Source organism: Oryx dammah, unplaced genomic scaffold (assembly GCF_014754425.2).
Source record: "Oryx dammah isolate SB20612 unplaced genomic scaffold, SCBI_Odam_1.1 HiC_scaffold_11, whole genome shotgun sequence".
NCBI lineage: Eukaryota > Metazoa > Chordata > Mammalia > Artiodactyla > Bovidae > Oryx > Oryx dammah.
The window spans coordinates 39,774,919-39,845,031 of record NW_024070195.1 but is presented as its reverse complement, the minus strand read 5'-3'; the positions used below and the strand labels follow the sequence as shown (position 1 = coordinate 39,845,031).

The window sequence follows — 70,113 nt, the reverse complement described above, 5'->3', positions numbered from 1 at the left end:
GGGTACCCATGTTCACTCTGAGTGCTCTTGGGACACCAAGGAACAGCAGCACCTGGCCAGGGCATTGCCTGGACCCCTCATTCTCTATTCTGGCAGAACATTAGAATCACTGAAGTGAAGTCACTCAGTCGTGTCAGATTCATTGCGACCCCATCGGCTGTAGCCTACCGGGCTATTACTTGGATGGAGAATCACTGAAGGAGTTTTGTTTGTTTGTTTGTTTGTTTTTAAAAAAGCTCAGCTCTCAGCCCAGACAGTTGCCTAAGAATTTCTGGGGATAGAGTCTGGAAATTTAAATGTTTTAGAGAAGCTCTGCAGACAATCATAATATTTTTTTTTTTTTTTTAAGTAAGGCACCACATAAAGGTGCTTTTTCCTTGGACCAAAGGAAGAATCACATGTAGCCTCCAGCTTACATTCTCTTTCCTCCCCAGGTTGTAGTTCCTGTTCCTTCCTCAAAGAGAGGGACAGGGCAGTAAGGGAGGTGTGGCTTGCTCACCCCACCTCTGCTCACAGGCTTTCTGTAGTTGTGACGAGCAGGGGCTACTCTCTAGTTACAGGCCATGGGCTTCTTGTTGCGATAGCTTCTCTTTTTTTGCAGAGCATATGAAATTAAAAGATGCTTGGTCCTTGGAAGACAAGCTATGACCAACCTAGACAGCATATTAAAAAGCAGAGACTTTACTTTGTCAACAAAGGTCCATCTAGTCAAAGCTATGGCTTTTCCACTAGTCATGCATGGATGTAAGAGTTGGACCATAAAAAAAGCTAAGCGCTGAAGAATTGATGCTTTTGAACTATGGTGTTGGAGAAGACTCTTGAGAGTCCCTTTGACTGCAAGGAGGCCAAACCAGTCAATCCTAAAGGAAATCAGTCCTGAATATTCATTGGAAGAACTGATGCTGAAGCTCTAATACTTTTGTTAGGACTGACTGAAATCGCCAACCCTGATCAGGCCCTTTAGTAACCATTCACATGAGTTGTTTTATAATAGGAGATCCTGGTAAGGAATAAGGAACTAATAAGCCACCACCAACCAGAAGAGTTCGGGAAAGTTTGAAAGGAGACACCGCGTGTCCGTCCACTTCCCAGAATCCCTCTCGCTAGCATCCATCTTGGCTGAACGATGCATGCACCACCAGGAAAGACTCTGAATTAGAATGATTGGCCAAAGACTAATCCCATCATCATAAAACCCGAGACTGCGAGCCACATGGCAGAGCGGTTCTCCTGGTTTCCCTTACCCTACTGCTCTCCACCTGGTGCCCTTTCCCAATAAAATCTCTTGCTTTGTCAGCACATGTATCTCCTCGGACAATTCATTTCCAAGTGTTAGACAAGAGCCCAGTTTCAGGCCCTGGAAGGGGTCCCCCTTCCTGCGACACTTTGGCCACCTGATGTGAAGAACTGACTCATTAGAAAAGACCCTGATGCTGGGAAAGATTGGAGGCAGGAGGAGAAGGGGACAACAGAGGATGAGGTGGTTGGGTGGCATCACCGATTTGATGAACATGCGTTTGAGCAAGCTCCAGGAGTTGGTAATGGACAGGGAAGCCTGACATGCTGCAGTCCGTGGGGTCACAGAGTTGACCACGACTGACTGAACAGGCTCTAGGGTGCTTGGGCTCAGTAGTCGTGGCACAGAATGCCGGCTCAGTAATTGTGGCACATGGGCTTAGTCGCTCCACAACATGTGGGATCTTCTTGGACCAGGACTCAAGCCTGTGTCCCCTGTATTGGTAGATGGATTCTTAACCACTGGATCACCAGGGAAATCCCAGAGCTGGCATTCTAATGCGGGAGGCAATAAACATCTTTAGAAAATCAATATAGCGGAAAGCAATAAGGGAGACAAATAAAGCAAGGGAGGGGGACTGGGAACACCTTGTGGTATTGCACTTTGTGGAGTATGTGGGAATGAGGAAAGGCCTTGGTGAGAAGGTAACACATAAGCAAATATGTAAAGGAGGTGAGAGGGTGAGCCAGACAGGTATATGGCAAAAGAAAGTTCTAGATAGGAAGAATGACACAGGCATAGGCCCTGGGGGTGGAAGGTAGTCTGGAAAGTTGGAGGGAAAGAGATCAGATGCCTAAAGCAGAGGGAGAGGAGGGAGAACAGTGGGAAGGAGGTCAGGGAGTTGAGCCTTGTAGGCTATTGGCTGTGGGCTTGGCTATGACACCCCAGGTGGTGCAGTGGTAAAAAATTTGCCTGTCAATGCAGGAGACTTAAGATCCCTGGGTCAAGAAGATCCCCTGGAGAAGGAAAAGGCAACCCACTCCAGTATTTTTGCCTGGAGAATCCCAGGGACAGAGGAGCCTGGTGAGCTACAGTCCATGGGGTAGCAGAGCTGGGCATGACTGAGCCTAGCACAGGAGCAGCAGAGACATACACTGGATATATCCCTAATGTAGACCAGACAAAGGTGGCCCTTGAAAAGAGTGGGGAAACTGAGGTTAGAGTCATGGACATTCGGCCGGCTTTCTTTCCAATTTGCCCTATAGCAATCAGAAGGGTCAGCTGGGACAATATAAGGGGCTGGGACTGTGGTGGTGGCTTGCTGAGCCCTGAGATGGGTGGAAAACTGCAGGGTGGGTGTATATGTAACCCTGAAGGGCGAGGCCTGACAGAGGAGGCTGGACAGGTAAAGGAGGAAAGAGGACCCTCTACTCTCCCACAAGCACTTCTACGCACTCCGAGCACCCTGCTTCCTATTCAGGAAAGACTAGTGGAGGGCCTACTCTGTGGTGGGAACTGCGCTACCTTCTGGGGACACAGAGACACAGAAGCCAAGATCCTGTCCCCCGGGTCCTATAAGGACTAAAGCCTCTGGCGAGATTTAACACCGTCATTTGTGGGACTTCGCTGGTGGTCCAGAGGTTAAGAATCTGCATGTCGGTGCAGGGGATACGGGTGTGATTCCTGGTCCAGGAAGATCCCACGTGCTGCAGAGTCACTAAGCCTACGTGTCACAACTACTGAGTCTGCACTCTAGAGCCCCACGCTCTGCAACGAGAGAAGCCATTGCAATGAGAAGCCCGCCCTTCACAGCTAGAGAGTAGCCCCTTCTCACCGCAACTAGAGAAAGCCCGAATGCAGCAGCAAACACCAGCACAGCCAAAAAGATTTTTTTATAAGCATCATTTGTTGCATTTCCTTGCATTCCTAACACGGTGCCTATGTGTTAAAAGAAAAGAAGGAAGAGAGAATCCTGGTGGGAAGAAAGAAGAAATCACACAACTCTTTGATGGAAGGAGTGAATTTTAGTGGTTATGTAACTCTCCCAGAATTACAGCTCTCCCAGAAAGAGGAAAAACAGGAGCTTTGTCATGGAGAAGATGCACTGATGGTATATCTCAGATGGAGAATCACTGCTTCTTGGATGGAGGCTGGCGTGGGGTTGTTGCAGGGAGGAAGCCAATTCTGACTCCATGTTGGAAACTGTTTCTTTGACTTGCTTTTCATCGCTTTTATTGCTATAATCACACTCCGTGGCTTGCCTGGAGGACCCTGCCCCTCTGCTTGACTATAAACTAAAGTGTCTTCGTTCAGCTCTTAGAGAGATGGTTTGTCCCTGCCCACCTGTGAATAGAAGAGATTGGCACATCCCTTCCAAAGGCTGGCCATTCCCTTAGAGATGTTTTGCAAGTCTGAAGACCCTTTCACTTTACTTCCCCACTGCCTTTTGACTTTCGTTCCTCATTGCTTCTTTCTCTCTGATCTATGAAAGAATCTGGCATCCAGACCCCAATAAGATGGTTATTTTAAGGCACTAGCTTGCTATCTTTTCAGAGCCTGCCAGCTCCCTGTTTAAAGTCTCTTCCTTGCCTCAACACCTGTCTCAGATTCATTGGCCTATTGTGCAGCCAGCAGAGCGAGCTTGGACTTGGTAAACAGGAGGAGACAGACAGAGTAGTTCAGGCTGGGAAGTGATCACGGGAGAAAGGTCATCGGGACAGGCAGGGCAGCTGGCTGCTTGGAAACAATCTGTCCTTTCTCCACTTGGAAACCTCCAAGCTGCTCATGTTTCTCCATGCCGCTGCTGCTGAGGGCCCTTCGGGCCTCAAGAAAGGCCCATAGCTGTTTGGAGATAAAAGAGAGCCTGATCTGGGGTGTGAGGCCCCACCTGCCGGCCGTGTGCTCGCCCTCCGGGCGCCTGGGAAGGCGCCGCCTGGCACCGTTCCGGGGCTCAGGCCTTGCGTTGCTGGCTCCCATCTGGCGCCTCTCTGCCCAGACCCCTGCCTTGGCTCTGAGGGTGAGGGGTGGGGGGGCTGTCCTCCCCAAGAAACATGATCTCTCCCTCTGCTCCTGGCCGGCCCCCCTCTCCCGGGGGCTGGGGGCGTAGCTCAGCCTCCTGCTTGTTCCCTGTTAGGCCGGCCCCCACCCCGCTGCTGTTTCACGCAAGGCTCTCTGTCATCGTTCCCAGAACGCCACCCTGGCCCCCCCCTCCACCCCCAGGCCAGCCTCTGGTGACCTTGAGGCCTTCTGGAATAAAGAAGGGGCGGGGCCCGGGCCTTGCACAAGCCTGGCCCAGTCCCCGGGAACTGCCGGCTTTGAAACTAGATCGTTCGCACGCCAAAGAAGAGCTGTTTACGGTCCCCACTGACACCTCCGGGCCACCCGCGTCAGGGCTGACACGCCTGCTGACTTGCCTTTCAGGTCCCCGCGCCCTCAGAGGGAGTCTCCCCCTGCGGAGGGCGGGTGGTTTGCCGCCGTGGGTCCCTCCAGGCGCCAGTCGGCTCTGGGAATAATCACATCGCGCCGACTAAGTTAGGAGCACCGGGAGCAGAAAGGGGCCGGGGCGCACAGGAGGGGAGACGTGGGGAGCGTCCTGGGGCAGAGAAGGGCAGAAGCAGGGCTGCCTGAGCCTGACACTCACGCTCACGGGCCGCTGGCGGCACCAAGCCCTCCCAGGAGACCGGAAGACCAATACTGGAGGGACAGGATGGGAAATCCTGGCCGTTTGTAGGAGGGAACTGGAGAAACTGATCTGCGAGGGAGGCGAGCTTTCTTCATTCCTCCTCCTCCAGAGCCAGGGGCTGGCGGGGAAGGCCCACCCCTCCACTGGCACCGGCGGTTGGCCTCTGCCCATCACGTGACTACCCAGACAGCCCACCCCCTCACCCCCGTCTGGGCCCGGTCGGGGGCTAGAAGACTGCAGGGGGGAAGGGGAGGCTGTGAGGGGAGGAGGGGCAAGGGCAGGAGCAGATTTCAGCCAGCTGCCTGAATCTCCTGGAGCCACGTCACCCCCACTCCCAGGTCTGACAGTCACAGGCGACTAAGCTCTTGGCAGGTGCTGTGCTTGACTGAGGCTGCAGGCCAGGTTGGGCGGCAGGGGGGTCCCAGGGATCACGCCAGCCTGTCCCATCCCTTGCTTGGCTCACTGAGGATAAATGCTTCTCCGAAGAGTCCTCACTAGCCCCTGAAAAACCCCGTCACAAACCCCTGGAGATCTCATGGGTATTTCTCTTGCTCTCTCTCTCACACACACACACACACACCATCCAGGTCCCAAATGTTGACATTTCCTCCCTAGCAGCCCCCAAGTGCCCTCTGATGCCCCAGGACTGCCCACGAGGAGCCCTCTGGGTGCCCCCGACCTGCACACAAAGCTGCCTCTGCATCCCAGGGCAGAGCTTTCTTGCCAGAAAGCCAGTTTGCCTGTCATGTGACTGCTCAGCCTTGCAGTTCCTGCTTGGGCACCCCTCCCTCCCTCTTTTCTGCTGTGTGGGCTACAGGGAACTAAGTTCTTCCATCTTTCTTACGGCTTGAAAGCAGAACTAAGAAAAGAAAAAAACCATGAGGCTTATCCATGCCAAGGAGCCCCAAAAGCCCTGAAATGGATGCCCCTGTACTCAGAGGGAGATGTGTTCATGACCATTGGATCAGAGTGTCCTGTGTATAAATAAAATTCTGTGTCCACTTCCCTTTAGCACCTTAGCTCAGCAAACAAAGCCTGCCAGGGCCAAGCTCCCATGGACCCCCCCTCCCCAGGTCCTGCCATTCCCCAGGCCCTAGACACCGCACTGTGCGGGACTCCCTGCTCTTTTTCCTGGTCTTGCCCTGGTCTCTCAAGCCCACATCTCTTCTGCTTTTAATGCCTTTCCCCACCTTGTCCACCTGGGGAGTATACTCATCTTTCAGGCTGCCTCTGCTGAAAGACTTCCTTGATGGCGCCCTCTGTGCTCTGCAGACTTCAGTGCCCCTTCTCTAAATGTTTGCAGCTCCCTGTTCAAAGCATTTCCCACACTGTATTTCAGTAGTTAACAGGCCCAGCTTCCTCATCAAGCTATGAGTTAAGGGGCAGTTTAATCGATAACCTCTGCCTCAGGGTTGACAGTGTTTAATCCATAACCTCTACCTTGAGGCTGACACTCATAGCCTCTACCGTAGTAAATGCTCAAGACATACTTGCCAACTGAATGCATGGATTTAATGAATGGGGCAGAAGAGATCAAAGTGAACAGAGAGGAGCACCAGGTCTCTGAGGAGGGAAGGGAATTCCATCAGTGGATATTAAGGAAGACTTCCTGGAGGAAGCAAACAAGTTATTTACTGGGTGGAGACATTCCAGGCTGAAGGAACAGATTAATCAAGAGTAGGGGAGTGAGGAAGCCATAGAAGAGGTCTTCTGTCAGGAATAATATTCACTGAGTGCCTCCTCTGTACCAGGCCTTCCTCTTAAACCCTTACACCTGGTATTATCTTATTTAATAGTCACGAACAACCACAGGAGATTGGTACTATAAATATCGCCATTTCACAGATAAGGAAAGTGAAGTTTAACTACTGGCCCAAGGTGTTGAGGTTAGATTTGATGAGAGAAGCAGATCAGCCAGAAGTGATCAACAGAATATGGAATTTGACTTTATACAAGGGGCCAGGTACTTAAATCACTGATGCTGGGACTTTCCTGGTGGTCCAGTGGTTAAGACTCTGTGTTCCCAATAAAGGTTGCTCTGGTTTGATCCCTAGTCAGGGAACTAGATCCCACATGCCACAGCTAAGACCCGGCTCAGCCAAATAAATAATAAAAAAAAAAAATTGATGCCTCTGAGTCTAAAATCCTCATGACAAGCAGTGGGGAAGGGAAGATGGATGTGAAGTTTGGGGGAACAAGAAGGAAGAACCAGTGAGAAAGGGCTGGGACTCTAGAAGATGAACAGGCAGCCACACCAAGACAGCAACTTCAGGGACACAGGTGACCTACAGGAGAAGTTGGCATCCTTTGTCCTGGAGCTAAAGACACACCCGGCCCAGGACTAGACAAACTGAACGAGGTTCATAGAGAAGCCCCAGATCTCTATCAACACGCATGAGCTGCTGGAGTGCTGGAGCCCTGCACGGACCACAGGAGTGAGCAAGGTTCTTGTGTCCCGTCCTGCCTCCATGGTCAGCTTACAGGGAAGGCAATCCTGGGACCATGGTTCAGCTTAGCTCAGCTGGCACAGCCCAGAGCTACCAGGTCAGGGTCCCGACCCAGACCTCATGTGTATAAGGAAGAAATGACTGGGAAGTCGATCAGAGCCAAGCCAGGAGGGTCTTGGCAGCACGCCGAAGAGTTTGGGATTTCTTCCGTGTGATCACTGTGCTGGTTTTCGAGATTGTGTGTCGAATTGGAAGCGAAGGTGGGATGAGCCCTTAGTGATGTCCTGAAGGTGTTGGGCATACTCGGGCTGGGGTGGGAGGCAAGATGAGATGCCCGTGGATCCCTGGGATAGATTCTAAATTGGGTGGTAGAGGCTGCGTGTAAATGAGGGGGCCAGAAGCTGAGCCTCGGGTGGTGCCTGCGGGCGAGAAGCAAGTCAGGCAGAAAGGCTGACAGAATGGTACGGGCCGAGGTCAGGGAGGTGGGAGGACCAGGGAAGCAGGGCCCTGGAAAGTCTGGGGGAGGCAGGGGCGTGCGGGCGTCTCGGATGCTCCTTCTTGGGCAGCTCGGATGGTGCCTGGGCCCTGTTTGGAGCTGGGCCAATTTAGTGTGGCCTCCTGCTGGTGCCCTGGCCCACTCTGTGCCCCCTCCCCCCGCCCCGGTGTGAAGGGCAGGTTCAGATGTTCAGCCCCCGCTCTGGAACCCCAAGGCTCTGGCAGCTGAAGGGTGAGATAAGCCTCTAGGCTCACAGTGTGACATTTGTCCTTCCTGCATGCCTCCTGAGGCCCCACTGCGTGCAGGACACTGGGCTTTGCTGGGGACAGGGCCCTGCCTGTCGGGAGCCTGGAAACAGTCTGGTGGGAGGCAGAGGAGGACACTGGGCCCTGCTGTGGAGGGGAGAGGAACACCAAGGAGGGAGGCCTCCCCAGACGTGGGAGGAATCCAGAAAGAAGTGGTATTTACATATGTTTCCCATCAAGCCCCTAGATCTAACCACGGGGACAGGAGATTCAGGGGCCAGCTCTGCAGTCAGCAGACCGTGGGAGCTGTAGGCTCAGCGACCCAGCCCAATGGTGTGGGAAAACAGAAAGAACGAGGTGAACCTATGCATGAAAAGAGAGTTGATAGACACAACAGCCCATTGTAACATGTGGACCTTATTAGGATCCTGATTTTTTTTTCAAATGATGATCAGTTAGTCTGCTCAGGCTACCATAACAAAATACCACAGACTGAGAAGCTTAAAAACAACAGAATGTATTTCTCACAGTTCTGGAGGCTTGAAGTCCCAGATCAAGGTCTGGCAGTGCTCTGTTTCTCGTGAGGATGGTTTTCCTAGCTTGAAGACGACCACTTAGTCTCAGGTGGCCTTCCCGCGGAGTGTGCAGGGGTGTGTGTGGGAGGGGGGCAGTGGGGTGGGGAGAGAGAGGGCTCCTCCCCTTCTTGAAAGGCCACCAGTCCCATCAGATTCCAGCCTTACTCTTACTACCTCCTTTAAAGTTGCGTGTGTGCTAAATCACTTCAGTCACGTCTGACTCTGCGACCCTATGGACTGTAGCCTGCCAGGCTCCTCTGTCCTTGGGATTCTCCAGGCAAGAATACTGAAGTGGGTTGCCATGCCCTCCTCTAGGGGATCTTCCCAACCCAGGGATCAAACCTGAGACTCCTGTGTCTCTTGCACTGGCAGGCATATTCTTTACTCCTGAGCCACTGGGAAAGCCCTGTTTAACCTTAATTACCTGGTGAAGGCCCTATTTCCAATTTCAGCCACCCAGGAAGTTAGGGCTTCAATATGTGAATTTAGGGGGGGACACAAGTCAGTTCACAGCAGGTGACATTTGTGAGCCATTGGCACTTTGCTGACGAGGCATTTGATTATATTGAGGAATTACTGCAAACTGTCTCCTGGGATGGGCTTCCCGGGTGGCACTAGCGGTAGAGAACTCACCTGCCAATACAGAATGCATGAGAGCCCCGGGTTCAATCCCTGGGTCGGGAAGATCCCCTGGAGGAGGGCATGGCAACCCACTCCAGTATTCCGGCCCGGAGAATCCCATGGACAGAGGAGCCTGGGAGGCTAGAGTCCTTGTGTCACAAAGACTCAGACATGATGGAAGCAACTTAGCACGCACATATCTCTTGGGATATGATAATGGTATTAGTGTTTCCTATATATACATATGCATGAAGTGAAGTGAAGTCGCTCAGTCATGTCCGACTCCTTGTGACCCCGTGGACCGTAGCCCGCCAGGCTCCTCCATCCATGGGATTCTCCAGGCAAGAACACTAGAGTGGGTTACCATTTCCCTCTCCAGGGATACGTGTGCATAACATGCATAAAATATATGTAAGTGCGTGTGCATGTATAGTGTAATATTCCCCATGTATATATTGTGTGTAAGTATATATATTTCCTTACTTTTTATCATAGAAGCACACCGAAATATTTGTGGGTGAAATCACCTGATTGACTTCAGCCTGGTCTGGGAAGAGGCAGGGTGAATGTGGCTGTAGAAGGAACAAGGCTGACCATGAGTTGATGGTTGCTGGGTCCGAGTTATGAGTTCATTGTGGGGGAGTGTGTTATATTATTCTGTCTCCTTTTGCATATGTTCCAAATTCTCCATAACAGAAAGTGAGGAGAGTTAGTGAGGTTTAGACATGAGGGGCGGAGAAAGCAATGGCACCCCACTCCAGTACTCTCGCCTGGAAAATCCCATGGACGGAGGAGCCTGGTAGGCTGCAGTCCATGGGGTCTCGAAGAGTCGGACACGACTGAGCGACTTCCCTTTCACTTTTCACTTTCATGCATTGGAGAAGGAAATGGCAACCCACTCCAGTGTTCTTGCCTGGAGAATCCCAGGGACGGCGGAGCCTGGTGGGCTGCCGTCTATGCGGTCGCACAGAGTCGGACGCGACTGAAGCGACAGCAGCAGCAGCAGACATGAGGGGAGAAGGCATCAGCTGGAAGAAATTGCTCAGGCGAAACTGAGGGAGGGAAGCTCTTGGGCGTGGGAGGCCCCAGCGTTTCACAGGCGCTGGAGCGTGAAACTGCCAGGCGCTTTGGGTACCAGAATGACTGAGGCTCAGCCCCTACCCTCCAGGACTAAGACCAGTCTCAGTGGAGGGCCCTTGCTCAGGGCAAGTGAGACCAGAACCCAGTGGGAGAGCCCTGAAGGGCCTGTGAGACTTGAATAAGGGGAAGAGAAGCAGAGATCATTGTTCTGGAAGGGCTGGGAGACCAAGTCGTAAAGGAGGGAGGCAGAGACAACCCAGTGGGCTGGGAGCAGGGAAGCTCGAGGATGGAGCAGCAGAAACTGGTCATCCAGGCTTCCAACCAAATCTGCTGGAATTGTAGGATGCTGATTGCTCTGCTTTAGAAATCTGACTTCTTTTTTTGTGTTTCTTACTGGGTGACTTTGGGCAAGTTACCTAACCTCTCTGATCCTCAGTTTTTTCTTCTGTAAAATGGAGGTCAAATAGGGCCCACCTCATAAGATTGTTGTGGTGTTAAATGAGAAAATACTTGTACAGCACTAAGAAAGAGTGTGTGTTCATTATTATTAACATCAGAGTTTTGGGGAGGAAGTTGCCTTCCCCTGGGGCATGAAGGTGGAGACAGCAGTTATTAAAATGAGAGAAGCCCAGGGAGGGAGGAGGCAGGAACAGCACATTACTTCTCTCTGCCAGCCCCTAATAGGCTTGTGATTTATTTTTAATTAAAGAAGCTGTTTTCTTACAACAGTGAACAGGGTCAGACGCAGAGAAGTTGTGGAGAAAGGACCAAATAAAATCCCCCAGGAACCTTGTAAGAGAGAAAGTGTGGTTGGCCAGAGTGGTGAGCGTCTCAGGCCTAGAGCCCAGTTCTGGAAGCCACCTCTAGCCCCTCACTCCCCCCTTGGAGTGGCTTCTGGGACCAGGGGTCTACAGTAGTCAAAGGTCAGTGCCCATGGTGGGAGGGATGGGGCCCAAGCAGGCTCCTCCCCTGCGGGAGCTCTGGCCTTTCCCCTTCAGGGCTGTGGCTCTGGGACCACTTCCTCTTTCTTCTCTCTGAAGCAGGGAGCAGGTCTGCTAAGCCCTTGGGAGAGACGGGACTCCAAGGATGCCGGAGCCCACCTGTGACCCCAGGTGGCGGTGACTGAGTGTGCTGGCTGGAGACCCCCCGCCCTGCTTCAAGGGAGCTGAGGGCTGCCCTGGAAGCCTGCAGGATGGAGGGGGCGAGTGAGGAAACTCTGGCATCTGTATCCAGTCTGGTGACTGTGTTTGAGAATAGCAGGTATGGGGTAGTAGAGATGGGGAGGGTCATCAGGGCTGTCTGGCGTCTCCCTCGAGCTCCGCTGCCTGCCCTTGGGCCCTTGGGCAGCCCAGGCCCTCCCAGTCTCCTGGCTGAAAAGCAGGCCTAAGGCCACCTTGAACCCTGACAGTGAGCAGTGTCCTTGTCCTGGACCCCACCTCCTGTCCGGACAGTGCCCACATCCTTCGATCACAGGATCCTCAGGGCCTGTAATAGTGTTTGGGGCACCAGGTCTGGGCAGGGAACAGAGTGTGTGTGTCAGTGTGCTGGGGAGAGTCCAGATGTGTGTAATTAGGTGTGTGAGTGTGGGTGGACCAGATGCCCTGATCGGGCAGCAAAACTCCACCTACTATCCCTCCAGCAGAAATACTTATAGCTAATACTTATTAAGAGCTTACTCCCTGTGAGGAGGATAACCATACAATTTATCATTCAAACCAGGACACAACTGAAACTGAAAGAGGATGCCCTTAGATCTCTTTGGTAGGAGGGAGGGCACCATAGGAGAGGTTGAGACCATCTCAGGCAAAGCAGACTGTGTGGTCAGCCTAACTATGGGGCAGTGTTCTGAGTGTGTTTGCTACTTATTTCATTTAATCATCTATCAGCCTATTGGGGGTAGGTTCTATCTCTGTTCCTATATTATAGGTGAGAAAGGGGAGGCACAGAGAGGTTGCGGGGGGCAGTTTAAGTGTTTTAAGTTCATGGGCAAGGAGCAAAGCAGGGGCTTCCTTCTGAAAGGAACAGGCTGGAGGTCATTGCATGTGTCTGTGTGTGACATTAATCCACTCTCCAGGCATTTCTTATGCCTGGGATTGTGTTAGAGGTTGTGACTGTTGTAGGTAGGGTTTTCTGGAAATAGACTCTGGATAGAGATTTGCTTCAGGAGGTTTACTGGGGAGGGTTTGGGGTTGACGGGAGGCAGCACTGGGCACAGGGAAAAACTGAACTGCCGTGCATTGGCCAGATGACGTAGCCTGTTCCAGAGAGTTCTGGAGCTGGAGGCCCCTCTGGCTGTTCCAGTCAAAGGGCTAGATCTTTGTACCCGCACATGAACTAGTGATTGGATGTGGACTTGACCTTAGATGAGGCCACTCTCTTGCAGAGAGGGCAGTTCCCAGGGAGGGACCCAATCAGTAGCCTCTCGGCCCCCATGCCCCCAGCAGCTAGGGGAAGAGTGCCTCCGTCCCGAGGGCTGTGGGTGGCACAGCACTGCATCGCATGGGACCTGTACCAGACGCAGGAGCCTAAAGGAAGATCCCCGCCCAGAAGACTTCTGTCTTTGGTGCTAAGCTCATGGAACGACCATGATGCCAGGTCACGACCAACAGATATCCTGAGAGGGGCCTAGACACACTGCTGAGGGCACTCAGAGCAGACAAAGCTTCCTGTGTGGGCTTCCTGGTGGAGGCAGCATCATGCGGACCTAGAAGGGCCATTTAGCTTCCTCAGCAGGTGCCCTGGCCCCGCCTCCCCCAGAGGCCTCGGCCGGCATGTTCTGTTCAGCACCAAGGACAGCTCTGGGTGCCACCTTCCAGGACCACCATCCCCTGGGGTGTGCAGAGATAGCACCAACCCCACTCAACACACCAGGCATGTCCAGTGGAGACCCTCAGCACATGTGCTCTGCCTCGGGAATATCCCTTGAAGGAGGAGGCAGCCCTTGACCACAGTGGGATCAGAGGAGGTCTTGTCAGCAGGATGAGAGTCACCCCTCACACTCATGAGAGGGGCCAAGGCCAGCTGCCTTGCCTGGGCTTTCTTGTGAGGTCTTTCAGTGCCTTAAGTGATCTGAAACTGAGGGAATGAAGAGGAAACAGAAACTGGTCTGGGCCCTGGGGGAGAAATGCAGAAGCTGAAACCAAACATAGAACAGAAAGCCTGAGATTCAGCTAACTGCATGAGCTGCAGACCCAGGGGCTGAGGAACCGGGTGTTGGGGTGCAAGAGCCAATGAGGAACCACGGGAGACTGGGTCTCAACCTTCTCTCTGCCACCAGCCAGTGTGTGATGTGGGGCAAGTCACATTGACTCTCTGCACCCATTTCTCCCTGACTCACATGGGGAAGGGCAGTTTAGGGCTCAGACTCAGGAGAGAGCCAGCCTGATCTGAATCCCACCTCTGCCCTGCTCCTTCTGCAAGATCCTCTCTTTCTCTAGTTGCAGAATGGGGGTAGTGAAAACCTTAGTCACAGAGTTTTGAAGATTTTGTACCTGTCTAGTCCTCCATTTCCCAGTCTGCCTTTCTCATAAGGCGGCCCACCCTGTACTGTCACCACAAGCCTTTCCACACCAAAGCGAATGGGGCACATCGTACGTCGTTGGATATATTCCTTGCTGCTGGCCTCTGTTATCTGAAGAATTTAACTGGTCTGCAGATCCAGTATGTAGGATAAGAAAGCTACACTATTAAAGCTTGTCCCTGGAGGGAGAAGGAAACTGACCCTAGGCTGGCTTTTTATCACTGACTCGATGGACATGAGTTTGAACAAACTCCAGGAGTTGGTGATGGACAGGGAAGCCAAACATGCTGCAGTCCACAGGGTCACAAAGAATTGGACATGACTGAGCGACTGAACTGAACTAAACTGAGAGGTGTGGAGGGCATAGAGAAAGTTCAGTTCAATCGCTTAGTCATGTCTGACTCTTTGCGACCCCATGAACCGCAGCACACTAGGCTTCCCTGTCCATCACCAACTCCCGGAGTTTACTCAAACTCATGTCCATTGAGTCGGTGATACCATCCAACCATCTCAGCCTCTGTCGTCCCCTTCTCCTCCTGTCTTCAATCTTTCCCAGCATCAGGGTCTTTTCAAACGAGTCAGCTCTTTGCATCAGCCAAAGTATTGGCGTTTCAGCTTCAACATCAGTCCTTCCGATGAACATTCAGGACTGATTTCCTTTAGGATGGACTGGTTGGATCTCCTTGCAGTCCAAGGGACTCGCAAGAGTCTTCTCCAACACCACAGTTCAAAAGCATCAATTCTTCAGCAATCAGCTTTCTTTATAGTCCAACTCTCATATCCATACATGACTACTGGAAAAACCATAGCCTTGACTAGATGGACCTTCATTGGCAAAGTAATGTCTCTGCTTTTTAATATGCTGTCTAGGTTGGTCATAACTTTTCTTCTAAGGAGTAATCGTCTTCTAATTTCATGGCTACAGTCACCATCTGCAGTGATTTTGGAGCCCAGAAAAATAAAGTCAGCCACTATTTCCACTGTTTCTCAGTCTATTTTCCATGAAGTGATGGGACCAGATGCCATGATCTTCGTTTTCTGAATGTCGAGCTTTAAGCCAACTTTTTCACTCTCCTCTTTCACTTTCATCAAGAGGCTCTTTAGTTCTTCTTCACTTTCTGCCATAAGGGTGGTGTCATCTGCATAGCTGAGGTTATTGATATTTCTCCTGGCAATCTTGATTCCAGGTTGTGCTTCATCCAGACCAGCGTTTCTCATGATGTACTCTGCATATAAGTTAAATAAGGAGGGTGACAATATACAACCTTGACATACTCTTTTTCCTCTTTGGAACCAGTCTGTTGTTCCATGTCCAGTTCTAACTGTTGCTTCCTGACCTGCATACAGATTTCTCAAGAGGCAGGTCAGGTGGTCTGGTAGTCCCATCTCTTTCAGAATTTTCCTCAGTTTATTGTGGTCCACACAGTCACAGGCTTTGACATAGTCAATAAAGCAGAAATAGATGTTTTTCTGGAACTCTCTTGCTTTTTTGATGATCCAGCAGATGTTGGCAATTTGATCTCTAGTTCCTCTGCCTTTTCTAAAACCAGCTTGAACATCTGGAAATTCATGGTTCACATATTGTTGAAGCCTGGCTTGGAGAATTTTGAGCATTACTTTGCTAGCATGTGAGATGAGTGCAATTGTGTGGTAGTTTGAGCATTCTTTGGCATTGCCTTTCTTTGGGATTGGAATGAAAACTGACCTTTTTCAGTCCTGTGGCCACTGCTGAGTTTTCCAAATTTGCTGGCATCTTGAGTGCAGCACTTTCACAGCATCATCTTTTAGGATCCTGCTGAAAAGTCCCACTTTATCAGCTCTACCCTCCCTTTAGAGTGTTCCGTGGCTCCTACCTTCCCTCGATATATCAGTTACTAGGGTTTTAGGGGATTTCTTGCTATAGAGAGACTAAAACCTGGGGTGAGGCTCACAGGTGAGGGTGATCTGGGAGGGTACATAAAATCTTCTATGTGCAACTAAGTAAGTCAGACAGAGAAGGAGATATATTGTATGACACCCCTTACAGGCAAAATCTAAAAAGAAATGATACAAATGAGCTTATCTACAAAACAGAAACAGATTCACAGAGAATGAATTTATCCTTGCCAGGGGGGAAGGGCGGGGTGAAGAGAGAGTTAGGGAGTTTGGGATCAAAATGTACATACTGCTATATTTAAAATAGATAACCAACAAAGACCTACTGTATAGCACAAGGAACTCTGCTTAATGTTATGTGGCAGCCTGGATGGGAGGGGAGTTTGGGGGAGAATGGGTACATGTATATGTATGGCTGAGTCCCTTTGCTGTCTACCTGAAATTATCACATTGTTAATCGGCTATATGCCAATACAAAATAAAAAGTTTAAAAAAATCCTCTATGTGCAGAAGGAAGGGTTCCTCACTGCATTTTAAAGAGGGAAGTGTGTAGTTACCCGGAAAACAAGACACAGTCTACGCTGACTCATTTTGAAGACTGGAGTTCCCTCCAAGAAAGGTGTCCAGAGGAGAAGTAGATGTCTCTGTCCCTTCCTTCTGTGTGCCAGACACTCAGAGGCCAGTGAACATCTCTGATTTGCATTGTTGTTGTTTTTCAGTCGCTAAGTCGTTTCTGACTCTTTGCGACCCCGTAGAGTGCAGCCCGCCAAGCTTCTCTGTCCTTCACTATCTCTCAGAGTTTGCTCAAACTCCTGTCCATTGAGTCAGTGATGCCATCCAACCATCTCATCATCTGTCTCCCCCTTCTCCTCCTGCCCTCAATCTTCCCCAGCATCAGGGTCTTTTCCAATGAGTTGGCTCTTCTCATTTGCCTTGCTGCTGCTGCTGCTGCTGCTAAGTCGCTTCAGTCGTGTCTGACTCTGTGCGACCCCATAGATGGCAGCCCACCAGACTCCCCCGTCCCTGGGATTCTCCAGGCAAGAACACTGGAGTGGGTTGCCATTTCCTTCACCAGTGCAGGAAAGTGAAAAGTGAAAGTGAAGTCGCTCAGTCTGTCTGATTCTTAGCAACCCCATGGACTGCAGCGCACCAGGCTCCCCCGTCCATGGGATTTTTCAGGCGAGAGTACTGGAGTGGGGTGCCATTGCCTTCTCCATGCATTTGCCTTAATTGCCCCACATCCCTACCAGGGAGGTGCAGTTCTTCTCCCTACTCTTGACTGTTCTCTTCTTCTCAGGGTGACAGGAGCAGTGCCCAGAGTCCACGGCCTGGAGGCCGGGCATCGGCAGCCTGGGTGCAGGTCTCCTACGTCCGCAGGGCCCTGCGAGAAGCCCATCGAGGAGGAGGCCCTGGAGGCCGGGCATTGGCAGCCTGGGTGCAGGTCTCCTACGTCCGCAGGGCCTTGTGAGAAGCCCATCGAGGAGGAGGCCCTGGAGTCCGGGCCCAGGACCGTCAGCAGGAGGTACCTGAGCTCCCTGAAGAACAAGCTGTCCAGCGGAGCCTGGAGGAAGTCTTACCAGCCCAGGACCTGCCCTGGCTCAGGGACACAGGTGCTGGAGGGCTGGGGAAGAAGTGGGGTACTGGGGGGCCATCCACTGATCTCCCCACGCATTCTCTCCCAGCCGGAGCCAACTCCTCCCCTGGGTGGGGGTCTTCTGAGACCAGAGATCAGCTGAAAGCTAGATTCACGTCCCCCCACCCTTGATGGCCTTTGATTAAGTGCCTACTATGCAACCTGCTGCTGACATTCTTTCTCATACCCTTCGCTGAAGGGGTATTTCTTTACTTTTCTCTGTGCTGGGCTTTTGTTGCTGTGCACAGGCTTTCTCTAGCTGTGGAGAAATTAGCGCTCTGTCATGGTGCACAGGCTGCTCGTCGTGGTGGCTGCTCTTGGTGAGGAGTGCAGGCTCCAGGCACATGGAGGGCTTCAGTAGTTGAGGCGCATAGGCTTAGTTGCTCCACGTGTGTGGAACCTTCCCGGATCAGGGATTGAACCTATGTCCCCTGCATTGGTGGGAGGATTCTTAACCACCTGGGAAGTCCTGTAGGAGTCTTTAAGGCATGGAGACTGAAATTCAGACAGCTTAAGGAACTTGTCCGAGACCACTCAACTTGGGACCTGGTACCCCTTCCAGGTGTGGCCTCAGGTTACCTACTGAAGGAGACAGCTCTGCCGACTAGAAATAGAGGTCAGTGCTGATCCCTGCCCTGAGGCTGGTTCCGGGGAGGTCACCTCCCTTTTCTGGGTTTCAGTTTTCTTGTCTATGTGGTTGAAGGGTTTGGCTGCAGGATGCTCTGCACCCTGGAGCCAGACCACCAGGGTTCCCGTCCCAGCTCTTCGGCTCACTATGAGGCCTTGGGCAAGTCTCTGTAACCCTACTGTGTGTACTTGTTTCCTCATTTAGAGAATGGAGATGTGGTCATAGTGGTTCATGCTATGTCTACTGGCTATCGTTTGCTATGTAACAAACTACCCTCAAAGGTAGTGGCCAAGCAGCTTACTGCTTCTGACAGTTTTGTGGGTTGACTGGAATGTTATTGGATAGTTTTTCTGTTGGTCTCACTTGGGATTGGTTTTACTTAGCTCGGGCTGCCGTAACAAACTAGAGCAGCCTAGGTGACTTAAGGGCTTCCCTGGTAGCTCAGTTGGTAAAGAATCCACCTGTAATGCAAGACCCTGGTTTGATTCCTGGGTCGGGAAGATCCTCTGAAGAAGGGATAGGCTACCCACTTCAGTATTCTTGGGCTTCCTCGGTGGCTCAAATGGTAAAGAATGCATCTGCAATGTGGGAGACCTGGGTTCAATCTCTGGGTTGGGAAGATCCCCAGAGTAGGGCATGGCAACCTACTCCAGTATTCTTGCCTGGAGAGTTCCCATGAACAGAGGAGCCTGGCAGGCTATAGCAGTCACAGAGTCGGACACAACTTAGCAACTAAGCACAGCACAGTATAGGAGACTTAAAGAGCTTCCCAGGTGGTGCTGGCGGTAAAGAACCCACCTGCCAATGCAGGAGACGCAAGAGATGTGAGTTTGATCCCTAAGGTCAGGAAGATCCCCTGGAGAAGGAAATGGCAACCCTTCTCCAATATTCTTGCCTGGAGAATCCCATGGACAGAGGAGCCTGGTGGGCTACAGTCCATGGGATCACAAAGAGTCGGACATGAGTGAAGCAACTTAGCACGCACAGGTGACTTAAACAACAGAAATACATTTTCCCACAGCTCTGAAGACGGGACATCAAGGTCAAGGTGCTGGCAGGGTTGGTTTCTGGCAAGGCTCCCTTCCTGGCTTGTGGATGGCCGCTTCTCACTGCGTCCTCACATGACCTTTTCTCCTACACATGCTCTCCTGATGTCCCTCCCTCTTATAAGGGCACCAGTCTTGACAGGTTAGGGCCCCACCCTCCCCATCAGTTAACTTAATTACTAAATATAGTCACATGGGCGGTTAGGGCTTCAACATATTAACTTGGGGACACAATTTAGTCCATAATAAGGGCTCCCACGTGTCTGCAGGCAGATCTTGGCTGAGGCAGGAATGCCCATGATAACTCATCTCCCAAGCCTAGTGCCTGGCCAGGGACAGCTGGAAAGCTTGCTCATCTGGGATGCTGGCATGGCTGGGCCCCTGGCTTCCTGTCCATGAGGTCCCAGGACCTCTCCTCTCCCTGTGGCCTCTCCCTCAGGGCAGCTAGACCTCTAGATATGGTAGTTCATGGCTCCCAAGGGAGCACAGGTGGAAGCTTCCAGGCCTCTTAAGGCTTAGGCACAGCCTCACTCTGTCCCATTCTCTCAATCCCAGCACAAACCCAAATGCGCCTGCAGCATGGCATGAGTCCTGGGAGCTATGCTCACTGGGGCATCTTTGGATACTGCTCCCATCAAAGGAGACCAAATCTCTCATTCTCCTTCTCCCCCCAACTTCCCTGCAGGAGCCTGAGGAGAAGAAGATTGTCCAGGAGCTGCTGGAGACCGAGCAGGCCTACGTGGCCCGCCTCCACCTGCTGGACCAGGCCAGTGGCCAGGGCGCCCCCCGTCCCACTCTTTGGCACCTGGGTGTCCTCACCCTACCCTGCTCTCCTTTCTGGCCCACCTCATAAGAGCTGAGAGTTAGGACCTCAGGTCTGATTCTAGGAAGCCTTAGTCCTTTAACTGATGACTGGAGTTTGGGCAGAAATCGGGATACAGCTCATTAGCACCACTCCTGATTCTACCCTTGGTATCTAGGCTGGTCTCCCAGGAGCAGAGACCACACCAGCTGGTCCTTCCAGGCCCCACACAGCATCCTCGTCTGTCACCCTAGCTCCCAGCATCTTCACCATTCTTAGCCCTTCACACTGTCTTTGGGAGCCCTAAGGAAGAAGGTTAAATCACTGAAGTGAGATCTTGAGCCTGGCGAAGTCTGAGGTCTTGACAGATACAAGATGGGCCCGCTCCTGACATTCATCAGCTGCCAGCCTCTGGCCAAGTCCCTTGGTTTGCCCATCTGTAAAGTGGCCAGAATAATCCCTGTCTCTCTTCCCAGGGATTTTGAGGATGATGGGAGATTAAGGATGTGGAAGTGTTCTGGAAGCTGGATGGGGAAGGACCCCACAGCCCCCCGGACTGTGCTCGTCTCCCCGGGGCTGGTGTCAGGGGTGGGGGGCTCCTTCTCTGCCACAGGCTTAGTGACCCAGCGGCGGCTACAGGTCTTCTTCCAGGAGCTGCTGAAGGAGGCCCGCGGCAGCAAGGCCTTCCCTGAGGACGTGGTCAGGCTCATCTTCTCCAACATCTCCTCCATCTACCAGTTCCACTCACAGTTCTTCCTCCCAGAGCTGCAGCGGCGGCTGGATGACTGGTGAGGTCCAGCAAAAGCCCCTGAGGCCCCCCGACTGCAGCCCTGGCCAAGTCGGGGTGCAGCCTCCAGGACACTGGGTTTGGCCTGTTAGGTCTCTGCGCTTGCTACGTGGCCATGACTCGATTCCTCTGGGCTTGCTCTGTCTGCACGGTGAAGGGCTTGAATGAGTCGTGTGCGTGTGTGTGTGTGTGTGTGTTCTGGAGAAGGGGATGGATCAGGTCCTCACTAGGCTGAGTGACTTACAAGGCAGTGGAAACCACCAGCACTAACTGAAGATTTCCTACTTGCCTTGCCTTGGGTTTCACACCTACTAACTTGCTTAGTCTTCAGATTAGCTCACTGTGTGATGATGGCCTTGTGGTTAGGCCAGAAACCCTCTCTGCTTTCAGAGCTACCCAAGAAAGTATTTAGTGGTGAAATTAGTATCTTGCCAAAGAAATGCCATGATGTCTGGCATGTCCTTTAAAATTCCTTGGCAAAAAAGAATCTTTCAGTTCAGTTCAGTCCAGTAGCTCAGTCATGTCTGACTCTTTGTGACCCCAAGGACTGCAGCATGCCAGGCCTCCCTGTCCATCACCAGCTCCCAGAGTTTACTCAAACTCATGTCCATTTAGTCCGTGATGCCATCCAACCATCTCATCCTCTGTCGTTGCCTTCTCCTCCCACCTTCAATCTTTCCCAACATCAGGGTCTTTTCAAATGAGTTAGCCCTTCGTATCAGGTGGCCAAAGTATGGGAATTTCAGCTTCAGAATCTTAGTAACTGTTAAATCCTGTGATGTGTCTATAGTTAGCGTTAGATGCTCAGTCGTGTCTGACTCTTTGCAACCCCATGGACTGTAGTCCACCAGACTCTTCTGTCCTTGGAATTCTCCAGGCAAGAATACTGGAGTGGGTAGCCAATCCCCTTCTCTAGGGAATCTTCCCGACCCAGGGATCGAACCCAGGTCTCTCAAACTGCAGGCAGATTCTTTACCATCTGAGCCACCAGGGAACCTGATGGGTCTATAAGGGTTCATTATTATATTCCTTTTACTTTATGATCGATCAAAATTTTTTTCAATAATTTTTTCCCCAAAAGACAACCCTGTAAGGTTGCCTACCATCATGCCCAATTTTTTCAGATGGGAAAGCTGAGGTATAGTGAAGCTAGGTGATTGGCCTAAGAACACACAGCTGGAGTAAGTGGTGTGGTTGGAAATCAGACTCAGGCAGGCCAGCTCCAGATTGCTGATGCTCTGCTGTAACAATTCCAGGGCTGAATGACCTTTTCTCACCTCTCTTAGCCTGGATTTCCTCCTCTCTAAGATGGGCCACTGACTGACTGTCCTTCCTCCCCCGCACAGGGTTGTAAGAATTCAATGAGATGAGACGTGCAGCATGTCTTGGGCAGTGCTGGGCATGTGGCCCTTGTTATTGTTACGAGAACAAGCATTAGGTGGTTATTGAACACCTGCTGTGGGCCTGACCCTGTGCTGGGCCTTTAGGGGGCTTCCGTCCCTGGGAGAGGTCAGCATCTGCCCTCCGGGGGCTCACAGTCTAAGGAGGGGTGAACCACACCTGTGCCAGGATGACACCCACCCCCCATACCTATGCCCAGGAGTGCTGCAGAAAGGCTGTGTTGTCGGGGGGGGGGTGGTGGTTTGAGAGGAGCCTCGCCTCTCCTGACCCCGTGTGGAGTCACGAGAAGAGGTCCCCAGACCGAGGGCAGTACCTGGTGCCCTTCCGGCAGGACCACCACCCCCCGCATCGGTGATGTGATCCAGAAGCTGGCGCCCTTCCTGAAGATGTACAGTGAGTATGTCAAGAACTTCGAGCGAGCCATCGAGCTGCTGGCCACCTGGACAGACAAATCCCCACCCTTCCAGGAGGTTATCACCCGCATCCAGGTGAGGCTGGGGTGGGCGCGGGGCAGAGCCCTGCATGGCCGCCCCCAGCCCGCCGTGGCTCCGGTTCCCCAAGTGATTTGGGGCACCTTGCTGGCTCAGCGGCTTCCATAGCCCTGCCCGCTCCCCCGACCCTCAGGGGCAGCCTGACCCACCCCTTCCCCCTTTGACGTCTCCTCCTCTCCCCCTCCTCCCTCCCCAAGAGCAGCGAGGCCTCAGCTAGCCTGACCCTGCAGCACCACATGCTGGAACCTGTGCAGAGAATCCCACGCTACGAGCTGCTGCTCAAGGAGTACGTGCAGAAGCTGCCAGGCCAGGCCCCAGACCTGGCTGATGCCCAGAGTGAGGACACCCCCAGTGAATCGGGGGGCGGGGGGCAGGGGGGCAGCCCTGGGAAGGCTCAAGCCACTCCCCTAATTTATGGAGCACCAGCTAAAGATGGTTTCGATGACCGTCAACCATTAACATTGTTGTACTTCATAGACAGTGTCTATAGCATTAGTCATTTTTTTTTCTACAGACACTAAGGCCCAGAGAGATTAAGTGACTTGCTCAAAGTCACACAGCCAAAAAGAAGCAGAGCTAGGATTTGAAACCGTGCCTTCACCCCTGGATACGGCGGGCAGTGAAAGTCACAGAGGCCAACCACCTCAGCCCTGTCTTTCAGGGACCTCTAGTCCCTTCACCCTGCGTGGGAAATGGCCCCCATCATCCAGACACTGGATGCGCCAGGCTACAGGGGAAGGGCTGCCCCTGGGGTGCTCCGGGCAGGCTCTGGGGCCACTGGGTTAAGCCTCAGGGGCCTCCTGCCTCAGCCACCAGCCCCCTACTTTCAGGGGGTGACTCGACCCTGCCCCCTTTCCAGAAGCCCTTGACATGATCTTCTCGGCCGCTCAGCACTCCAACGCAGCCATCACTGAAATGGTGAGCACCCCAGTCCTCCGAGAAAGAGCTGTGGGCATCCCCAGGGCCCTGTCACCTCCTCCTGCAGCTCTCAGCCCCCGCCAGCCCACCCAAGTCTCTGTGTCTGCTCCTCCTCTGACCCTGCCCACAACACCCAGCCCCCTGCTGCCCTCCTCCCCACACCCCATCTCTGCCCACGAGAGGCTAGCTTTCCAGGAGCAGGCAGGGTCTTGCCTGGCCTTGGCTGAGGGTGGCCCTCCCGCCCCCAGGAGCGGCTGCAGGAACTGTGGGACGTGTACCAGCGCCTGGGCCTGGAGGACGATATAGTCGACCCCTCCAACACCCTGCTCCGCGAGGGCCCCGTCCTCAAGATCTCCTTCCGCCGCAGCGGCCCCATGGAGCGCTACCTTTTCTTGGTAAGGGGATGCTTGGGGGGCCCGCTCGCTCCACACTGGGGAGGGGAGTCCACAGGCATGGGCCCTCTGCCCCAGGTCCTGCCAGCCTGGCATCTACCTGGCCGGCACTGCAGGAGAGCAGAGACAAGCCTGCCTCTCTATCCTTATTGCTCTGGCACCCTGGCCAGTTCAGTTTTAGTTCAGTCGCTCAGTCATGTCTGACTCTTTGCGACCCCATGGACTGCAGCACGCCAGGCCTCCCTGTCCATCACCAACTCCTGGAGCTTACTCAAACTCATGTCCATTGAGTTGGTGATGCCATCCAAAGATCTCATCCTCTGTCGTCCCCTTCTTCTCCCACCTTCAATCTTTCCCAACATCAGGGTCTTTTCAAACGAGTCAGCTGGCCAAAGTATTGGAGTTTCAGCTTCAGCATCAGTCCTTCCAATGAATATTCAGGACTGATTTCCTTTAGGATGGACTGGTTGGATCTCCTTGCAGTCCAAGGGACTCGCAAGAGTCTTCTCCAATACCACAGTTCAAAAGCATCAATTCTTCTGCGATCAGCTTTCTTTATAGTCCAGCTCTCACATCCACACATGACCACTGGAAAAACCATAGCCTTGACTTGGGACCAATCACATGCTGCCCCCAAGCCTCAGGGATTTCCAGCTGAGGGGGTTCCCAGACGTGTCCTAGGAAGCCACAGAGTCAGAATCTGAACCGAGTCTGTTTGGCTCCAAAACCTGTGATGTCAATCTGTGCTCTAGAGAGGGCAGGCTGTTGTTGCTGTTGAGTCGTTTAAGTCGTGTCCGACTGTTTCGTGACTCCATGGACGGTGTAGCCTGCCAGGCTCCTCTGTCTATGGGATTTTTCAGGCAAGAATGCAGTGGGTTGCCATGTCCTTCTCCAGGGGATCTTCCTGACCCAGTGATTGGACTCGCGTCTCCTGCATTGGCAGGCAGATTCTTTACCACTGTGCCACCAGGGAAGCCCCTAGAGGCTGCGTGTCAGGAGGGAATTAGGTTGGCTGCTAGGAAGAACAGCCCCGGTTTGCAGTGAGGAAGCCAAGGCGTCTCCTGGAGATCTGGAAACTGGTCCCACCTGGGGCGGGAGCTACAATCTCTCACCCTTGACCCCCGTGAGAAAGGCCTCATAGGTCTCCAAAGTCTGCCCTGGTCCCCTGAAGTCCACAGGTCGGGCAGCCCCTCGGTGAGCACCCCAGGCTTCCTCATCACACCTGTGTTGTCCTGTGAGCCGGCCCAGCGCATGGCGAGAGGGGAGTGAGGCCCATGGGGCTCAGCCCACGTCCAGCGAAGCCTGCCCGCTTGTCCTTGCCACCCCTGCCGCTGTGCACACATGCCTGCTCTTGTCTCCTTCAGTTCAACAACATGCTGCTCTACTGTGTGCCCAGGGTCATCCAGGTGGGCGCCCACTTCCAGGTCAGGACCCGCATCGATGTGGCTGGCATGAAGGTAAGAGGGCTTCACCCCCAGGGTCAGACCGAGGGTGGGGAGCAGCAGGAGGGGCCGACCGGCGCCTCAGTCCGGGAACCCAGGTGCGGCAGGTCTGGGGCAGTGTGAAGGCGGAAAAGAGGAGGCTTAGACCTCTCCCATCCGGGCTCCCAGCCTTCCTGTCCAGGGTCCTTCCCAGTGCCCAGCTTCACTTTGCTTTCTCTACCATCTACGCCAGGGCTTTGAAAACCTTATGACTGCATGAATCCCCTGGGAGTCTTGTTAAAATAATGGGTTCTGAGTCAGTAGGTCTGGTGTGGGGTCAGAGATTGTGCATTTCTGTCCAGCTTCTGGCGGATGCCAGTACTGCAGCTTTGAGTAGGAAGGGTGCCCCCTGTCAGCTCAGTTGCTGACTTGGATGTGTCCACATCCAGAGATGGCCACGAATGAGCAGGGACAGCAGCCTATAATAGTGCCTGAGTGGTCCCCATGGGCTAGGCCCTGCATCACTCCCATTGGACCCTCATAACAGCCCTGGGATGTAGGGGCTGTTATTATCCCCTGCATTTCTTAGTTTTTAAAAAATCTTAAAATAAAATAATTTTATTACCTAAAAATGTAAATATTACACATTCCAAAATCAAACTATGTAAAAAAAAATATACGCAACATGTATTGCACATATAGGCTCTCCGTCCCCCAGTCCCCTTCCCTAGAGGCAGCCTCTGCTCCTTGTGAGGCCTTCCAGAGGTAGTGCATTCATCATGGCATCCTTACTTTTCTTTCACATAAACCGTGGTTTTCACATACACTATTCTGTGGTGGACTTTTTAAACTAGCTACTTATTCTGGAGACGATTAGAGCTCAGCTCACTTGGAGCTTCCTCACCCTTTTGCACAGATGCATAGTGTCCTGGTATGTGGCTGTACCGTGATTCGTTCAACCAGCCCACTACTGATGGACGTTTAGACTGTTCTCCGTTGTCAGTGTCTGCAAATGAGACTGCAGTGAGTAACTGTGCACAGTCTGAGGATATCTGTAGTTAATCCCATTTTCAAAAATAAGGAAATAAAGTGATACATCCAGACAGTGAGATATTATTCAGTGGTAAGAAGGAGTGAGCTATAAAGTCATGGAAAGACATGGAGGAAGGTTAAATTCGTATTACTCAGTGAAAGAAGCTCATCTGAAAGGCTACATACATACATATGGTGCACGCCTACTGTCTGATTCTACATACATAGATACATGCACGCCTACTGTCTGATTCTACATACATACATATGGTGCACGCCTACTGTCTGATTCTACATGCATACATACATGCACGCCTACTGTCTGATTCTACATACATACATACGTGCATGCCTACTTTCTGATTCTACATACATACATACGTGCATGCCTACTGTCTGATTCTACATACATACATATGGTGCATGCCTACTGTCTAATTCTACATACATATGGTGCATGCCTACTGTCTGATTCTACATACATACATACGGTGCACGCCTACTGTCTGATTCCAATGCGGTGACATCCTGGAAAAGGCATTCTGTCTCTGGATGGAGACAGTGAGAGGGTTAGTGGTTACTAGGGGTTGGGGAAGGGAGGGATGGACACAGAGGGTTTTAAGGGCGATGAGACTGCTTTGCATGGTGCTATCATGGTTGTTGTTGTTTAGTTGCTAAGTCGTGTCCGACTCTTTGTGACCCCATGGACTCCTCTGTCTGTATAATGGTAGATATCAGTTATTATACATTTATCCAAACCCACAGAATGTGTACAACACCAAGAGTGAAGCGTGATATGAACTATGAACCTCGGGTAATAATGACGGGTTCATTCATTCTAACACACGTACGCTCTGGTGGGGAAGTGTTATTAATGGACAGGCTGTGCATGTATGGGCACAGGGGGCATATGGGAAATCTCTGTACCTTCCTCTCAGGTTTGCTGTGAACCTAAACACTGATTTAAAAAAAAAAAAAAACAAACAAACAAGACCCAGAAAGGTTAGGGCTTTCCTGATAGCTCAGTTGGTAAACAATCTGCCTGCAATGCAAGAGACCCTGGTTTGATTCCTGGGTCGGGAAGTTCCGCTGGAGACGGGATAGGCTACCTGCTCTTGTATTCTTGGGGTTCCTTGTGGCTCAGCTGGTAAAGAGCTGGCTCAGTGGTAAAGGCTTACCCACTCCAGTATTTTGGCCTGGAGAATCCCGTGGACTGTATAGTCCATAGGGTTGCAAAGAGTTGGACACGACTGAGCTACTTTCAATTTCTCTTTCAGAAAGATTAAGTAACTTGCTTGGGGGTCACACAGCAAATCCTTGTTTGCATGATCAAGCCCAGATATAATAGAGTCCAGAGCCTCTGTATCTAACCAGCATACTATACTGTCTCCTATTAAGGCTTCAACCCAGAGGGATAAAGCACAGGGTGGAATTGCAGGCATAGTGAAAGAAATGCGAAGAAAACCCTCTTGGCCACCCCTCTCTGATGGCTCCTAAGTCCCGGTGGCCGGGGCTGGAAGAACAGAGGTCAGATCTGGCCCATCTTAGTACCTTTCCATCTCCCCTTTCCCTCTCCTTACCCCACACGACATCTCCCAGGATTTGCCCCAGGAGGGAGCTGAAGGCAGGACAATCTGCCCCTGGAGACCTCCTGAGCTCTGAGAGCCCCTGCAGGAGGGCCTTGCCCCTGCTCCTGACTTGGATTGCCTGGCATTTGGGGCTGAAACAAGGGCCTGGGGGTGGGATGTAGCCTGAGGGTGATGAGAGCTGATGGCAGGACATGGGCAGCTTCTGGGGGCTCCCAGCCCGCCCCCCATGCCTCAGCACACGGAGGTCTTTTGGGAACGCAGCCCCCTACTCTGTCTCATCCAGCTTCTCTTACTGAATGTGGCCAGAATGTCCCAGAGGCCAGAGCGGGCATGCGCTTGTACATCTGGGAGCCGTGGTGGGTGAGACTGAGAAAGGCAGGTTATGGAGAGTTACAGACAGAGAAATTGGAGACTGGCAGCCCTGTCTTAGGACTGGCAGAGACCCAGGCATAGAAAAAGAGAGGCAAAGATTGACAGAAAAGCCAAGAAATATAGAGACCAAAACAGAGTCATTAAGAGGAAATCCATAAATATGTTCCCTAGAGTGTCTGACGCTCAGGATGTGTGCGCCGGCTTCCCGGCGTCTGCCAGTCTCGGCGAACACAATCACTGCAGGGCGTGTCTGGTGCTCTGGTGGTCACACAGCGCCCTCTCCTGGACGGCACGGGCCTGGCGGGTGCAGAGCTGTCCCCCCAGCCGCGTTTGTTCGGGAATCATTTTCTGAGCCTGAGGTTTGGAGGCAGGTCTGGTCTTTGACCACTGTGATGGCTCCCACTAGCCCATACCCGCCTGGCCTCCCTCCTTCCTGAGTGTCAGGGAGCCCTGGATCCCAGCAGCTGATTCCCACCCCACCCCCCCCCCCGGGGTCTCAGTTCAGCTCAGTCACTCAGTCGTGTCCAACTCTTTGCGACCCCATGGACTGCAGCACGCCAGGCTTCCCTGTCCATCACCAACTCCCGGAATTCACTCAGACCCATGTCCATTGAGTCGGTGATGCCATCCAACCGTCTCATCCTCTGTCGTCCCCTTCTCCTCCTGGTCTGCCTGGTGGGTCCTATCTTTGCGCCATTCTGCACAGGGCCAGCCTGGGAAGAAGGAAGGGGTGTAGGCCCTTGGGAACTCATGGACCGAAGACAACTGCGACTCCATGGACAGCTGTGCAGGTTGGGCACTGCACGAGCACCCCCCAGCTGAGCCGCAGCAGACAGCACAGGTTGCATACGGACAGTTCTCATTGTCCGGCAGATGGCAGTCTTGTCTCTGGTTCAACAAACCAGGCTCTTGACTATTACACCAGTTTGCCAACAGATGTCAGTAAAGTGTTTTGAGGGAGAGGTGTCTTTTTCTAATTAGCACAAAGGCGCTGCATGGGCTGGCAGGGACCTGACTGCCAAGTCTGGTGGTTGAGCCTGGGCACAGCCCAGCTCGGGGAACTGTCCTCCAGAAACCTGCATCCTGCACCCCTGCAGAGGTGGTCCCTCAGGTCAGGGATCTCCCCAGTTCCCCTTTACTATGAAAAGCGTCATGTTTCTTCCCAGCTCTGGCCTCCAAACCTTAGATTTCTCCCTTGTCCCTCTCCCAGTCAGTCATGGAGTCTTGCCAGATTCCTGATATAGACCCTTTGAGCTTCCGCATTGTCAAGGGTATCAAGAGCAGATCACATCCAGCCCCTTCTAGAGGGAACGGACAGGTTCTGTGGGCCCAATGAGTAGACCAGGCCTCATGTGAGCAAGTCATGCTCTTGCAAGAGTGGTGGGCCACCTGAAAGTGTGCCAAGGCCTGCTCACCTTGCGGCAGGGAGCTGGCAGAGGGGCCAAGTGTCAGGTGGGTTCACGTTCCTCCATGCTAGGCCCTTGGGCTCCAGGTCTGTGTCTTCACTTCCTTTCATGACCCTGTCTTCACACGGCCTGGGAGAAATCTGTGTTTACCGGGCTCTGGGGTAGAGTAGAAAGAGACGTGCTTCTACCTTACCCATGAGGACCGAAACCCGGAGTCTGAATCTTCATTCTGCTCTTTAGATGCTGTGTGACCCCAAGCGGGTCTCTTGTCCTCTCTGCTCTCCATTTCCTCATCTCCCAAATGAGGGTGATAATATCTGCCTCTCAAGATTGCTGTAAAGATTTTCTTTCACATCTGTTTATTATGGACACTTTTAAGGGGAGAAAATGGTACCTCATATATTCATCACCTGGTTATGATGACTGTCAACTCAAAACTGGTTTCTTCAGCAATCCCCCTTCTAGTGCCCTTTTCCAATGGATTATTTAAGAGCAAATCTCAGACACATAATCATTTCACCTATAAATACTTCAGTATGTCTCTGTAAGAGACAGGCACTCTTTTTTAAAAAAGACATTTTATTTTATTTTTTGGCCATTCCATGCTGCATGTGGGATATTAGTTCCCCAGCCAAGGATCAAACCCTTGCTCCCTGCAGTGGAAACTCAGACGGTACCACCAGTGAAGGCCCAAGGACTCTTTTCTCTTTTTTTTTTTTTTTTTGCCCTAAAAGATGCCAACAATACCATGATTACATCTAACAAATTAATGATACTTATTTAATAACAGAGAGATCCCTTGGTTCTCCTTGGCTGGGTCGTAATTGCCTTCTCACAGCTGATCTGTGTGAATCATTTCTGATATGCTTCTTACATGCCCTTTTATCTATCATACTTCCCTCTCCTACTTTTCTCTCATTTATTAACTGAAAATCAGATCGTTTCTCTGGCAGAGTCGCTCTCAGTCTGGATTCTGCTGACCGCACCCCGGTGGTGTCATTTACTGTATCCCATGGTCCCCCGTATTCCCCGGAAACTGGTAGATGGCCCCAGGTTCAGCTGTGCCAGAGGACTGCGGCCGGTGGCAGGCAGTGCCCTCAGGGACACGTGGTGGCCGTTAAGTGTTAGAACTGATCAGTGGGTTCAGCAGTTGTGCCCATTAAATGAGAACACGTGTGGGTGCTCAGCGAAGCGCTCTGTGACCGGCAGCCTTCACAGCGGCCTTGGAACCTGCGGAGTTCTGTGATGAGGATGGTGGAGGACAGGAGGTGGAGATCTGTCCGATCTGTCAAGTTGGTTGATCAATTCCTTCATTCACGATATGGGGCAGAGGGTCTCATCCTAGGCCCTATGTCTGTTCTTGGAAAAGCCGTGTCCCCAAACCCAGCATGTGAGCCAGTTTCCATCTTGGTGACCCTTTTGTCGGGAGTCCCCGTCTCACCCTGGGCAGGCTTATCTGCTGAAGTTCCGGGAGCCCCAGGTCCCGTCTGCTCTGTAGATTGAGGCCAGCTCGGGGCGCCTTTGCTGGGCTAGACAGAAGGGCTCCCCATCCTTGTCTCTCTGTTTGAATTGTCCCTGGGGCACGATCCTCCTCCCTCCCCACCACAGTGCCTGGGGGGGCAGGCGGGAGCCTGAGCCATCTCTCCCTCCCCTTCGAGCAGGTGCGGGAGCTGACTGACGCAGAGTTCCCCCACTCCTTCCTGGTGTCCGGGAAGCAGCGAACCCTGGAGCTGCGAGCCCGGTAGGCGGGGGCGGGGTGGGGGGGGGAGGGGAGGGGAGAGACGGGAAAACTGGGAGGGGCCGCTTCCCTCAACACCTGTGTTCTCTTTCTGAGCAGGTCCCAGGAGGAAATGATCTCCTGGTTGCAGGTATCAGAACAAAAGCTCCAGGGCCCCTAGGGTTGTGACTGTGCAGGAGGGAGGGGTGCTGAGTGTGTGCGTGTGTGTATGTGTGTGTGGTGGGGGGCGTGGGAGCACACATGCACCCACCTGCTCTTCCTCAGCTCTGCAGTAGTTTTAAGTGTCAGACAGCTTCAGATCTTGCCGCTGAATGGCCTGGGACAAGTCGGTTATCATCTCTGAGCCTCAGTTTTCACATCTGTTCTATGTTCAGTTGCTTAGTCGTGTCCAACTCTGCAACCCCATGGACTGCTGCACACCAGGCCTCCCTGTCCCTCACTATCTCCCGTAGTTTGCCCAAGTTCATGTCCATTGAATCGGTGATGCCATCCCACCATCTCACCTTCTGTCACCCTCTTCTCCTTCTGCCTTCAATCTTTCCCAGCATCAGGGTCTTTTCCAATGAGTTGGCTCTTCACATCAGGTGGCCAAATAGTTTCTCCTCCCTTTAATCAGACACTGCATGCTTGGAATGTTGTGCCAACACCCAATAGGCTTTTAGCAGTGCTTGTTGAATGTGTGGATGGATTCACAGATGAGCAAACCCCTTCTGCCTCCCCCTCAACTGCCTCCTTTTGCCCTGCACCCCCCACCCCCACCCTGCACCAGGCCTGCCAAGATGCCATTGACCAAATTGAGAAACGGAATGAAACCTTCAAGGCTGCAGTCCAGAGCCCTGAGGGAGACCCCCAGGAGCAGGAGGTAAATTCAGGCTCTGTATTTCTACCCCCCGACCCCGCGTGGGGCTGCCAGCTTCAAACAGGAATGACTCCCTCTCTTGGCTCTACCTAGGTAGCTTGGAGGGCGGGGGCATGTCACCCATCACGAATAATGCGGAGGGATCAGGGGAAGCCCCACACCCCAGCATCACCCTACTCGTAGAAACTCAGTGCCAAAGACTCCCTCATTAGCAAGAAAGTCCTTTGGGAACCTCTTTGTGCAGCTGCTCCCAGGAAGGATTTCAGGGCTATAACTCTGGCTGTGGGGGGTGGGGTGTGTGTGTGTGTGTGTGTGTGTGTGTGTGTGTGTGCGCGCAGGTTGGGGTTTTGAAACTGCCTGAAAAACACTAGACCAAGGGCAAGTGGAAGGCAGGTGGGGTGGCAGTTACAGAGAGTGTCTGTGACTGTTTCAGCTCTGAGCTCTGAACCGTGGCCTGCTGGGTGTCTTTGCTGAGTCCCTTGACCTCTCTGGGCCTCAGTTTCCTCACTTGTAATGCAAGACGTGGAGAGATTGACCCGCAAGTGTGGTCTTTATCTGTTCGGTCCCCTTCATGTGGGAGCCACTGGGAAGCACAGCCTGCAGACTCTCTGCCACAAGCCGGTGGGCAGAGGGCCCAGGGCCCCGGGGAGTGGGCAGGGGGGTCCTGAAGTGCCCACCCCATTGCCCCACAGCTGCAGTCCATGGAGCTGGGCCTCCGGGCGCCCCAGTGGGTGCGGGACAAGATGGTGACCATGTGCATGCGCTGCCAGGAGCCCTTCAACGCCCTGACGCGTCGCCGCCACCACTGCCGGGCCTGTGGCTACGTGAGTACCAACCCCCCGGCCCCCATCTGCCAGCCCGGGCCCTGCCCACCCTGCCTGCTTCAGCCAGTGCAGAAGCGCTGGGCGCTAACCCGGCCAGACGTGTGCGTTACCTTGTTCGGACCTCACGGTGTCCACGTGAAGCAGGTCTCCTCCAACCCCTAATCCCCTTTCCGCAGATGCGACCTGAGGCCCAGGCAGGTTAAAGCCACCAGCTTAAGACATTCCCCAGAGCCGACCCTATTCATCCCCCTGCTTCCTTACCACCGTTTCCCAAGACCCCAGGGCCCAGGACCAGGGAACAGCCTCTAGTGTCAGACCCTTCAGACCTTTGCAGGCCTTGAACCCACCTCCTCATCAGCCCCAGGCCTGTTACACACACCCTCCCCCAACCCCGCCCCGCTCCGTCCGCTCTTCTTGACCGACCTCAGCTAACTGTCCCCTCCTCTTCTTGGTGGATTCTCAGCACTCACTGCAGCACCTACTCGTTCTGGGGCTAACTCTGCCTGCCACCTTCAGGCCTGTTTCCTCACCTGTACAATGGGAATCAGTAACACCTGGGTGGTAGTGAGACCTCAACAAAGGAAGGTTCACCCCTTCCCTCTCCTTGGCCTCCTTTCCTTCTCCTTCCTCCGTCATGGGGGCAGCACCACTCAGAGGCGCAGCCGCCAGCTGATGGAGGAAGGAACCAGGCCACTCCTTCGTCTTATCGGCTCAGGCCCAGTTATCAGAGGCAGATCTTGCTTTGCTTTTTAAGCACCTGCTGCACTTGAGCTGTTCTCTGTTGACATTACAACCCTCTCCATTCACTCTGCAAACACAGGGAGCCCTTTAATGACCTCAGTCTTTAATGACCTTGCGTTGGGGGGTGGGGGGGGGACAGGAGGAGACCAGCTGGGCAGGTTGGGGCCAGTCAGGGAGGTGTCCCCAAAATGTGTTAAACTGCAATGAGAACAAAAGTAAATTTCCAGGACTGGGACACACCTGTGTTCAGATGTGCATTCCATCCCAGAGCCAAACAGACAGGATCTGGGGATGAACTTCCCTTCTCCGTGAGTCACATCAGGAAATGAGAGTCGAGTCCACTCGCTCACACTTGTCACTTTGTAAGTCTTTTCTAAAAAACTATTTACAATAGTTAAGAAATACAGAGAGGCCCAAAGAATAATACAGCAACACCTGTGTACCTGCCTTCCGGGTATGAGGAAGAAATAAAGTGTTCTGAGAACTGAACAGATGATCCTTGATGGAAGCCTGGATGGGAAAAGACAGAACCAGATACAGACGTCATTGCTGGGACCATTGAGCGATATTTGCTTATGAAGCATTTGTAGTTAATAAGACTGTGTTGATGTTAAATTTCCTAAGTGTGATCATGACGTTGTGGGTAGGGAGAAGAATGTCCTTGTTCTTAGGAGCTACAAGCTACATATTTAAGAGTGACAAGACACATGATGACTGTAACTTAAATGGTTCAGAAGAGAATATAGATCGAGGGAGAGAGACAGAAAGGGAGAGAGTGAAGTGAAGTGAAAAGTGAAGTCGCTCAGTCGTGTCCAACTCTTCACGACCCCCTGGACTGCAGCATACCAGGCTCCTCTGTCCATGGGATTTTCAAGGCAAGAGTACTGGAGTGGGGTGCCATTGCCTTCTCTGAAAGGGAGAGAGGGAGACATCAAATGTGCCAATACATATTCACAATCCCTGAATTTGGTGGGGTGGGGCATCACTGTATTATTCTTTCAACTTCTTTTCAGGTTTGAAAGTTTTGAAAATAAGAAGTTGGTAGAGGAGAGAGAAGAAAATAAAAAGTTTCTAATAATGTTTAAAAAAATTAAATCTCAAAAAAAAAAAAATCAAGTTAAATATTCCCAAGGCTGAAGCCCTGTGTGTAAGGGCTTTGTGAGACACCCTTGGCCCAATTCTGGGGTTTCTCGTGCCCGTGCAAACCTTTGTACTCTGTGAGTCATCCTTTCGGTGGTTGGGTGCCCAGTTTCTGCCTCCCCGCCTGCCAGACGGGAATCCTGGTGAGGGTGGAGCAAGCCCAGGCCCTCTCCTACCGGTCCCTCCCAGGCCACGTGCTGTGCTGGGCACACAGGCCGGCTCCCTGATGAGTTACCCTTCCTCCTAGGCTCGCTCTCTTGCCCCCATTTCCAGTCCCACTTCCTGGACTCCCTGTGACATCCCAGTCTTCCTGGAAGTTGCATCCTGCCATGCCTGTGTTTCTCCCCAAGTTTTCTTGTGCCTCTTTCACCCTGTCACCCTAGCCTGCTCAGCTGCAGCCTTCTTGCAGCCGTGGTGGGCTGGGGGACAGCCCCCCTCCACAGACTACACGTGGCAGATCTTCCTGGCGAAAACTGCCAGCCCACCATTTTTGTATCAGAACATGCTTGACTCTAAGATTGAGTGGATTGCAAAACCTGGATGACTTAACACTCAACCATAGGACTGTAAAGGCACGTTCCGAGTGAGGAGGGCTGGCTGCTACCTGTGAGCGGTATGGCCCTTGCCAAGTCACTGCCCCCTCATTGCAAAGTGAGGGTAAAAGTCCCAAGGCTGGTTCCTTGCTGGGGCCACAGGAAGGCAGGTGAGATGGCGGAAGGGAAAGAGAGAGAGTATTCAGAGAAGTGATGAGATGTAAGGGGTGAGCGCCGGTCAAGGCCCCGGGATCAGGAGCTGCCCCTACAAAGGGGACCATGCAGAGAGAGAGGCTGAGCTCCTTCAGAGGGGCCCACATCTCAAGCCCCCCAGCTGGGGGCCCTGGAGCCTGAGCACCAACCCTCCCAGGCAGGACAGGGGAGGCCCCACTCTGTCTCCATCTCTCTCCCGAAGCCTGTTCTTTCTTTGGTCCCTGGTGGCTCTCGCGTCCCCAGCTCCCGGGCCAAGGCAGGAACCGCGTCCAAGCCCCTCCCTGCCCGTCCTCCCAGGTGGTGTGTGCCAGGTGCTCGGACTACCGGGCGGAGCTTAAGTACGATGCCAACAGGCCCAACCGAGTCTGCCTGGACTGCTACACCTTCCTCACCGGAAACGTGCTCCCTGAGGAAAAGGAGGACAAGAGACGGGGCATCCTGGAGGTGAGGGTCGGCTGCCTCTGCTCGGCAGGTGTGTGCAGGGCCTCCCAAGTGCTGGCGCTGTCCTTGGCACTGAAGAACTAGCCCACTGTGGTCACACACACCCCCACCTTCTCTCTCCCCATGGACACCCCCGCTAACATCCCCTACCCCTGCCGAATAAAACAGAGCTGGGCCTGTCACCCAATGGAAGCAACTTCTGGCTCCAGGCTGTCACCTGGGCTCCCTGCCCCTTCCCTGCCTCCCCATCCAGTGATTCCCACAACCCCTGTTCACGTCCCCATGCCCCAGCAGTCCCAGGAGGTGAAGAGAGCTGGTGCCGCTGATTCCATTTTGCAGATGGGGAGATTGAGGCTCAGGGTCCCACTGCAGGGAAGAGGCAGACTGAGACTCCATTCTAGTTGGAAGGGACTTCAGGGACCGGCTGGTTCTATCCCAGGGAGACCCAGACCCAGAGAAGTGACTCACCCAAGGTCACACGGCGACTTAGGAGCCAGCTCTCTGACCTGTGCTACGGGTAGTCGCTGCTGCCTTTGGGCTGCCCAGGCTGCTCCCTCCTCTGGGGCACTAGCTGTATTCAGCTTCGTGCTACACATACAGTGGTACCCAGCCCAGCCACTGGTTACCACCACCGCTCTCTGCACACCCCCTGCTCATTAAAGCCAGGCTGACATCCTACTGTCCTTGGGATGTGGGAGAAGACCCCAGCCTATTCCACCTGAATTCAGCTCCCAAGTTCAAGCTGATCCTTTCCACCACATCTGCCCGCTTTCCGACCCTCCCCCATTCTTTTAGGCCTAGACCCTGCCCACACCTTCCCTGACTGCTGGTGCACATAGCCTGCTCCTGGAAAAGGGAGTGGTCTCTGCGCCTTTTCAAGCTCCCTTTCTGCTCCCTGGGGGCTGCTTGCAGGGGATACGCCCTCCCAGCCCCTGCCCCAAGCTCAGGCTGGCCAGCCGTGTGACTACAAGTCCCTGATGGGACCCCTCAGAGCCTCAGGGAGAAATAGCCTCTCCTTTTGCGGGGCTGCCAGTAAGGTTTAGAAAGAGTGCTTTCTGATGGCCAACAATGGGTAGTGGGAGCTGTGCTCCCTGACGGTCCCTCTCTCTGGTTTCAGAAAGGAGCCGTGGCGGGGTCTGAGCAGAGCCTGATATGCAGCTTTCTGCAGCTTCTGGGGGACAAATGGGGCAAGAGTGGGTCCCGGGGCTGGTGTGTCATCCCCCGGGACGACCCCCTCGTGCTCTACGTTTATGCTGCCCCTCAGGTAACGCCACTCCCTGCCCCTCCTTGCGGTATGTGTGTCTGTCGGCAGGGGGGTGGGGGTGAGTCCCGCTGGCCCCATAAGTCAGATGGGGAAACCGAGGCTCGGTGAGGCCCTGGTTCCCTCGAGTCACAGGGTTAGCAGCTTTCAGAGCTGGGCCCAGACTCCAAGCCATGATGGTTTTTCCTCAGGGGGATGACCAGTCTTCTTCTTTGAGGCCCCTCCTGCCAGCCCACCCCACTGCATGGGTGTTTGGGGGGGCAAGAGGTGGGCGTGTGGCTGGAACCCTCCAAAGGGCTGTCTGAGGCAGCAGCCACAGCTCCCCTCCCTCCCTTCCACCCCAGGATATGCGGGCCCACACCTCCATCCCCCTGCTGGGCTACCAGGTGACCGCTGGGCCCCAGGCAGACCCCCGGATCTTCCAGCTGCAGCAGTCAGGCCAGCTCTACACCTTCAAAGCCGAAAGCGAGGAGCTGAAGGGCCGCTGGGTGAAGGCCATGGAGCGGGCGGCCAGTGGCTGGAGCCCTGGGGGACCTGTAGACAAGGATCTGTCTGACTGAGCCACGTGCCAGCCCCTCTCATCCGCAGAGCCCGATGCCTGCCTGTGGGCTGAGGCTGCAGCTGACCCGCCACCCCCAGCTGAGCTTTCAAAGAATCATCTTCAGTATTCTGCGTTCAGCCTGTGTGTCTGGATTTGAGATTCAGAAAACATGGCTCCGTTCCTCTGGGGAGGGGGTGAAGAAGTATATCTCGGCTTACCCAGGGCCGAGGGGGTTCCTGGGATGGGGGACTTTCAGCTCTAAAGCTAGGAAAGTCCCAGGTAACCCATGACGTTGGTCACCAAGGTGATTCTCAGTCCGGGCTGTGCATGAACTGACAGAAAAATAAAGATAAAAATAAGTTAAAAATTCAAAAAATACCAGTGCCGGTATCCTTCACGAAAGATTTCTGATTTGACTGGTCTGGGATGGGGAGGCACATGAATGTTTTAGGAGTTCCCCCAAGAGTCCGATGTGCAGCCTGGGTTACCTGGATAAAGGAGAAAGCAAGCGAACTACTAAGTGCCCATCATGAGAGTAATAATACTAATGAATATCAAACATCTACTGAGGCAGGTACCATCCTCGTTGTTTTATGTGGATTATCTCGCTTTACTCTCAGGATTTATAATCCCCATTTTCCAGATGAGGACACTGACTCTTAGAGAGGGTTAGTCATTGCTCAAGGTCTCCCCAGCTGCTGGATGTAGGAACCAGGTTTTAACACAGTGCACTAAGGTGAAAGCTCCATCCATCAGGTAGCAGAGCAGTTGGCTGAGCAGAGAAGGGGGGGAAAGAGTGAAGAAAATAGGGGGAGACAGCAATAGGAGCTGGAGGGGAAGTCAGGGGAGCATCTCCTGCCCTCTAGAGGGTGGGGTAGGCTGCTTTTTCATAAGAGACCACCAGGCGGGTGGCAGTGACCAGCAGCCCGCATCCAGGGACTGCCCCCGCCCCGTCCCTGACACATGAAGCAGACAAGTCACACATCTTTGCCCAGCAGTCTGCTCCTGCCTCCCTATGCAATCTGAGGCCCCCTCCGCAATCTGAGGCCCCCTCCCTTCTGTAGCGTATTTTTAAATTTTCTTGGTTGAGTCACACGGCACGTGGGATCTTAGTTCCCCAACCAGGACTCAAACTCACAGCCCCTGTTGTGGAAGCATGGAATCTTAACTCCTGGAATACCAGGGAAGTCCCTTTAGGGTATTTTTTAAAGCCCAAGAAAACCTACTTGGCACCATCTCTCTGGGGACCAGCCTGGCCTGGCTGTAAGTTTATTCCTTCATCCAACAAGTATTTGTTGAGCATCTTTTTAGGCCAAATGCAGTTCCTATACCAGGGTACAGCAATGAAGGAGACAAAATTTCTGCCTTCATGGAGTTTATGTTCTTATTCAACAAAGTAAGTATATATTAATAAAATGTAGAACATATTAGATGTAATGAGTGACAAACCATCCAGACTTGCCTAGTTTTGAAACTGAAAACCTTAAGTCTCAGGAAACCCCTCAGTTCCAGGCAAACCAGGATGCTTGGTCATTCTGGTAGGACAGCAAAAGGAGCAGAAAAAGGAGCAGGGGGATGGGAGGTGTGTGTGTCCATTTTTAAAGGAAAATCAAGGAAGCCTTCACTGAGAAGTCAGTGTCTGAAAAACAAGCTCAAGGGAAGAAGAAAGGGAGAGGAGCACACAGGTAGCGGGTCGGGGCGGGGAGCATTCCAGGCAGCGGGAACAGCAAGTGCAAAGGTCCTGCGGCAGGAGCCTGCCTGGTGTGTGCAAAGAGCAGTGAGGAGGTCAGTGTGGCCAGAGCGGAGTGGGCAGGAAAGAGATCAGGGCAGAAGACGTCAGGCCATCACTGAACTGAGTGTGGGGTCAGGGCTGAATGAGATGAGGAGTCTTGAGGGGCATCTGATTTGTTTGAACGGACTCTGTCCTGCTGCTTGTTGAAACAGACTGAAAGGGATGAAGGCAGAAGTAGGCGAGAGGCAGTCACAGCTGTATCAGTGAGAGGGGAGGTGGCTTATGTTAGGGCTGGAGCAGTAAAAGTGGTGAGAAGTGATCGAATTCTGGGTTTATTTTAAAGGTAGAGTGGAAACCTCCCTACACAGTGACTACGGCAGGAGAGAGAGGGAACCAGAGGTGACTCTACGGCCTCTGACCTGGCCACTAACTGAGATGAGGAGGCCTCAGGAGGGGCAGGTTGGGACGTGCACGAGTTAGAGCTGAGGTGACCGCTCACAGCCTCAGCCAGCAGTCAGGTATCTGAGCCCAGGCACTGGGTCTGAGCTGGGAGCAGTCATCCACAGATGGGATTTAAAGAGTGTGTGAAACAGAAGGAAGGGGTGTTAGCACCCTGACGTCCTGACTGCACACACATTCTAACCTTTACCTGCAGTGACAATTCTGAGAATTTACCCCAAGGAGGCCGATCAGCGAGACAACACTCATGCATGTCGTGTATGGTGGTCCCCCAAACTGGAAACTATGTAAATATCCATCCAAAGGAGACTCAGCAAAAAAACTTATGCCCATGGAGAGGGAACTAGCAAAGGGCTGTGTCCACGCAGTGGAGAACCGTACAGCTCTTCAGTGACGCTTCGGTCTTAACAAGCTCACCTGGGAAGATGCCACGAGGTATTAAATGGACAATAGCTACAGAAGGATCTGACATTTTAAAACACTCACTGTATGTCAGGCACTGAGTTAAGGCCTTGGTGGAGATTATTGCGCTTAATTCTTTTTTTTTTTTAATTATTTATTTATTTTTTACCTGGATTTTTAAAATAAATTTATTTCTTGCTTTCACTGGGTCTTCACTGCACGCACTTTCTCTAGTTGCAGAGGGTGGGCTCTGCTCTTGAGTTGTGATGTGCAGGCTTCTCACCGCGGTGGCTTCTCCCGCAGAGCACAGGCTCTAGGTGTGGGCTCAGTACTTGTAGCGCGCAGGCTTTGTTGCCACGCGGCATGTGGGATCTTCCCGGACCAGGGATCAAACCCATGTCCCCTGCATTGTCAAGCGGATTCCTGTCCATTGTGCCACCAGGGAAGTCCTGCAGCTTCTATCGTGAAGGTAGTTTTATGAGTATATAAAAGGCCTTTGAACATATTTGCTGTAAAAATGTCAAAGGTAATAGTAGTTCATTAAGTGGAAGGAAAGTTAAGGTGTCAATCGCTCAGTCGTGTCCGACTCTTCGTGACCGCGTGGATTTTAGCCCACTAGGTTCCTCTATCCATGGGATTTCCCAGGCAAGGATACTGGAGTGGGCTGCCATTTCCTTCTCCAATTAAAAAATTATTATTATTACTTTTTGGCTTGGCTGGGTCTTCATTGCTGTGTGCGTCCTTTCTCCAGTTTTGGTGAGTGAGGACTGTTCTTCATCACGGTGCTCGGGATTCTCATTGTGTGAGGTGGCTTCTCTTGCTGCCAACCACCGGCTCTAGGACACATGGGCTCGGCAGCTGAGGCTCAGGCTCTAGAGCACAGGCTCAATAGTTGTGGTGCACGGGTTTAGTTGTTCCTCAGATGTGGGATCTTCCTGGATCAGGGATCAAACCAATGTCCATGCAATGGCAGGCAGATTCTTATCCAGTGTACCACTACGGAAGTCCCACTTAATTCTTAGTAACATTAGAAGTAGATACTATATCCAAATCCTCATTTTACAGATGAGAAAACTGAAGCATCAGTGGTTGAGTAGAACTTGCTTGTGGTCACATAACAGTGGGTGGAAGCTGCAACTTTCCAAATCACTGGCAGTGGAATGTTCCGGTCCTGCTTGGGTGAAGATATTTTACATCTGCCCCGACTGAAGGGTACACAACGCACTTTACAAGTGATTGTTCTGCTGTCTTCTTTAGCTGCGTCTGTGGTGTTTGAATTTTTTTTTTTCGACATGAGATATTATTCCATAATCACAAGAACAAAAGTGACTTTCCTGTGTTAAGGGGAAAATAAAGGAAGGCCCAAAAGAAGACCCACCCACCCTGTCCTCCTCCCTGGGAGGGTACCTGATCTGCCACTGCTTGGGGTTACTTGGCAGAAATGCCAGAACCCAGAGGCTGTGTGCCCCACTGTATGCTCCAGTGGCCCCCGCAGCCGCTAGGAAGTGCAAGCTGGAAGTACCCGGCAGGAATGGAGTCACTTATTATTCCATGAATGAGTGTGAAGATGTGAAAATGTGCAGTGACCAGGCGGTAGAAGAGAGCTGGGACTGGCAGAACTCAGAGTTCCACTGGAAAGCCAGGGACACCACGGCTCATCTCCTGAGAGCTGAGAGGCCCTTATAACGCAGGGGGAGCCCCTGACCTTCCCAGGCTGACCTCACTCTGGCTTCCCTCACCCGTTGACCCTGTTTGTCCCAGGCTCATGGGCTGCGTCAGGTAGGGATGACTCTAAGGGATTCAGATTTTCACCTTGAAGCTCCCTGCTTCTAAAAAGCTGGAGGCTTGCCTAGCAGTCTGGTGGCTCAAAGTACCCATGTGCCCTGATCGTGGAAGAGGATCTAGGGTGGAAGAGGAGGGAAGGCTGGCAGAGGCCAGGACAGGGGCATCTCGGGGGGGCCTCGGGGGCCCCAAGTCAATGGTAGACGTTGCCTCTCCCTGCCTTCCCTCCTGGGGAATCCTCCTTCCTCCGGCACCTGGGGCTGACTCCAGGGCTCTGGGAACGGTATCCACTCATTCATTCACTCATTGCTTCTCACATTCATTATTGCTCAGCTTACTGAGTATTTACACTACAGTGAGCCCTTGGCACACGTCATTTCATTCATTCAGGAACAGCCTTTTGGCATCAGTTCAGCTGTTCACATTTTACAGACGAGGACGGTGAAACCAGTCAAGGCTCAATAACTTGTCCACGGTCACCCAGCCTGTAAGTAATGAACTCAGACTCAAAGTCTCCTCCTAGCCAACACTGGGGGGCAGTATGCCCCGTGGTTAGTGGGCCCAGGCCTCCACATAGCTCTGCCACTTATTGGCTGTGTTGTCTTGGGTGAGACTTCATTACTCTGGGCTGGGTAAAGCGGGGGTGACCATAATCCTACCTCCCTGGGGAGCTCGGGGGAGTCAGCTGAATGACTATGTGTCCAACACTCAAAGCAGTGGAGGCCACATGTGCTTATCACAGGCTTTCACCGTGTCACACTGCGCTGTCTGCTTCTATGTGCTGCAATACACATCTTTATGGAGAATCTGGGAATACAAAGTTGAATAACTTGTAATCCCTACTCTTAGGGAGCTCAGTGCCTAGGTCATTTAAATCACCTGGGAAGCTTTTGAAAAACTCCCAGTGCCCAGCCTGCACCCCGAGGCTGTTAAATGAGAATCCCCTGATTCAGACTGGGCTGTGACATCAGCCTTTTGAAGTTCATCAGTGGTTCTGAAGAAGAGTCCCTTCAGAAAGGGCAGGACCAGTTCTTGAGCTCGGGAGCCCTGACTCTGGTCCCCAACGGTTCCCAGCAATGGTGAATCTGAGTGGGGTGTGTGGGAAGTGGCCTTACTATGGCACTATGTGAGTTAGGATATATTGAGCTATAATTTACATACAGTAAAACCCACCCTGTGTAAAACAGTTCCAAGAGTTTTGGCAAAAGGTACAGTTATGAAACCATTACCACAATCAAGACTTATTAATAGGACAGCGACTTCCCTGACAGTTCAGTGGTTAAGATGCCACGCTTCCAATGCAGGGAATGTGGGTTCGATCCCTGGTCGGGGAACTAAGATTGCTCTTACCACATGACATGGCCTTTAAAACAATGACATAGAACAACTCTGTCTCCCTGAGAAGGTTCCCTGCACTGCGCCTTTGTAGCCACCCCCTGCCCTCACCCCCTGGCCCCTGGCAACCACTGCTCCGTCCCCTGACCTATGGCTTTGTCTTTTCCAGAAAGTCATCTAGATGGAGTCACACAGTATGGAGACTTTTGAGTCTGGCTTCTTTTACTCGGCCTCATGCATCTGAGACTCACCCACATTGTTCATGGACCAGGACTTTGTTCCCTTCCACTGCTGAGTAGAATCCCCCGTGTGGATATATACGGTTTGTTTACCTTTACCAGCTGAAGGAAGTTGGGTTATTTTCAGTTTGGGGCAATTATGAATAGTGTTGCTATGAACTATAAACATTCGTGTTCTTTTTTTGTGACCATACATTTTCATTTCTCTAGGGTAAATACCTAGAATTGGATCACGGGGTCATATGGTAAGTGTATGATTAACTCTCAGAAACTGCCAAGCTGGGACTCCCCTTGTGGTCCAGCGATTAAGAATCCACCTGCCAATGCAGGGGACCCAGTTTCGAGCCCTGCTCTGGGAAGATTCCACATGCTGCAGAGCAGCTAAGCAGGAGCTACTGAAGCCAGGGATGCCTGGGGCCTGTGCACTGCAACAGGAAATGCCACAGCAATAAGGAGCCCACGCACTGCAATGAGGAAGAGCCTCCAAACGCCGCAACTAGAGAAAGCCCACACACAGCAGCAAAGACCCAGCGCGGCCAAAAATTAATCAATTTTTAAAATATATTTTTAAAAAGGAGTATAAAAAAGAAGAAAAAAGAAACTGCCAAGCTGTCTTCCTGTACCATTTTGCACTCCCATCATCAACAACCAACAAGACCTCCATGGCTCACATCTTCACCAGTTCTTGGCACAGTCAGGGTTTTTGTTTTTGCTTGTTTATAATTTTAATCATTCTGGTGAGTGTGTAGTATTTACAACTCTTTTTTTTTTAAGTTTACGAATGTATCAAAAACGTCATGTTGGGGACTTCCCTGGTGGTCCAGTGGCTAAGACTCTGAGCTCCCAGTGCAGGGGGCCCAGGTTCGATCCCTGGTCAGGGAACTAGATCCCACATGCTACAACTAAGACCCAGAGCAGCCAAATAAATAAATAAAAATTAAAAAAAAAAAACACGTCATGTTGTACATCCCTAATCTATACAATTTGTTGTTAATTATACCTCAATAAAGCTGGCGGATGTTTATAAATGTAATGAAATAAGGGCCTGTAATAATTAATATTTTTTAAACATAATAATTTTAAGTGTCTATTATGTGCCAGACAGTATCCTAATTCTTCCAAAGTCCTAGGGGCAGCTGGTATGTTGGGAAGGGCACCAAGACAGTCTAAAAGGCTCAGATCCCAGCTCTGTGGTGGGTTTGCTGTGGGACTTTGGGCACATCACACTCTCTGAGCTTCCAAATTATTTATGTAAATAGGTTGAGCAATGCCCCCTTCCTTGCAGGTTTGGTGTGAAAACCAAAGATGATGCAGGGAAAGCTCCTGGTCCCCAGAAGGAGTTCAATAGCTGGGAGTTGTGATTAACTATACTCTTTGTGTAGGCATCCCAGGTGGCAGAGCAGCAAAGAATCCACCTGTCAATGTTTGATCCCTGGGCCGGGAAGATCCCCTAGAGGAAGAAATGGCAACCCATTCCAGTATTCTTGCTGGGAAAATCCCATGGACAGAGGAGCCTAGCGGGCTACAGTTCATGGGGTGGAAAAGAGTCAGACACAACTGAGTAAACATGCCCGCTCAGTAGCTACATTCCTGGGAGAACATGTTCCATTAGCGAGTCTAGTTACTTCTGCCTTCAGCGTTCGTGTTAGTCGCTCAGTCGTGTCCAGCTCTTTTCGACCCCGTGGACTGTAGCCCGCCAGGCTCCTCTGTCCATGAGATTTTCCCAGCAAGAATACTGGAGTGCGTTGCTGTTTCCTCCCCCAGGGGATCTTCCCGACCCAGGGATCGAACCTGTGTCTGTTGCGTCTCCAGCATTGGCAGGCAGGCTCTTTACCACTAGCGCCACCTGGGAAGCGCCTTGCTGGTCGTGCTCCAAACATCAGACATAGGAATTCTCTCCCACTTGAAGCTCCAATCCAGGGGCCTGGTCCCAACCCTCCAGAGGTGGCGTCACAGTTAGAAGTCCCTGTGATGCCTCCCTCCTACAGTCCACCAGGCCCTTTGTTATCTGGGTCCTGGCTACCTCTCAGAGCTCGTTTATGCATCTCTGTATCCCAGAACTTAGCACCTAGTAAGTGCCCAAGAAATACCTTCTGGCCCGGATTCACTAGCGCTCTCAGGTCACCAGCATGGTTTATTTAGCCATTTAGAGGTGAGAGTCTTCTTCCACCGAAGTGAGTGGAGGTCGGAGAGGTGCCATGGGTGGGTGCGAGGTCGTGTGGCACGTCCACCGGCTCTCCTAGGGCCCAGGACAAGGTCTCCAAACCCTGACCATGGCCTCCCACCTTTGCCTTTTCTTCCTGGCTGCCTGTCCCTCCCCCATGACTGGACCCCAAGGCCCTACTTCTTCATGCAGTCGGCCATGGTGGGAGTGTTCTTACCATGGAAACTGGCAAATTAGTCCCTCTCTTACTCCTCACCTCTCAACAAAGATCTGGTTGCTACTCTTTGCCAGCACACCGCTGTCCACAGGGTCTGGCATCCTGAAGTAGCTGAACGAAGCCACCTTGCTCACCTGCCCAAGTCTCAAGGTGGCTCAGATGCCATCTCTTCTCTCCTCTGGCCTCACGCTCTGTCCTGGGCCAGTTGCTAGCTGGTCTTAGCCTATGCAAACAATGAGCTTCTGCAAGTCAAAGGCCAAGGTAGAGGTGAGGGCACCTAGCTGCTGGTGCTCCTGGCCTGACCCCGGCCTCCACCTGGTCTCGCCTTTCCTGTTCTTACTGCCTGAGTCACTGACATGCTGGAGCCATTTGTCTCTGTCATTCTGGAGCCATTTCTGCCTCTGATTTTTTTCTCCTCACCCTCTTCTCTCCGTGATTCTCTTATTTCTCATTGTTGGCACTTTAATTGTGTCTCTCTTTATCTCTGGGAACAAAAACAAGGGATCAATTTTAATGAACACTTATTATATGCTTTCAGGGTGCCAGTGCATTTAATCTGCAAACCTGCTCCATTGTACAGACGGGAATAGGCGAGGTGCAGATTCAGCAGCTCACCCCAAATCACACTGCCCGTAAGTGGGGGAAGCCGGAGCTGTCTCCGGATGCTCTGTGACCTTTCTGGGAAGCGGCAGTGATCACATTGGACTTAGAATTGTAAAACACGGGTTTGAGTTTTGACTCTGTTGCCTCCATGTGACTTTGCTCTCTGGGCCTTGGCTTCCTTCCTCCTTCATAAAACAGGGTGACCAACATGTGCCCTGTCCATTCATAGAGCTGTTTCGGGGTCAAATGAAATAATGGGTGTCAAAGGACTTTGAAAATGTTAGCGTGCTGAGCGTATGACTGGATTATTCATATGTGGTTTTGTTTTCCAGTTTTTATTTTCTCTCTTGCCTCTCAGAAGCAGTCTTTGTCTGCCTTGGTTGTGCCAGTGCATATAGGGCCCAGACAGGGAGGCGCTCGGTTAATAACCTTTTCCTCTGTTCTCTGCTGGGCGCCTGTTCCTCAGGCCTTTCAGGGAGACTCATCACCTTTCCCTCTCTCACAATCATCAAGCCCAGACTCAGAGGGTAGGGGGTTTACCACGGCAGGATTCCAATGCTCAGATCAAGACCACCACCAGAGTAAGTCCACAAATACATCTCAGACATTATCACGGAAGCCAATTGGAATTTACGCTTCACTTTATAGAAACTGGCTTCAGTAAATTTTCAGAAACATACTTTTGTGGAGCAAGGCAAGGTCTGACTTTATTTTTTGGCAGCCTGCCTGGTCTGGCTTTATTTTTCTTCTTAAAAAATTATTTTGGGGACTTCCCTGGTGGTCCAGTGGTTAAGACTCTGTGCCTCCATTGCCGGGGGCGTGGGTTTGACCTTTGGCTGGAGAACTAAGATCCCGCGTGCCATGTCATGTGCCCTGCCAAAAAAACACAAAGTAAAAAATTATTTGTAATATATTTATTTTTTTTTTCATTGACAGACATTGCTTTCTTGAAAGTATAGCATAATAAAGTACATTGATTTTAAGTGTACAGATTGACAACTTGTTGTGTGTGTTCATCCACATAGCCACCACTCACATCTAGAACCAGAATGTTTCCAGTACCCTGGAGAACTCCCTCGTGTCCCCTCCCAGGTAATATCTGCTCCCACAGTTTTGGTTTAATTTTGGTACAAAATTCAAAAGGAACAAGGATAAATCTAAAAATCTTCCTCCCACCCTGCTGTCACACACCCATTTTTTTTTCTCCTAAGAGTCAATATTACTGAGGAACCAGTTTCTATAAGAAACTATAGATATTTCCAAAGAAAGGAGATACACACACATTATATTATGTTTTATGTTTTGTTGTATAGATTCTCCCCCTTTTTACAATAAATGTATCTTTTTTCACTAAAGTTGCAATTGTTGTACACCTTGGTTCTTTGAAACACTAAAATTTTAACAACCAGCAAATTAATATCTTTACCAAAAGGCTTCCCCTTACAAAAAATCTAAACTTTGATTACTAAATAATTCTAGTCTCAGTCTTACAGCCCTCTGAGGGTCTTTAGGCAACAAGTCCAGCTACTACATCAAAAAGTATGATTCAATTAGGAAAATGTGATTCATGTTAACTTCTTGTTCCAACCAATAAACCATTTTGTGAGATTCTATCTTATTGGTATTATCTTTTCCTTTTATAGCTCTTATTAAATAACATTATGGGTTTATAGTCTCAGTAACTCCTGAGTTCTAAAGGACAGGGGAAAAAAAAGACTAAAATTTGGAGCATAAATCCTGGAATTTCTCAATGGTCCGAATTACTGGAGTTTACTGGGCTAGGGCGAATGAAAGGGTGAATGAAAGACACATACTGTACTTTCAGATGTATTAAGCAGTTTTCTCGGGAAATTGGTCAAGAAGAATCCACTGGAGGTGTATGAACTTTCCCAGAGGGGAGGCAGACCAGACCCTGCCAGAGGACAGCTGACGGGGTGGGGCTGTGAGTTCCAGGAAGCAGAGTGGAGGCCAGGCTGAGCGGGAAGGCTGGCAGGTAACCTGAGTCAAAGTCCGCACACGCATCAGCAAGGCCAGAGGGCATAAACAGGGCCCCAGACCAGAGACACTGCGTATGTTCAGGCAGATCTTCGGAGCTGGACTGGCTGAGAAGGGAGTGAGGAGCAAGCTGGGAGGCAGCAGGCTGTTGCCAAGAGTGAGACCAAAGTTCGAAGATCTCTGGGTACATGCATGGGGCGTGCTGACCCAGGATATAAACTTTGTGCACCATCCCTAGAGAGTGTTGTTACAATAATGGCCCCCCAGAGAATTACCCCCACCTCTGTGTTCATGCCTCTTTGCAACTGGACTTTGCTGCTTCTGCTACCACAAGATGGAATCTATTTCACCTCTTCTCTTTTTTTTTTTTTGACTTTCAGAATCTTAATTCCCCAACCAGGGATTGAAACTGGGCTCCTTACAATGAACATGTAGAGTCCTAATCACTGGATGGAAATTCCAATTTCACCTCCTCTTGAATCTAGGTTGACCTGGTGACTTGCTGCAGCCAGCAAGACAGGGCAGCAGTGATGTTCTGCTATCTTTGTGGAGACGTCCATGTGGAGAGGCACTGAGGCGCCCCACCTACAGGTGGCACTAACTGGCCAGCTATACAAGTGAGTAACCTTAGAAATGACCCTCCAGTCCCAGCTGAGTCATCTGATGACTTCAGCCTCAGTCAACACCTGACTAAAGCCTCGTGGGAGACCCCAAGTGCAAAGTGCTCAACTGAGTCCTTCACAAATTTCTGAAAGAAACCATAAGAGAAAATAAATTTTTGTTGTAGTTTTATGTCAATATATTTGGGGGGTAATTTGTTATATAGTCATATATAATTAGTAAACAGTCTATATGTCCATCAATAGGGAATTATTTAAATATATTACAGTACCTACATATAATGGCAACCATGCAGCTGCTCAAAACAATGAGGAAGTTCTTCATGTTCTGATATGGGACAGCCCTCCAAGATGATTCAAGTGAGAAATGCAAAGTGCAAAATAGTATATAGAGGATACTACCATTTGTGAAAAAAAATTATGCATATACATATATGTATATGTAGAGAGGGCTTCCCTGGTGGCTCAGACAGTAAAGACTGCCTGCAATGCAGGAGACCTGGGTTTGATACATATACATCTTATTTTATGTGTGTGTCTACACATAAACACATACTACATACATGTGTATGTATGTATATATATATATATGTATGTAAAATATCTCTGGAAAGAACATAAGACATTGGTAATAGCAATTGCCTCTGAGTAGGGGAACTGGTTGACCTCGGAACAGGATATACCTTTTAAATCTGGATATAATACTATATCCTTGTGAATATACTATCCATTTAAAAATAAAGCTGAAAATTTTAAACTGTGCTCTCTCTTTGACTCAGAAATTTCACCTCTTGGAATTTATTCATAGTAGATAATCATGGCAAAGATTTAACTATGAAGATGTTGTTGCAGCTTCATTCAATATCATGAAAATGGTAAAATAACCCAATTATTCAACAATAGGAAATTTGTTCAGTAGCTTATGGCATGTATCTGCCACCATAGAAAATAGCATTTTAGAAAACAATTCAATGCCTAGTGAGGTGATCATGATATAGTAATGGATAAGAAGTTATGAAATGGCACAGCGTACTCTTATCTTTAAATTCAGCTATATAAATGTAGATGAAGATGGAGATTAATAAGACACATCAATAGATACAGATAGATACAGAAACCCAAATGTTAACGGTGATTATCTCTGGGAGGCCCGGTTACTGATTATCGTTATTTTTTCCTTGTTTTTTGTCTGTTTTTAATGATAAACACATACTACTTATGTAAAAGGGCTTCCCAGGTGGCTCAGTGGTAAAGAATTCACCTGCCAAGCAGGAGACTTGGGTTCATCCTTTCCCTGGGTGGGGGAGATACCCTGGAGAAAGAAATGGCAACTACTCCTGTATTCTTGCCTGGGAAATCCCACCGACAGAGGAGCCTGGCCGGCTACAGTCCATGGGGGTGACAAAGGCTCAGATATGACTTAGCAATTAAAAAACAACTTCTGTGAAAACACAAGCACTTAGAGTTCATCTCTTTTTTAAAGAGACTCTTGAATGATCCTATAAATAGCAGCTCAGGGTAGAGAGTTTGAAACTTTGTTTGTAAAGACCACATCTGTTCAAGCACAATGATTACCAGACCTTTATCACAGAGTAGGGAGCTGCTCACGCTACGCTATTCTAAATTCCAGCATTTTGGTTGCACCACTGACCCCTCCCAGTCCACTGGCCAGTGGGGGCCACATCCAGAAGCTGCATCCCCAAACTACCAGGATCATAACTGGGTAGGCTTGTAAAAAACAACAACAAAACACCTGGGTAGGCAGGGGAGGCCCCAGAATGTCTAAGGAAAGCTGGTCATATCTGAGGAGTGGTCTTGGGACCAATCTCCAACCTGCATTTCCAAAGCCAGCACACTGTCTTCACTTCCAATTTCAGTTAAAAATCAGCAAGCGTTGTTGGCTGAATTGTGTCCTCCCCCAAACTTGTATGTTGAAGTTCTAATCCCCTGTTCCTCAGATTGGCTGTGTTTGGATATTGGGTCTGTAAAGAGATAATCAGTGTAAAATGGGGACTTCCCAGGTGGTGCTAGTGGTAAAGAACACACCTGCCAAAGCAGGAGACACAAGAGATGGACGGGAGTTTGATTCCTGGTTTGGGAAGATCCACTGGAGGAGGAAATGGCAATCCACTCCAGCATTCTTGCCTGGAAAATTCCACAGGCAGAGGAGCTTGGTGGGCTACACTCAAGGGGGCCTCAAGGAATCGGACACGACTGAGCAACTGAGCAAAATACCAGATAAAATGAAGTCAACAGGTGAGCCCTACTCTTATATGACTGGTGTCCTTATCAGAAGAAAAGGTTAGAAAGAGAGAGAAAGCCCCTTGTCTAGGGAATTCCCTGGCAGTCCTGTGGTTAGGACTCCATGCTTTCACTGCTGAGGGCACCGGTTCAATTCCTGGTTGGGGAACTAAGATCCTGAAAGCTGTGGAGCAGTCAAAAAAACAAAAAGCCGAAAGAAAGAAAGAAAGGAGATTAGGACCTAGGCAGGGGGAAGGCCACAAAAGACAAAGAGGAAAAGAGGGACCTTAAAACAAATCAACCCTGAGGACACTTTGATTTCAGATGTCTAACCTCCAGGATTGTGAGAAAATTAATTTCTGTTGTTGAAACCTCTACAGCAGGAGTCCTGTGCTTCAGCAGCCTGAACAAACTATAATTCACCAATTTTCCTAAAGATACACTTTTACACAAGACTGAGAAAACGTGCATTGTCCACAGCGAAGACTATTACCTTCTGGTGGTGGCTCTGAGAGAGGGAGCTGGTGGTGGCTCTGAGAGATGGAGCTGATGGTGACCAGGGGACCTTGGGTAACCCCAGCCCTTAGGTGTCACTGCTGCAGGCTACATGTGAGCATCCCTGGCCTTGCAGGCACACAAATGTCAGGAAGTAATCCCAGAGCTCATTCCCCCTGAGAAGCACCCAGGGCTTGCCCCAAGATGTGACCTCCAGTTCCCTGTCAAGACTGTAGACCTACTGGGAGCTGCAGCCTGGCCCCAAGGCCCCTGCTGGGTCTCAGTTTCAAAGCCCTAGGCGTCTTACTCTCGGAGGGTACATCACTGGCAGACTCTTGAGAGTCCCTTTGACTGCAAGGAGATCAAACCACTCCATCCTAAAGGAAATCAGCCCTGAATATTCATTGGAAGGACTGATGCTGAAGCTGAAACTCCAATACTTTGGCCACCTGATACGAAGAACCAACTCACTGGAAAAGACCCCAATGCTGGGAAGGATTAAGGGGCGACAGAGGATGAGATGGTTAGATAGCTGCTCTACTGGCTGAATGGATATGAATTTGAGCAAATTCTGGGAGATAGTGAAGGGCAGGGAAGCCTGGAGTGCTGCAGTCCAAGGAGTCGCAAGGAGTCGGACACGACTGAGCCACTGAAAAAGAACAACATCCCTAAATGTATTCAAATGGACCCACGTGCCACAGCGCATATAATTTACATAAAGTACAGGAGCTGAGTTACAATTGCGTAGTTAATATTTTGTAGACCGTTTAGCCATTTCATCCTTACAATATACTTTTCTAATTCGGGAGCGAGCAATGATCCCAGCTGTGGCCCAGGTGTTGCCATGAGTGTTGGAAAAGCCGGGTGGGCTGACCCCAGAGGATCCCTCCAGCCGCCCAGGCCCCACTCTCCTTGGGTGCTGTAGCATGGGAGGGACAGTACTTTTCCCAGCAGAGCTGTCTCTTCCTGGTCCCTAAACCTGCTCTTTGGCTACTTCCCACCTCTTCTTGCTTCTAGCAGATTTTCAACGAGGCCAGAAACCAAGGGCTAGGAGGTCCTTGGGGTTTCCAAGGTGGTGCCAGTGTTAAAAAAATAATAAACAAGAAAACCTTGCATGCCAGCGCAGGAGATGTAAGAGACACTGGTTCAGTCCCCGATTTGGGTTACAATCCATGGGGTCGCAAAGAGTCAGACTCGACTGAGCAACTAATGCACACTTTCACTTCAGATAAACAAAACTTTTTTTTTTTTTTTTTTAGTATCAGGGCATCCCAAATGTTGTAGTTGATCTGAAACTCAAATGTAACTGGGTGTCCTGTATTTTTATTTGCCGAACTGCTCACCCTCTGAGTGCCCCCTTCCGTTTTGGGTCCGGCCCCTCCACCCTGCAGCTGTGAGTTTTCTTGACACCTCAACAGCGTGAGTCACACAGTTGTGGACTTCTAGGCAAATGTTTTTGAGCAGAACAGCATCATGGTTTGGGGGAATCCCCACACTGTCCCCATAACGCATGTGTTGGCAAAGCAGAAACCCTAACATGATGCCTGTAAGAGGAAAATAGAAGAGGCAACAGGAGTGTGTGATGTCCTGGGGAGACCCCCAGCCGTGGCTGTGCTGCAAAGCTGGCAGTAACTAGATCGCTGGCTCGTCACCACTCCGATATTGGAGATCACACCTTCCCAGCCAGCTCCTTTGAGGGCCTGATAGTCTTTCTTCCCCACCTTTCTGAGAAGCAGTCTACTGGGAAGAACGGGCTTGTGGGCTGGGTGAACGGGCAGGTTGCTTGACTTCAGGAGTAACAATGGTGTCTTCGTCCTGGGATTGCCCCCTGGAGTGGGGCTTACAGGAGGATATTCATGTAAAATGCTAGCACATGGTAAGTGCTTAGCCTCAGTGGCGGCTCTTGTTTATAATCACATCAGGACTTCTGCTTTGCCACCAAGCCAAACCTTCTTAAAAAAAGACGGGCTCTCAGTTCTTGGGGCTCCCACAGTGTGTCCTCAAAGAAGTTTGGAGGTCTTCCGCGGCCCAGCTTCAGCAAGAAGCTGGAGTCACCTGTTGGGTCTTTGTCTGGGTCAGATGTTGAGTCGCCCAGCAGAGCCCGGAGGAAGCAGGGCTCTGAGGACTTCGGCTGGGAGGGCTGAGGAAATAAATTTCCACCTGGCGGGTCCCTGAGGGAGGGCAGGCCACATTCTGTGCACGCGCTCCCCATGTTGGCGGGGGCAGGGAGGGGCGCAGGGGGTATGTGCCCTGAGGGGAAGAAAGGAGGGGGCATGGGAAAGGGCCTGCAAAACCCGGGTCCGGTTTTCCTCCTCTGGAATGTCCACCTGTGGACCCGAGATGGGAAAGCCCCTGACGTGGGACCTCTCTTCCCTTAACACCTGGCTCTGCACTGAGGGGTTGGGACACTCCGGCTTCTTAGGAAGAAACTGAAAGCCCTTAGGAGAAACTCCCCCACTTCCCCTTCCTGAAGAGGAACTTGGAGTTGCCCTGACAGGAAAGTCTTGGTGGGGTTTCTCGGAAGCTGCCGCCGCTGCTCTACTGAGGAAAACCGCAGGCCCGGGGCCAGGGGCCCGGCCGGTGGACAGCCGGCCATTGACAAAGCCATGGCCCAGCTGAACTGGGAAGCCGCCAAGGTTTTCTCTTCAGCTCCACCTGCCACCTCCTCTCTGGGGAGTCCTCACGCTGCTCCCCTCAGCCGCCCCGGGGTCCCCTTCCGGCCGTCCTCCGGACCTCTACCCTAGACCCCTGCTTGTGTCAGAGTGCCAGCGTCCCCTACTGTAAATGTGTTCTCCACACGGCACGATGCAGCCATCCAGTTACCATCCGTGCAGAGAGGCACCGACCCTTTAGTCGGGGGAGCTGGGGGGGGTCTGAGGGGGCACAGGGAGCTATGTTGTAGAAGAGCTCTCACCCTCTAGCTGTCTCCGGCGGCCTGGTGAGTGGGAAATGGGCATCTTCTGGGCACATAGGGCTGCCTGCCTTAACAGTGGCTGCTGTTTGCTTCATTTCTAGAGTGGACACAAGCTTCTCTCTGGAGACCGGGGTGGGGGTGCGCCTCTCTCCTTCGCAGACATATCCGAGGACTGCTGCTGCAGAAAGAAGAGGCAGTACCCAGGGACAAACCGCACGCAAGGCCCCCAGCCCTAGGAGAGACTGAGAGACCCTCAAGGGCTATCCTTTGGTACAGACGTGTCAGTAGCTATGGCGCCAGAATCTGGCCGGGCCATTCCCCTGCTGGAAGCTTTCCATGGCTCCCCACTGCCTGCAGGGACGAAGTCCAGACTCTGTGGCCCGTGTGTAAGGCCCTCTGCCCAGGGTCTCAACTCTCCCCTCCAGCGCCTCCTCTGTGCTTTGCTCTATTTGACCTCTGCCTCCTTCACCCAGCCATCTCCCGCTCACAGGCTTTGACCTAGCAGGGGCTGAATCTCTTGGGCAAGTTGTCCTTGCCCCCAACTCCAGTCTAGATGGGTTAGGGGCTGCCTCTGCGAACTCACCGGGAGCATCTCTCCTGGGACCCTTACCTACATCGCCTAGTTACTGCCTGGTCTCTTGATCATCACCCAGCCAGAGATAGCAACTGTGGGCTTGGTATATCTGAGAGAACGTTTGGTAAAGGAAGAAATGAGTACATGAGTGAATTCAGTGCTATCTGCCAGGCCGTGTGGCAGAGAGCCCCACATGCCCACAGGCCCAGACATCCACGTGTGGATGTGTCCGCCCCCATGCAGTGGGAGGAGACACGTGCTTGCTTATCATGGTGTCCCTGTTGAGTGTGTGCGTGCGTGCGTGTGGGTCCCTGCATTAATCAGCCGTGTGCGTGCGTGTGTGTGGGGGTCCCTGCATTAATCAGCCAGCATCGCTGCTGGTGTCCTTCTGGCCAGCAGGTGGCGCTGCGCCCCTCCACGGCAGCGTGTGTCCATCCTGACTGCCACTGGCTGTCATCACCGGAGGGAGCCTGCCTCCCTCATCCTACAGGGGGCCAGGCCCGCTGGGTCTCCTGGGGAATCAGTCTTGATCTTCCAATTGAGCAGCCAGGGCTCTGATGCCACAGTGTGCGAACTCCAGTTCAACCCATGTCCGTGGCACGATGAATGTCCAGCGCCAACCTGGACCCTCACAGGAGAGCCTGAAGTCCAGGCAGCTGTGGAGCACAAAGGTTGAAATAAAAGTATGAGCTCAAAAAATAAATAAATAAATAAAATATGGTCTCAGAGTCCCAGCTCTTAAGTGGAAATCATGGCAATGTATAAGATGACATAATTGAGGTAAACCAAGGACCACGGCAGGGCTGTATCATACTCTCAAACTGTAGCCCTGGAGGGCTTGTTAAAACATGGATTCTTGGGCTTCACCTTCCAGATTCTCAGATTCAGAGGGTCTGGGTTGGGGCCTGTGAATCTGTATTTCTAACATGTTCCTGGGTGGGTGCTGATGCCACTGGTATGGGGACCACATTTTGAGAACCCCTGGGTATATACTTGGGGGAGACACAAGTTTATAAATGCAGCAGGCTTCTGGTGAGATGTGATGGAAGCAGAGGTGATGAAGGGGCAAACTCCAGGTGCTACAGGGCCAAGGAGAGGGGACAGATCCCCGTGGCCTGGGCAGTAGGAAGGGGAGTGGACCCGGCTGTGCTCACTCCCACCACAGTTCTCAACTCTGCCCCGGGGCAGTCGCTCTGGAGGAAGTGAGCCCAGCGGCCGGCTGTCCGGTTGGCGGGGCACCAGGCTTGCTCCACTCCACGTGGCTGCTGCCTTTCCCCGAAAGGGATGGGTCAGTTGGTTCTCTGCTCCGGGCCTGGCCTCTGCTGTGCTTCCTCAGCTTCTGGGAACTCGCATTTCCTTTCTGTTTCTTTTTTTAATACTGCTTTTAAATCCAATTATCATGAAGGCAAAGCATGTCCATCTTCGAACATCCATACAAAGCAGAAAACTGTAAAGAAGAAAGCGAAGTTTCTTCTTCAATGGAAGTTCCAGTTACTCAGAGGTAATCGCCGTCTACTTCCTTCCTTGTACAGGTGTCTCCTGCACAATATTCTATCTGCTTGATATTGTAGCATGAGTGTTGTCCTTTGATGTGAACGTCCTTAGGAAACATGAATTTAAGGGCAGCACAAGCGCACAGGTGAAGCTCTTGATGCAGTCTGGTGACCAGCGTTTCAGGTGACTTCTCCAGGGGAACCTCCCAGAAAGGGACTCGCTGGGTCAAAGGGCATGAAAGACTCTTGATACATAAGAACCATGTTCTCCCCAAAAACATTGTGCAGGTTGGTGGCCCAGCCCAGGGTGGGAGGGGAATGATAGCTTCTGGGCCCAATTTACAATGTTTAAAATGAAATGAGGAGGCCCATGCGGCCGCACGGTGGGATGGAAGAAGGGCCTGGCACTGTCCAGCCTCCACAGCTGCCTGAGCAGTGCCATGCCCCATGCCATGCTTCCAGTGGAGGGTGTGGCACCTCTGATGGGGCCTGGCCTGGGCAGAGATGCCCTCCTGTCCCGGAGCCAGGGTGGGACTAGCTTCAGAACATCAGAAATGACCACTTCTGGGACTTCCTTGGTGGTCCAGTAGTTAAGACTCTGTGCTCCCAGTGTGGAGAAGGCAATGGCACCCCACTCCAGTACTCTTGCCTGGAAAATCCCATGGACGGAGGATCCTGGTAGGCTGCAGTCCATGGGGTCGCTAAGAGTCAGACATGACTGAGCGACTTCACTTTCTCTTTTCACCTTCATGCATTGGAGAAGGAAATGGCAACCCACTCCAGTGTTCTTGCCTGGAGAATCCCAGGGACGGGAGAGCCTGGTGGGCTGCCGTCTATGGGGTCGCACAGAGTCGGACACGACTGAGGCGACTTGGCAGCAGTAGCAGCAGCAGCTCCCAGTGTATGGGGCCTGGGTTCAATCACCGGTCAGGGAACTAGATTCCACATGCCGCACAGCTTGACCTAAAAACAAATGACCACTTCTTCCCACCTCACCACCACCAACCTGGCCCATCTCCGCCAGGATGGTCTCGGTAGCCCCCCATTGTCTCCCTGTCCCCATCCGTCCCTGCCGCGTTAGTCTGTCTCCATAGCAGCCAGAGAGATCCTTTCCAAACCTAAGTCAAGTTGGGTCACTCTTCAGCTCAAAACCCTCCAGTGGCTCCCATCTCACTCAGGGTTAAAAGCAAAGACCTCAGTGTGACCTCCAAGGCCTTTAGGATCTGTCCCTCCCCTACTCCCATTAGCTCTCTGACCTCACCTCCCACGACTCCCTCCCTTACCTGCTCAGCTGCCCGATGCTCCTCAGAACAACCCAGCATACTCCTGCCACAGAGCCTTTGCACTGCCGTTCCCTCTGCCTCAGCTAGCCACACTTCCTCAGCCATGCACAGGCCTGCTCCGCTCAAATGTCATTTTAGAGACAACCACAGGCAAATACGCCCTATTCTGGAAAGCCCCTCCCCGGGCATCGTGTCAGTCCCCTCACGCTGTGTGGCGCTCCTCAGGGCACTGCTCACTTACCTGACCGTCTGCCTTCCTGCCAAAGTGAGGCCTCTACGAGGACGGTCCTCTTTGCCCATTTTGTTTTGTCTGGTTTTCTGTGAACCTGTTGAACGGACAACTTTTTTTTTAAGTGGGAAGACATGGGAAACTCCCCCAACCAGGGACTGAACCCGTGCTCTCTGCAATGGAAGCATGGAATCTTAACCCCTAGACCACCAGAGAAATCCTGAATGGACAACTGATCGAAAGATTTCAGCAGCTGGGTACGCATGTGGTTTCTCTCCTTGATCGTACCTTGCCACTGTTAAGTGGACAGCACCCGGTCCATACCAAGCACCCGTACAGTGCTTATGTACAGATGAACATAAGGGAGGAGAACTTACGGTGGGGCACAGGAGACCCTGCCCCGAGACTGGAAAACTGGGACTCGAGATGAGCCTCTGCCACTCATAATCACACAGGCCTTGGGCAAGTCCCCTCACCTCTTTGAACCTTGGTTTTGTCATCCATAAAATGGGTATGATGATACCTGTGCTGCCAGCCTCACAGGGCTGTGGTGAGGATTAGATGACAAATGTAGGTCAGCAAAGCCCAAGGACAGCCCTGCTCAAGCTGCAGCTCCTCTCGGAGGCTCTGCCCAACACCCCTCACCCCACCAGCCACTCCCTGCTCTGAGTGCCTGCAGAGCCCTGCGTAGGGATGTGGATGTCTGAGAGCTGTGTTGGTGTATTTACTAAGACTGTGCACCCTTGAGACAGGGCCAGGCCTCACCGTCTCTGCATCCATCGGCAGGGCACTGTGCCTGGCAGCTGGGCAGTGCCCCTTGGACATCTGATGACTGGCCAACAAATATATTCATTGAACGCAATAGACAAGTTACTGTGATATGAATAAATAAGGGTGGGGATTTCAGACCCAGACAGAGGGCTGGGGTGAGGCCACCCAGCTAGGGGCTCCCTGGGTTCTGGGCAGAGGGCCCACAGGGACACCAAGTGCCCCAGCTGAAGAGGAAACATGGGAGGGAACCAGACTCAGGGACACTGGGAGACGGCCTGGCCAGCATCCCCCCGCCGAGATCCGCCACGTTGAGAGCATCTTCTGGACTTCGGGGCAGAGGCCTGGCTACCCACCTGCATTCCTTGCTCTGTGTACCCAGGATCTCATGCTGGCCTTGCGGGCCACCCATGGACTAGAAGGCTTTGCCCTACTCTGCAGATGAAGAAACCAAGGCTCATGGAACTCAATGCCCCGACCTGGGGCAGGGAGTCATCTCACCTGGGTTCAGGCAGGCACCCTGGTGGAATTCGGTCAGGGAGACCACGCCACACTATTGAGTCGAGTTTTAAAAGCCCCACTGATCCTATGCCCCTACTCAATAAACTCCGGTCAACCAACTCTCCCTAGGGCTGCCCAGGGAGGGGTCCTGGGGTTTTCCAGGCCCTACTGCCTTCCCTCTGCAGACTGGATGACCCAGACAGACTTAGCTGACAAACAGGCCCTACCGGGGAGGGGCGTGGGATGCAGTGAGCGAAACTCCTTTTAGGAAGGAAATCTCAAAGCCAAAGTTGAGAAACCAGTGTCTCGCCAAGGCCTGGGGGGGTTGGGGGGGAGCCCAGGTGAGCCAACTCAGTCCTCAGGAATGGGTGGGGTCTCTGGGGGGGGGCACTTCCTCCCGCCCCAGCGCAGAGTCTTGTTCAATCCTTATTGAGGAGCTTCCTGGCGACAGGTAGTGACCTGCCGGCCAGCCGTGTGGGAAGCAGCTTGGCGTGGCCCTCACCATCTCATTAGCCGTGATTCACCCAGGACTCACCTGCTGTCAGGGACCTGTCCCACTGCCCGCCAGAACCAGCCTGGCCGGCACCCTTGGAGAAGCCCAGACCCCATTTCTGCAGCAGTCCAGCCTCCACGGCAGCCAGGGCCAAGCCTACCTGGCACACAGACACTACTCAGAATTCATTTGTTCAACCAACAAATATTTACTTATTTGCACACCTACTGTGTGCCAGGCACTGTTGCTAGTGCTGGGGACACCGAGTGAACCAGGCAGACCCAAATCCTTGCCCTCCTGGAGCTCACTTCTCGTGGGAAAAGACAGACAGTAAACAAATAAGTGAATCATACAAGCTCTTGAAGATGGTGAGTGCTGCGGAGAAAAAGGAGGGCAGAGCATGATACGAGTTGCAATTTTAAATAGTGTATCAGGATGTACCACCGCTCTGAGAGGTGATATCTGAACAAAATCTGATATAGATGAAGATGTACAAATAAGGAAGGGGAACAGTGTACTAGAAACAGCAAGTGCAAAGGACGTGGGGCAGGGATGCAGGGTGGGGGCCGTGTTTGAGGACCGGCAAGGAGACGGGGGTAGCTGAAACAGAGCTGGCAAAGACAGTGGAAGACGGGGTTCACGGCTGGGGGGGCAGGTCACCCAGTCTTGGCAGGGTCTCACAGGCCTTTGTAAGAACTTTGGCTTTTACTCAGCTGAATTCTGTTAAAAATTCTCCAAAATCCCCCCTTCCCCCCACTCCTTTGAGCCCAAGATAAGTTTTCCAGGCTTTTGCCTGGCTCAAGAGGCCAGAGAGCTAAGTCAGGGTCACAGTTATTTTCACCAGGGAGGGTCTGGAAGGGGAAAAGGAAGACGCCTGTCTGAGAATCAAGTACCTACTGCAGAGAGATACTGTGGGGAGAGGAGGAGAGACGTTGGCAGTTAGAGACAGCCTTGCCCAGTCACTCCAAGCCTAACCCTCTAGACGCACCTGGGACACACCCCACTGATACTCTGCTCCAACCTCTCTGTCAGCTCTGGCCCACTGTACCTGCTGTTCCCTCTGCTTGGGAATCCTCCCTGTTCTTTGCCTGGTGAATTCCCACTCAACCTCCACGAAGGGGTCGCTGAGTCCCCAAAGCAGGTGCTCCTCCCACCAGCCCAGCACTTCACTCCCACCCCTGAAAGCATTTTCACACTGAGTCACACCTGCCCACTGAGGAGCCTCGCTTCTCCGTGAGACTGTGGCTGCGGAACACCCTGGGGGTTGCTCACCTTTCCATCCTCTGAGCCGGGCGCAGAGTAGGTGCTGAAACAGCTAAATGAGTGAGGAATCGCTTGCTAGGATTTGGATCTCTCCAAGGTTTTGGAACAGCGACAAGACCAGATTCACATTTTAAGAAGATGACTGTCTCAGTGTCTGTCTGTGCATGTGGAGGGGTGGGGGGAAGATTGGAGGACGGTGACAGCTAAGAGGCTACTGCAGCAGTCCAAGCAGGGGCAAGAGAGAGGCAAGGAAGGACAGAACCAGGGTGCCAGCTGCTGGGAGGGAGAGGGGGAGCAGCTTTTAGAAGGGGCATCAACACTGGCCCTGGGGGCGATGAGGAAGAGGGAGCAGAGGGTGGGGTCCAACTCTCCCTCTTGTGTTTGGTGTCCCTTCTTCTGTCCCGCCAGTGGATAGACAGAAACCACTTCTCAGACACAATACAGCATGGTGGTTAGGAGCCCAGGTTTTGAAGCCTGAATCTGGGTTCATATCCCGTTTCCACCACATAGTCGCTCTGTGGCGTCAGGCAGGTTTACCCAGCTTCTCTGTTCCTCGGTAAGGCTGTAAGGCAAGGATGACAACCGAGAATCGGCTGCTGCATTTCATTGATTCTAACATTCCCGTTTTAACGTTTCTGAGCGCCAAGTGAATCTTAAAATCAATGGCATGTCAGGGATTAGTATTCTTAGTGGTACATCATACATGGCATATCTGAAGACTGGTGGAGCCTCAGATTTGATGAACCACAAAAATTACACAGAGAGACCAGTACCTGGCATGCCATAAGGGCTGAATAAATGTTAGCTATTATTACTGTCATTACTTGCTTTGGGGAGTACTGTTCGTCATACAAGGTGACAGATGCTGCATCAGAATAAAGAGACAAATATAATCTGGAGCTAAAAGAGAAAAGGAGCTAATTCACAAATAGCTATAAAGGTGAAAGAAATCTTAGTAATTTCCCCTCCAGAAAAACACCCAAAGCGCAATGTTTCCTCTGAAAGATCCCACAGAATTCTGCCAAAGTTCCAGAGAGAACTTCAGAAATTCCTCCTTTACAATGGGAGACCAGAACTCCTGGCTCCCTGACGGGCAGGGGGAACCAGGGCCTGTCCCCAGACAACTTTGGGGGTGTTCCCTGTGTCCTTTCAAATTTTCCTGAGTCACCATTACTCACTGCCCACAATCAGGGCTCTGCCACCTTCTGAGCAGCAGGCCGATGCCCCGGGATGAAGGGGCACCCTCAGACAGAAGTGTGATTGTGGAATGCTCAGCACGGGCCGTCACCCGCACCCGGCTCAGAAGAGCAGGGTGACCCTCGCCGCCGTCTTATTTTTGGCCTCTTGAGTTGTGTTCCTGCCTACTGACTTGGCAAATCCTGGGCGACTCGCCTTGTTTTCTCTCCTCACTTAAATACATGTCTGGAAAAAGCCTCCGCCCCCACAGACCCTGCTGTGTGTGGAAATGGTGACAGGCCCGGAGGAGGAGGAGACACTGGGCGGCTGGTTCGCGGAGCCTCCCCCTCAATGAGGTGGGGAAAGCGGGCAGAAGAGTTGGCCCAGGCCGGCGCCCTGAGGCCCGGCTGCTCAGGTCAGCAAGGTTCCCAGGGACGGTCCCGCGTCCCTTCGGGCTCAGCCAGGGCCCCCGCCCACCCCAGCTCTTATCCTCTCCTGCTCTGTCTGTGATGGCAAGAGACCATCTCAGCCCCCTCCCCCCGTGTGAGGCTCAGTCAAAAGTCCCCGGTGACAGGGACTGGTTTGCACCTGGGGTTGGGAAGCAGTGGGCATGAAAACTCAGGAATCTGCCCACAAGCAGGCGATGTGCACACACTAGACGTGGAGGGGGTGCTGGGTGGGCGTAGCTCTGCAGCCCGCAGCCGGGGCCAGCTCTCAGCAAGGACAAAGGTGGCCGGGGCACTCTGCCGGGGGGAATGAGGGACTGAGCAGTCAGCGGTGGGTCCGCTGGGGGACCCGCCCCTTTAACCAGGACAACTGTCCTTGCTCCTGGCCCCCGGACATCAGGTCAGCATTCTTCCAGTCTCACAGTCTGATGGCACCTTCATTCCAGAACATGCAGTCTCCTGCAGATCTTTCCAATCACGAGTTCCACTGAGTCTCTTCTCTGGGCTGGAGTAACCACCAGGATGGTTTCAAAGCCTCAGGACACCCCATCTCACCCCTCCCATTTGCACGGGGAGGATGGAACTGACAAAGGATGTTGTTGAATAAAGGCACTGTGTGATACCTGGGGAGACAGGCATTGTCATTCCTATTTATCATCCCCATTTTACAGATGAGCAGGGTGAGGCCCTGGGAGGTTAACAGTCTTGCCTGGGTTCCTGCAGTTAGCAAGTAGCAGGTCTGGGCTTTTAACCAAGCTCTATCAGTTCCCAAGAGCCTTCACCCTTGACCTCTGTACCATACTGTGTGCTTAGAAGGTGCTTGACCAACCCCCTGGCACAAAGGGTGGTGTTGGGGTGGGGGGCTTAATAAACAGTAGCTACTGTGACAAACATTACCGATCTCATAATAACTCACTGGGATCCTTTCTTTTCCCATTTTACAGATGAAACTGAGGCTCAGAGAGGCTTCATAACTTGCTCAAGACCACACAGAATGTGGTGGAGCCAGGTTGAGTTTGAACCCCAGGCTCCTCTGATTTCACAAGCCACCGTCAAGCCAGTGTAGTCACTGTCTCTTGGGGGAGGACCAGCATCCTTGCTTAGCTGCGCCCCTCATAGACTGAGGTTCTCTCTCTGCAGGGAACCGTGGCTGGAATCTCCTCTTGGTCATCTCCCTCTCCTGGGCATCGCTTGGGTTTCTGATGTAGCTTCCCAAGTGTGGGCACCTCTGATCTGTGCAGCTCCCCATGTAAGCTACCTCTCTACTTGTCTCTGTAACTCAAGGCCCTGCCCCTGAAGCTCATCAGATAGAGCCAGAAAGCCCTGGCTTTGAACTTCTCAACAAGAACTTCTCCACTAAAGGGAATCTCGGGAGACATGTCAGGAGCAAGATAACAGTGGTGAGAGGTCACTGAGAAGGATGACAAGGGCCGCACAAAGGGATCTGGCCCCCGGGAGGGTCACTTGTTTCCTTGATGGCATCTTTGGAGCCAAAACAAACACAGCAGTAGACTCAGCCAGCCTTTGCAGCGTGTGTGTGCACACACACCCCACCCCACCCCCGCCCCAGTCACAGGATATGGTGGACAGCTCTCAGTAGGCTGAAAGTACTGGCATTCCTGCCCCACTTGGCTTGCTTCTCCAAGAGAAACCACACTCCTTTCACCAAGGGCTGGGTCAATCCTGCCATCAGACTCATTTGCAGAATTGCTGGACTGATGAGAAGAAATGATAATTTTGCAGAGAGAGACCCTGTTTACTTCAGACCCATGGCTGATGGCTACTTAAAAATATATATATATATATATATGACAGCAGGTGTTGGAAAGGATGTGGAGAAATTGGAAGCATTGTATACCATTGTTGGGATTTTGAAATGATACATCTATGGAAAGTAGTATGTAACTTCCTCAAAAAATAAAATTACTTTATGACCCAGCAATCCCACTTTGGGTGTATACACATCCAAAAGAATTGAATGCAGGGCCTCAAAGAGAGATTTGCACACCCTTGTTCATTGTAGTGTTGTCCACAATTCCACCAAGGGGTGGAAGCAACGCAGTGTCCCTTGAGGATAAATGGATAAACAAAACGTGGTATATACTTACCACGGAATATTATTCAGCTTTCAAAAGGTAGGAACTCCTGTCACATGCCACAAGGCTGACACTCAAAGACATTAAGAGAAATAAAATAAACCAGACACAAAAGGACAAAAAGTCCGTTATTCCACTTATGGGAGGCATTTAAAGTGGTCAAGTTCATAGAAACAGAAAGTAGAAGGGTGATTACCAGGCACGAGGCAAAGGGGGAAATGCGGAGTTGTTATTTAATAGGTATGGAGTTTCAGTTTTGCAAGGTTAAAAAGTTCTAGAAATTGTACACACAGCAATGTGAATATACTTATCCCTACTGAACTGTAGGATTAAAAATGGTTACGATCATATGTGCCTTTTTACAATAATTAAAAACAAACTTTAAAAGGAAGGGATGGAATTCCTCAGCAGTCCACCGGTTAGGATTCCATGCGTTCATGGTTCAGTCCCTGGTCGGGGAACTGAGATTCCACAAACTTCGCAGCGCAGCCAAATAAACAAACAAATAAGCGGAGGGGGGACCTTGTTGATTTCCTCACTTTGGAGGGATTTGTAACATTGACCAAGATAAGCACCTTATGCATATCATTTTCTTTTGCTCTCATCACAACTTAACTGGGGTAGACATCACTATTGCTTGTTTACAGACTGGGAAATTGATGCCCAGTGAAAGAAACTGACTCACCCACAGTCTCAGGGAACTCAGGGAGGGCAAGAGCCCCCGTCTGCAGTCAGACTCGTCTTCCTCCAAATTGGGGGTCTTGCCCTTGCCCTCACCTCCCTGGCTGTTCTCCTCATTCGAGCTCCCAGTCATTGACAGAAAGAAAGCAAACTTCTAACATTCAGCGTTCCATTGCCCCAAACTGAGCCCAAGGTCCTCGGTGAGGAGCCTGACACATCTTCTTAATCCACCTGGCAAGTCACATCTTAAGCCGAGTGCCAGGCACACGTAGTTAGTGGGGGGAGAAAAACACTTGAAAACTAGTGGATTTTGTTAAACTTCTCCAAGGGCTAGATAAAGGGACAAGGAACACGCGGAGCCGTTAGTGGGAGACCGTTAGCGCGAAACTTAGCGGACAATCGTTATCACAAATGACCATTAGTTCGGGACCATTAGCATGGTGGTTAGGGGTCCTGCTCGGTTGGTGGCCAGCCTCAAGGTGGTCCTCTGGACAGAGAGTGCAGTAAAAGGTGGACGATGACCTCCCCAGGGCCCTCCAGGCCCGCCGTCCTCGGGCTGGCTGGCGAGCCAGGGGGGCTGGGCACGGGCTGCAGGCTGCGTCCTGCTGAGCCCCGGGGCCCTCGCCACGGCTGCCCACTGCCCTGGCCCAGGTCTTGAAGCAGCAGCGAGCCTTTCTTCTCACCCGCAGCACGAGGCTGCGTGGAGCAGAGAGACGTCCAGAGCTGTGGCCACAGTCACTGTCACTCGCGGTGAGTCACTCTAGCTTGCTTGGGCTGGGAATTCTCTCCACTCGCTTCCCTTGTGGGCAGTAGACCACTTTGGGCCCCTTCTCTTCTGAAAGCTGGGCCACTTGGTGTGGAGGTCTCTGTCTGCGAGTGAAAGTGGAATTGCAGACGAAACTTCCTGATTGTCAGTGAGGCCTGTAGTATCTGTTATTTGTGTTTTTCAGTGCATCATTTGGGAGTAAGCTTTTTAAAATAAATTTTTTAAAATGATTATTTATTTGACTGTGTTGGGTCTTAGTTGCAGCATGCAGGATCTTCCTTGGAGCATGAAGGATCTCTCCACCGGCTCTCTAGTTGTGGCTCTTGGGCTCAGTAGTTGCAGGCTTAGTTGCCCCGCACCATGTAGGATCCTGGTTCCCTAACCAAGGATCAAATCCACATCCCCTGCATTGAAAGGTGGATTCTTAACCATGGGACCATCAGGGAAGTCCCTGGGGTGAGCTTGTGACCCCACAGGTTTGTGCTTCTGTCTGTGGGACTATGCTAGTTATCTGTATGTTGTATATGTGTGGATCAGTACTTGCACTGGCTAGCTGAGACATCTTGGGTGAAAACTGAAGCTTGAGCTCACGTCTAATGACACCAGGTAGCCTTCCCTATTTGTGTCAGTTTTCACCTGTGGTGGAGTGCTGGTTGGGATTTTCCCTTTGCAGTGGTTCCCTTCGCAAAGCTCCCTTTTTGGTTCTAGGGAAATGTGATCCTTCGAGACACTTTTTGTGCATTTGTTTGGTTGATATTTGACGACACCTGCCATGATAATCAGACCTCTTTCCATCTGATAGTTCTTCTAGTGTGTATTTTGCAAAACTAGATGTTTAGGATGATCCTAGACAGAGAAAGCTTGTTTTTTTTTTTTAATGGAGACAGAAGGTGTTTTTTGTTTTTTGTTTTTTTCAATGTGGCTCATTTTTTTTTTTTAAGGTCTTTATTGAATTTGTTACAATATTGCTTCAGTTTTATGTTTTGGTTTTTCAGCAGTGAGGCTGGGATCTCAGCTCCCCAACCAGGGATGGAACCCATGCCCTCTCCACTGGAAAGTGATGTCCCAACCACCGGACCACCAGGGGAGTCCCCAGGAAGATTTGTTGAAATACTGCCTGGTTGCTATATTCTTTAGACTCTGGAGGAAAATTAGTTAAGATGAAACTCCTTCGAAATTCCAAAACTGGTTCTTTTCGCATATGCAGTTAGAGAAAGCTGGCTTGATGGAATACTTTTTTCAGAATTCTGACCCTGAGAAGCTAGAAATATTTCTAGGAGAAATCTTGAAATTAGCTAAGTAAATTTAACTTATTTCAACTGTTACTTTTGGTTTTGCATTTGCCGGGTGAGTGGCCAGGACACATGCGGTCATGATTCCCCATCTTTCCATTTGCATGTTGTTTGTTGTTTAAAAAGAAGGATACTTGTTTGAAAAAGTTGACAAAATTGTTAGACTTCACCTTTTTCTTTTTTTCCTGCAGGAATTAGATTCCATTCTTTGCGTGTATGTCTGCATTTGTCTTATCTGTGAGTGTGCTGGCTATGGGAAACTCAAATGTGTTTCCTGAGTGCAGCCCCTTGAGGTCCTTTCTTCAAACTGGACTACTTTCAGTTGCAATATTGCTGAGTTAACTTGTAAATGAGCTCTATTTGATTGACTTAAAAGTACGCACTTACAAATTAAAGGCTTCCTAATATTTACAAAATGGGCCAAAATGAATTTCAGGCCCTCATGGTTCTGGAAATATTCAGTACTGAATTGATATCTGCTTTTGGAGGTAGCTTAGGCTTGTTGGTTTGTTAAATGTAATACTTGTGCTGTACCTAGGTATCAGTTCAGTCACTCAGTCGTGTCTGACTCTTTGTGACCCCGTGGACTGCAACACGCCAGGCCTCCCTGTCCATCACCAACTCCCGGAGCTTACTCAGACTCATGTCCATCGAGTAGGTGATGCTATCCAACCATCTCATCTTCTGTCTCTGCCTTCTCCTCCTGCCCTCAATCTTTCCCAGCATCAGGGTCTTTTCAAATGAGTCAGCTCTTCCCATCAGGTGGCCAAAGTATTGGAGTTTCAGCTTCAGCATCAGTTCTTCCAATGAATATTCAGGACTGCTTTCCTTTAGGATTGACTGGTGGATTTCCTTGCTGTCCAAGGGACTTTCAAGAGTCTTCTCCAACACCCACAGTTCAAAAGCATCAATTCTTTGGCACTCAGATTTCTGTATAGTTCAACTCTCACATCCATATGTGACTACTGGAAAAACCATAGCTTTGACTAGATGGACGTTTGTCAGCAAAGTAATGTCTCTGCTTTTTAATAGGGTAGTCATAGCTTTTCTTCCAAGGAGCAAGCGTCTTTTAATTTCATAGCTGCAGTCACCATCTGCAATGATTTTAAAGCTCAAGAAAATAAAGTCTGTCACTGTTTCCATTGTTTCCTCATCTATTTGCCATGAAGTGATGGGACCGGATGCCATGACCTTAGTTTTTTGAATGATGAGTTTTAAGCCAGTTTTTTTTCACTTTCCTCTTTCACCTTCATCAAGAGGCTCTTTAGTTCCTCTTCACTTTCTGCCATAAGAGTGGTGTCATCTGCATATCTGAGGGTATTGATATTTCTCCCAGCAGTCTTGTATATTAGGGATCAACTCAGACTTTATATGTGTTGAAAATTAGTCAGCAAGGAAAAATAACTTGATATGATAAAACTTTATATCCACCTAAAATAGCCTGTCCAGATTTTGGTAACTTGAAACTGAACTAAGTTAAATGGCAGGAATTCAGTGACTATCTGGGTCATTTCAAATAGAATAAGGGAATTCCCTGACAGTCCAGTGGTTAGGACTCTGCTTTTCCAGGGCAGGGAGCACAAGTTTGATCTCTGCTCAAAAAACTAAAATCCTTCATGTTGCATGGCACAGCCAAAAAAAAGAAAAAAAATCAAATAGGATAAAATATTGGAACATTGGTTGCTAGGCAAATCTAAGTTTACCTACCTTTGCATTTTGAGAAAAGAAAAACTAAAGCATAAGTTTCCAAGCAGAAAACGCTGGTATGACAAAGTTATTTATATGTTTTGAGTTTAAATAGGAGTTTTATGTATGCTCAGGCTGAGATTAGATTAAATTTAGGTAAATGGATTTTGTTATTAAAACT

General features: G+C 51.3%; 1 protein-coding gene and 1 long non-coding RNA gene across 4 annotated transcripts; one reads left to right on the top strand and one right to left on the bottom strand.

The window, feature by feature from the left end:
* Window positions 1-3,239: 3,239 nt before the first annotated feature.
* LOC120870188 lies at window positions 3,240-5,079 on the bottom strand. The gene is made up of 2 exons (XR_005722750.1): window positions 4,878-5,079; window positions 3,240-4,078 (listed from the first exon to the last, which is right to left on the bottom strand). It is a non-coding gene; the product is annotated as an uncharacterized LOC120870188 (long non-coding RNA).
* A 6,343-nt stretch (window positions 5,080-11,422) lies between these two features.
* FGD2 (FYVE, RhoGEF and PH domain containing 2) lies at window positions 11,423-38,356 on the top strand. Of its 3 annotated transcripts, XR_005722749.1 has the most exons (17): window positions 11,423-11,643; window positions 17,076-17,388; window positions 19,771-19,851; window positions 20,527-20,675; window positions 22,407-22,563; window positions 22,764-22,902; window positions 23,426-23,484; window positions 23,733-23,879; window positions 25,241-25,333; window positions 31,358-31,437; window positions 31,534-31,564; window positions 32,204-32,296; window positions 32,986-33,117; window positions 34,086-34,220; window positions 36,042-36,188; window positions 37,303-37,449; window positions 37,791-38,356. XR_005722749.1 is itself a non-coding variant. In XM_040249790.1 (16 exons), the coding sequence occupies exons 1-16, from the start codon at window positions 11,576-11,578 to the stop codon at window positions 38,004-38,006; spliced, it is 2,052 nt and encodes a 683-aa protein (XP_040105724.1). In that variant the 5' UTR covers window positions 11,423-11,575; the 3' UTR covers window positions 38,007-38,356. The 3 variants fall into 3 exon arrangements, 2 of the variants coding, with proteins under 2 accessions (XP_040105724.1, XP_040105725.1); XM_040249790.1 differs by lacking the exon at window positions 34,086-34,220; XM_040249791.1 differs by lacking the exons at window positions 11,423-11,643; window positions 17,076-17,388; window positions 19,771-19,851; window positions 34,086-34,220 and having other exon boundaries at window positions 20,587-20,675; window positions 22,769-22,902.
* Window positions 38,357-70,113: the final 31,757 nt, after the last annotated feature.

Excerpts from the sequence above, each read along its gene's own strand:
- FGD2 (XM_040249790.1), top strand. The coding sequence starts at position 11,576 with ATGGAGGGGGCGAGTGAGGAAACTCTGGCATCTGTATCCAGTCTGGTG. Across the intron at positions 22,903-23,425 it reads AGACCTGGCTGATGCCCAGA|AAGCCCTTGACATGATCTTC; the intron begins GTGAGGACACCC and ends CCCCCTTTCCAG. Across the intron at positions 31,438-31,533 it reads ACCCTGGAGCTGCGAGCCCG|GTCCCAGGAGGAAATGATCT; the intron begins GTAGGCGGGGGC and ends CTTTCTGAGCAG.